The following is a 61588-nucleotide window of genomic DNA, read 5'->3' as shown; positions in this document are numbered from 1 at the left end:
AATATTCTCATATCTAATCCAAATCACCTGTTAAAAATTATTCCCATTTTACCTTTATAGTCTTCAAAATAGAAGATAAGGTAGGGTAAGCATCCTCAAAAACTGTTAAAGTCTTTGAGGACTATGATAGGGTACAGGGAACATATAAACTGTATATAAATATTTAACACACACACAGATACATCTCAGCACATAGCAGAATGCTTAATGCTTAATAAGGGACACAATGCTTACTGGCTTGAATTTACACTCCAAAAGTAAATAAATATCTGAGGGTCTAAATGTCAAATAACTGAAACCTAATAAAGCCTGATATCTGAAGATCTATGAGATCAGAATTTAAACTTTCATTGTTTTTCTTGAGTGCCATTACTAGGAGCCAATAACCAATTAATTTGCAGGCTCAGCTCTGTGAAACTGTCTGGACAAGTAAAATAACCATAAATGCACATAGCATTTCTCCTCCTTCTCTAGGAGGTAATTTGCAGAGCAAAAAAGAACTAGCACACAGGAAAAAAAAAAATCAGTTCAAGTATGTATTACTGAAATGGCTCTCAGATCTCTTACAAAGACATGTAAATTTTTGTTAAGTGAATGAATTAGAATACTTGTTTATCTCTATTACGAAAAAATTTTTTAACAAATATGAAGGGGAGTGAATATAATGAATAGCCATGTACCCATGATCTGAGATTCTTTATTTACAATCACCAGAGATTTTCATCTGCTCGAAAATATTTTTTTCATGTTCAGTTTAAATCATGACACAACAAGGTTCATCATTTCCACCTGGATGACATTTATCCCTAAAACTTTTATTCAGGAGGCCTCCCTGCTTTATTTTCAGCTGCAATTTGTTAAATTTCTTGATGGCCTCTCCATGTCTTTAACATGTTTGTTTATCCCAGGTTTGTTTTGTAAATTTCTTAAGTGGTATGAATACTTCAATTGGGAGCCACAAGTCTCTTTTTCTAATGTTCAAATTGATCAATATCTTCAAACAGCCTGATCCATTCATTATCAAATTCCCATCAGCTTTTCACTTCAAGGATTTAGTCACCAATGAAGTGTTTTACAAGTTGTAATATGTTAGTATTCTCATTCTATAATTTCTTTTATTAGTTCAATTAAAAACTTTCCCTCATCAATCATTTATTTGATTGCCCTACCTCAAACCTAGAATCAGTCATACCTCCAGGGAGCCCTTGTTCATTTTAAAGGGATATGGTATTTGGTCATTATTTCTAAGCTTTTTCAGCAGCCTCTATATAAAGAAAAAAATAATGAATTCATACTGATAGTTCTCATTCAAATTAAGGATTACAGAATTTTTATTTAACTTTGATTTCATATGTGTCTCCTTCCTCTTATACTGCAAATCCTTTTTCCTGTTTATATTAAGTTATTAACAATATAATTACTCAGTTTAAGAATTCTTTATAGTTCTTTTTGTCCTTTTTTACATCCCACTAAACATGCAAACAAATTAGTGTGCTTTAAATATATTTGAAACATTCCTGTGTATTTGAGCCAACTTGATACATGACATAGCTCATTTGTTTCATTTTGCTTTTGCTTTCATGGGCTTGCTTTTCTGGTTTTTAATTTTAATTTAATCTTCTTTTATAATAATGTACAAAAATGTACATTTTATCAGATAAGTATAAAATTGAAGATAGCGTCCCTCCTGGTCCTCAATCTGGTTCCCTTCCTCCCTTCCCCTTAGGTAACCATTATTAAATTTTTGATTATCCTTTGTTTTGTGTGTGTGTGTGTGTGTGTGCGCGCGTGCTGTAACATATGCAAATGTTATACATACACAGGCATACGTATTTATACCCCATTATTAAATAAAGAGTACTATATTATACATCTTTTCTCCCTTGGTTTTCACTTAATAAGATCACCCCATAGCATTATACAGAAATACTCCTCATTGCTTTTATTTTTGTAAAAAAAATTTTATTTTGGTAAAATATACATAAAAATCATTTTAACCATTCTAAGTGGACAATTCTTTGCATTTAAGTACATTGACAATACTGTGTTACTTTCACCACTATTTGCAGACTATTTTCATCATCCTAAACCAAAACACCTACTCATTTAGCAATAAATCCCCATTCCTACCTGCCACCCCTGGTAACCAGTATTCTGCTGTCTCTATGAATTTGCCTATTCTAAGAAGTTCATATAAGATAAATCATACACTATTTTTCCTTTTGTCTGGCTTATTTCATTCAGCCTGATGTCTTCAGGGTTCATCAATGTTGTAGCACGTACCAGCACTTCACTTCTTTTTATGACTAATATTCCATTGTGTGCATTTGCCATATTTTATCCATTCATCTGTTGATGGGTTTGTCTCCAACCTTAGGCTTTTGTGAATAAGGCTGTGATGTACACTGGCATACAAATATCTGCCTGAGTCCTTGCTTTCAAATCTTTTGGATATGTACCTAGAAGTGGAATTTTCGGGTCATATGGTAATTCTAGGTTTAATTTTCTGAGGAACCACACCAACAGTTTACACCCTTTTACATTCCCACCAACAATGTACAAGGGTTTGTATTTCTCTTCATTCTCAGCAAGACTTTTATTTTCAGTTTTTTTTAACAATAGCTATCTTAGTGGGTATTTCATTATATTTTATTTTGCATTTCTCTAGTGCCTAATGAGGTTGAGCATCTTTTCATATACTTAATGACCATCTGAATATCATCTTTGGAAAAACATCCATTCAAATCCTTGGTCCATTTTTTAATTGGGTTGTGATTTTGTTTTGTTGTATGAGTTCTTTAAATATTCTGGATATTAAACCCTTATCAGATATATGGTTTCCAAATATTTTCTCCCATTCTGTAGGTTGTCTTTTCACTGTCATGCTAATGTACTTTGAAGCATGAAAGTCCTTAATTTTTATGAAGTCCCACTTACCTTTCTTTTTTTGCTTGTGCTTTGGTGTAAAATCTAAAAATCCATTGCCCACTACAAGTTCCTTGTACTAGTTAGGGTTCTCTAGGGACACAGCACCAACAGGAGATATTTGTAAGATGAGATTTTGTGAAAGTCTCTCACGCAACAGTGGGGATGCAAGAGTCCAAATTCTGTAGGGCAGGCAATGAGCTGGCAATTCTGATGGTCTTAAATGAACTCCCCAGAGAGGCTGGCTGGCTGGCTGAAGAAGTGAAAGTTCTTTCTCTTCTCCCTTAAAAGTCTTAAACTGACTGGGTTAAATCCAACTCACTGAATTATCTCATTGTGGAAGATACTCCCTTCTTGACGTAATCAGCCACAGATGCAATCAATTGATGATTTAATAAACCAGCTTTCTGTTTACTAACCAGCCACAAATGCCCTTGCAGTAACGATTAGGCCAGGGCTTGCTTGACCACACACCTGGGCACCATCACCTGGCCAAGTCAACACTTGAACCTAACCATCAGTTCACCCCTTGTCAACTTGGTAGCTATACAGATCACCTTAAACCAAACAATCTCTAAATAGAACAGAATAACAGACTTATGTTTTGCCTAACAATACTCAGCTATCCTGCATACAACTAGAAATGCACTAAATCTCTCCAGAATAGGGTGCAAGTCCTTGGGTAAGATTCACTCTTAAACTTGATATCCTGTATCTTAAAGACCACGAAATGAACAATACAACTATGTCATAGGAAAAGGGGATAAGATAGAGAAGAAAAAAAGATATTTGCTTTATGGACAAATACAAACTAACAAAACAAGGAAATATTCATGCCATCATAGACCTCGTTTCTGTAACTGGTCACATGGCCATAGTTCATATTTATCACTACCTTTTTCTAAAAATCCATTCCATGTTCCCTTTACCATCAGAAAGTGCTTCAGCTGGCCGTGGTTCTTTGACTGGTGGGGTGACGCAAACCTTCATTCCTGAAGTTTCTTGGCCATTGGTAGTCCTGCCTGGATTGGGTTGTTGCAGTTTTCCATTGACTTTAAACACAGGGCATGGTAGCACTAAGAGACATCCTAGGAAATCTCCTGTATTCCAGGAAAACTCTTCTTTACCTCCATTGTGTAGCTGGAGTCCTATTTCTGCTCAATAGTCAGGATCAATCAGCCCAGCCAGTACAGTAATCCCCTTTCTTGCCTGTTAATCCAGAGAGAATCGGAAGCACAAAGTGGGCAGGTGGCAGTCTTAATTTCCAGTTCAATGGAATTATTGTTGTGTTTCCTGGTGGGAGACCAGCAGAGCTTAAGCTTGCAAGGACAGGAAGCAAAAATTTTCCTAGTGGATCACTAGGAGCGATAGTGAGTGGTGCCACTCCTCTTTCCACCCGATTCCTGGACCTGTGAATCCTGGCTATGGGAATAACAGCACCATAGAGTGGATGCTGATTCATACAGTCTCCTGGAGAACACTGCCCCAGCCCTGCAAGATATTGCCACCTAGTTGGCTCCATAATTGAGTCTTCAAAAGGCCATTCCACCGTTCTATCAATCCAGCTGCCTCTGGATGACGGAGACCATGGTAAGACCAGAAAATTCCATGAGCATGTGCTCATTCCCTCACTTCATTTGCTGTGAAGTGGGTTTCTTGATCAGAAGCAATACAGTGTGTAATACCATTACGGTTGGATAAGGAATTCCATAAGTCTATGGATAGTAATTTTGGCCAGAAGCATTGTGTGCAAGGAAGGCAAACCACATCCAGAGTATGTATCTATTCTAGTTAGAACAAATCGCTGCCCCTTCAATGATGGAAGTGGTCCAATGTAATCAGCCTGCCACCAGGTAGCAGGTTGATCACCTCGGGGAATGGTGTCATACCGGGGACAGAGTATGGGTCTTTTCTGCTGGCAGATTGGGCACTGAACAGTGGCTATGGCCAGGTCAGCCCCGGTGAGTGGAAGTTCATGTTGCTGAGCCAATGCATAACCTCCATCCCTACCACCACAGGCTCTTTGTTCATGGAACAAAAATATCTTCATGTTTTTTGCTCACTCAGAAAGGTCTATCTACATACCTCTTCCCCAGTTTTCCAATTATATTCCTTCCAAGTCCATGACCATCCAGCCAAACCATGAATCAGTATACAATGCACCTCTAGCCAGTTCTTCTTCCAAACAAAATGAACAACCAGGTGGACTGCTCAAAATTCCACCCACTGGGAGGACTTCCCCTCACCACTGTCCTTCAAGGACATCCCAGAAAGGGGCTACAGTGCTGCAGCTGTCCAGTTTCAAGTTGTACCTGCATATTGTACAGAACATGTGTAAACCAGGCCCGAATTTTCTCTGCCACTTAAAAACAAGGATCACTTTTCTTCCAATTGGCAATGCCACATTCATTGTTTCTGTGTAAGGCCTCATCAAAAATATCTTTAGAGTCCATATTTCCACCAACAGTCTCTTCAAAGCCGTCCACGCCTTTTCCATCGAGCTCCTCACAATTCTTTATCTTCCCCTTATCCATTTAAAAAGTCATTCCAACCTGTTTGGTATTTGCAAATGCAGCAGCAGCCCACTTCCGTTACCAAAATCAGTTCCAGTTTGCATAATGCTGCCATTATGCAAAATATCAGAAATGGATTTGCTTTTATAAAGGGATTAAGTTACAAATTTATAGTCCTACGGCCATAAGTGTCCAAACTAAGGCATCAACAAAAGGATACCTTTAGTGAAGAATGGCCATTGGCATCTGGAACACCTGTTAGCTGGGAAGGCACATAGCTGGCATCTGCTGGTCCTTTTCTCCTGGGGGTTGTGTTTCAAAGTGGCTTCCTCCAAAATGTCTCTGGGCTCCTGTCTTCACTCCTCTCTCAGCTCCCATGCATCCTTGCTTGCTCTCCCCAGGGCATTTCTCTCTAAGCATCTGGGGGGTCCTCTTTTAACTTCTCCAGGGCAAACTCTGGGCTTCATTTCTTAGCTTAGCATCTCCAAATGCCCTTCTGTCTGCATCTCCAAGCATCTCCAAGTGTCACCAAGCATCATTAAGTGTCTGTGTTGGCTCTTGAGTTCTCTTAAGTAGTCCAGTAAACTAATCAAGACCCACCCAGGATGGGCAAAGTCCACACCTCCATGGAAATAATCTAATCAAAGGTATCACCCACAGTTGGGTGAGTCACATCTCCACAGAAACAATCAAAATGTTCCACCCTAATCAAAAGTCGAACAAGCATGTCCCCACAAGATTGCAATAAAGAACATGGCTTTTGAGGGGACATAATATATTCAAACCAGCACAGTCCTAAAGATATTTCTCTTAATAGCTACATACTACTCAGTCATGATGATGCACTATGATCTAGAATAATCTATTTTTAAATAAAATAAAATCACGTCTAATATTTAGATGACTAATCTTTCATTAATTGCCTCTGACTTGTTAGTTAAGTGTGACCAAAGGTAACAGAAGCCAAGCCAGTCAAAGCAATTGGTAAATGTAGAAGTTTGCATAGGTTGGGTGTGTGTGTTTTCGTGGGTTGGGACTGAACAATTTTTGAAAATTGTAGGTTTTCTTTGGGCCTGCCCCCCAAAAACATTTGAAATGCCTATGTAGCCCATGATTTTTTTTGTCTGAAATCTGCTTCCCATAAAGAATGGCAGGTACCACTTGAACTGAGGAATGGCAGTGAATGGATGCTTACTGGCCAAAAGAAGAGTTTGTCATCTCAATTGTTCTGGCTAATATATTAGTCAGCACGCTGAATGAGGTATGCCTATACAAAGAAGTAGACATCAAGGAAAATAAAATAGTAATAGCTAATTCTCTTGAGCTCTTACTAAGTAAGCACTTTTGAACATTAATTCAATAACCTGTGAGGAAGGTAATACTATTCCTGTATTATAGCAGGATGTTAAGGCACAGAAAGGTTAAGAAACTTACACAGAGTCATACATTTAGGAAATGGAAGGCACTCTGGCTCCAGGGCCCCTAATCACTATGCTACTCTGTCTGAAAGTCTTGGGACCAGGAAAAAAACATTTGAAAGTTAATAACAATCAACTGAGATAGTAAGTTTTTATTCTGACACAACACCCAGATATAAAGGAAAACATAAAGAAATATGGGAATATGATTTTATTTTTTTAAAAATATTTATGTTCCAAAACATTTTACTTGGAAATTTTCACCAGAATGAAGAAATACAAAACAACAGTAAAGAACACCAGGATACATACATAATGCATTCGTTAAGCCTGAATACATTAAATATATTTTACTGCAATACTTCCGTAATATGTTATCACCTCATATTGTGTTAAAAAATAATACAAGGAAGTGATACTGGATAACTACAGAATCCTGGATTCTGTGTAGATGGGAGTATCCTTACTAGAGTCAGGAAAGGAGCCCTGGAAGGTAGAGAAAAAAGTAAAAAGCAATCCAAACTAGCATTTCAAGGGGCTGGGGTCTTTTTTAATGCCTTTAAAATGAATTTGGGAATGCCTTTCAATGCAGCTCACACTGTAATGAAGATTAGAGAATTTGCAGTGGAAAGTAAAGACAGAAATGTAATTTTATTGTGAGATTTTAGCCGTGGACTCTCACCTCACCCTACTGTATGCAAAGGAATAAGGAAAAGATTTTAGTCATGTTCTGTACCTTAATCAGCCTCAAACAATTGACAATCCCTAGAAACCCTATAAATGCAGTAAAGTGGACAGACCCTTTAAACTCAAAGCCTATTTCACAACAAAAAATTCATACTGGGTAAGAATAATACAGATTTATGGACTGTGAAAAGTCCTTTAACAGAGTTTTAAATTTTAGTAACTATCAGAATATGAAAAAGGCAGAGAAACCCCAACAAACAAAACAGGGCCTTTAGATATGGCTCACCCATTAGTAAAGCCACACTGGAGAGAAACCTTTTAAATATAATCAAAATGAGAAAGTCTTAAATAGTGACTCATTCTTTAATTCAGTGCCAGAACTGCCAAAAGAAAAAAATTATGAATGCACTGAATATGCAAGGCATTTAACTAAGGCAGTGGAATTTGAGGATACAAATGTTAAAGCAGTAGACAGGTACTCAGAGGTGCCTTCCCAACCATCCTAAATATAATAGCACCTTACTTCAGCATCATACTAACACCTTACCCTGCTTTAGTCTTCTTCATAGCACTCATCACTTGGAAACACTGAACATTTCTTAAAATGCTTATTGTCTAACTTCCTCAATTAGAATACAAGCTCCAAAAAAGGATTGCTTTGCAAAGCTGTATCCTCAGTGCCTAGGACAAAATCTAGCAGCAGACACAAAACAAATAGTTTTTGGATAAACGAATTGTAATACTTCCCTCTCATGGAGTATTTTCTACCCTGAAGTAACTTCATTCTAAATGAAGCGACACTCACTTAGCAAGCTTTTAACACATACAAAAATGTGTTGTTAGTTCCCTGTTTTATAAAATGACAGAATAAAAAGCATTAAAGACTGTAACGGTCCACAAATTATTCTCCAATTCTGTGTGAGATGAAAAGTTGTAGAAAAAGCACCCAGCATTACCCTCATAATTGTGCCAACCAGTCAGAGACATGACTGATTCAAAAGATCATGAAGGCAAAATGGAAGCCCCCAGCTTCAGAAGAGCAAGTTTTGTTATTTTCTTAGACTTGGAATTTAAATAATACTTTACACAGCTGAGAACTGCACATATCCCTATTTGCCTTGTCAACTACTGCTATAGAGGGCATGGCAGTTTGGAATCCAATAGTAGCAACCCTTTTGTGCACTTTGGTACTTAGAATCATGCTTATTAATTCAAAAAAAAACATTTCTAAGTGTCTACTATGCATTATGCACTATGTTAAGCTCTGAGGATAAAACTAGTAAGGAAACTAATTACAAAGCCATGTAACCAGTACGACGTGGGAGGGGAGGATTAATGGAACAGAAGCAAAGTATCATTTAATTTTGACTGACAATACAGACCCAATATCATGGCAACAGAATCTTAAAGGAAAAGTAGGTATTCACATGACCATAAAGAAGTACAAAGCATTCTAGGCAGAAGGAATTAAATCTACAAGGGTATTGAGGGATATGAATACAAAGCACATTTGGGGAAGAAACTGGAAGTACTTAAGATTGTGATGTTCCAAAGAGCGTGGGGGAGAGTATAGCCTGTGGTTTTAAAAACTATACTAAAATAATTTCAATTTTTATATTTCGAAAGTACAAAAGACCTGCTAAAAAGCTAAGTTAAATAAAAATCTAAGCTGTGTAATGATAAGAAAAGGGACTGGGCAGGAATGGGGAATTTCCTCTTGCCCCAAGAGGTTTATCAGAATTTTTATGTTTATCAAAATGGAGCATGGATTTTAAATGTTTGAGGAACAGTGGACTAGAACATAAGATTACTGCAGCAATGAAGCTACAGAGGTAGGCAGGAACCAAATTACAACACTCCTGTCTTGCCCTGCTCTGTGGAAGATTCAAAAAAGAAAACATGAAGCAGCAAAGATTTTATATGAGAGATGAGTTGCTAGGACACACTGAATTTAAAATTACAATGAGATGTTTGTCCAAGTGAAGATACAGGGAGTTAGAAATAAGGTTTAGTGATCAGGAGAGAAGTTGGGATTCAAATTACAGGTTTGGGAGTCAGCCTAATATTACAGGTGGTAGATAAAACCATGGCTAAGAATGACATTGCATAAGAAGGGTATTTAGAATAAGTAAAAAGAAAAAAGGGAAGGGGAAAAAAAAAAGAAACAGGAAAGAATTCTAGGAAAGAGTAACACCTGAAGTGTAGACAGAAAAACAAAAGCCACAAGGGAAATGAGGGTGACAGCAGAAATGAAATCTGTAGCACAGGTGGAAATCAGCCTTCAATGGGAAGTGAAGTCTCTTCCCCCAAAAAGAAAAAGCTCGTAAACATAGAAGTTGACCAACTCATAGTCTCAACTTTCTCTATGACAGAAGGAAGAACCATATGCTGGGGGAGGGGACACAGGGCCTGAGAAAAGTGATAAGGTTTGGATTAACCACAGTGGGAGGAGAGAAAGAGTCCACACAAGTAACAAACAAAAGGCTTATATTGCGGGCTCTTCTAAAGTTGAAGGTAAGCCACTTTGACACTCCACTCCAAAGGACAGCACATACTTAAGCAGAACTCAGCATACCAGAAAACATGGATGGCAGGATTAATTCAATGTTGATGGTTTGCAGAATGATTAGGCTGAAGGACAAGGGAAAGAGGGATTTGAGGGCATTGGCAAATGAGTGGTGCAAACAGTGCTCTATTAGGCTGAGGCTGGGTAGGGAAGGAAGAAAACCTGAACGAGGCTGATAGTTTAGGAGAAAGGAGGGCAGTCAACATAGGGAGGCTATGAGAAGCTAAAGACATGGTAGAGTGGAAATAAAAGAGAAAGAAAAATCAATAAAAATAAGACAGTAAAAGAGCTGGGGAGATGAGAATTATCATCAGTTAATGGGATACTGAGAATTAAAATTTCAAAAATAGAAACTCAGGATAGTGATATTCAAGGTATGGCCATGGGAGCAAATTGCTGGAATGTGAAAAAGTTACTGGTACACAAGTTACGAAACTTTGCAGAGAACGCAACACACAGATCATCCCCTCAAGATGACAATAGTTGAGGTAGACAGAAAGACTGCGAATAAGATATCAAGTTATAGGCTCTCTGGCCTTTATCACTCACCCCTACTATTAAAGGCAAAAAATATTAAAAGTTCATTACAGTATGAAAAGATGTGCCCTAAAAGCATATGAGCTAGTGGTACTCCAACCTAACTCGGTTTTATCTTCAATAAACATTTGATAAACTATGCATTTTCTTTTAAACAAAATAGGAAAATAATTTTTAACATTTTATAAAATAACTAATAAAGTAAAATTTTAATATGCCATTAGTAATACGTGGCAAAATAAACACCCACTATCCTTTGCAGAATCTTCCATTATTCACCATATTTTAGAAATGGAATCTTAATGTTAGTCATATTTTTTCATTTTGCCTATTTTTATATCCATTGTATATATTCAAAACAATGAGGTGATGATTTTAATCTCTAAAGCAGGGCAAACTTCAACATAAGGAGATTACAAAGAATTTAATAGAAAAAAATCTTCTTAAAGTCAAATCGGGTTTCTCATTATTATTTATAGGGTATTTGTAGTTCAGGATGAGTTCAAATAACACATGTCAGTTTAAACATTAAAGAATCATTCCTTCCTAAGTTTAAGAACATATTATGAAAAGTGGTGATGGCTCTTACAAAAGGGTAACCATACTGGGTATCTTTATGTAGCATAATGTTCTCAAATTTGGGTCAAAATGTCTTTTTTTCTAGAACTTTTCCATTTCATGGGTCTTTTGTTTGTTTTTTTGTCTGTTGGAAAAAGACTAGATGAACTTACTATTTATGGAAATGCTGAAAGAAGTTTAAAATTTGTTTTGCATTTGTTGTATTCCATTCCTGCTCTTTCAGGGGTCCTTCACATACAGATACATACTTTTTCAAAATTTTTTCTCCTACTTCTCGGAAGTCCAAAGGTTCTTTGCATGCAGTGCAGCTTGCTCCAGAAACATCGGTATCTACTTCATGGTTTTCTGGATGCTGATCTGCACAATGCTTCAATCCCCAGTAGCACATTTCTCCACTGTACATCATAGCCAGCAAATGGATATCACTAAATATTCCTGGAAAAATCATTTAGGGTTGAGAGATTAGAACTAAAAAGTTTTAAAAGAAACCCTGGTTATCAGAAACTCTAATAAATTCCTTTTATTTCACTAAGCATTTTTCCTTCTCTTATAATAGTAACACCCAGAAAAGTCACACATCTCCAATGCAATCCCTATTTGACACATTTATCTCTATTTATCTATAAATGAAAGAGGCACATCACAAAAACAAAAACGTAGTATTGTCAGAGGAGTTTTTTTTTAAAGAACTCTCCAGGGCAGTATGTTTTTAACCCTTTTGGGGGTCCTCTTTGGGACTTCTTTGAGAATCTTATCTGATCTATGAGATCTCTCCCAGAACATAAACCCCAAATTCTACACACAATTTCAGAGAATACATATATTTCCTGAATCCCATTCATCCACAGAACTTTTATTCTGGGGTATGTTCTGGGATCAATGATATGGCTATAGTCAAGTATCCTACAACTCCTATATTCCTGTAATAGTCTACAGAAACTAGTGTGTATAATCATGACCCTGAGAGGCCACATAAATCTAAATCATCAAAGATAGTCAATTATATTCAAGATACTTTGCATTCTAAGGAAAAAGGAATATACTGCGGGATTTTCATCAAAAGTTGAAAGCATTATTATTATGGGTGGCTTTTCCAGAAGGAAAAATATTATATAATTAAACATTTATGGTATACAAAGTATATTAATTTGGTAGAAAGACAAACAGACCTAGAATACAAAAGATCTGGGTTTAAATTATTGACTGGCTTTGTGATCTCTGACAAGTCACCAAAGCTCTCTGAGCCCCAGTTTGCAAATCTGAAAAATAAGGATTCCAAATGCTCTATTTATATTATGGAGTTTTCTTAAGAAACATATGAAATAAAAATGTATAAAAGAATTTCAAAAACCATAAAGTGCTCTTCAGTATATGACCATTTAACTTCTTATAACCACTGAAATACAAATAAATAACTTATTCTAATGTACAGGTACTTGTGAAGATTAGAAAAGTTACCTCAAATAAGCATCGTAATCTAAGTTGCCCACCTAATATGATTCATTTGAAATAACCATGATGGTACTAGATATAAACTGTTGCAGTTCCCATTGTCTTGAATCTACTGCAAGCTTTTTATATCATAAGAATTTTTCCCTACAGCTATCACCTTCACTTTAACTCAAATTCAGCTTATAAACAGTAGCAAGAGAAGCAACAGGTTCAGCAGAATAGCTGACTCAAAGTGTTGTATCAGTTAAAAAATAACCATTTAAGAGCAGAATCTGAGGTTAGCATGCATGAAAATGACAGGCTACACTATATGAATCATGCTTTCTATGTATAATACTTTCATTTAAAAAGTACAATGCGTATTACAGATAATTTGTTCTCTCTGTTTTATTCTTTCACAGTTAAAAGATCATAAATGTTAGAGACAAAGCTCAACCATCAACAATTTTGAACAGTGTTTCTCAGTCTTTTTTTTCTACCTCTCTTGACCCAAGGGATATGACACACTCCCAATGACTATTCCATATAGCAGAAATTCACAGAGGAGGCTATTAAAGTTTGAGAAAAAGGCCATTTGGAAATTCTCATGCACACCAAATACTTCTGAATTTGGAATACTCCAGAAAACTAAAGAAATGGTTAAATATCCCTTCAGATAGAGCCCAAAATTATTTAGATTCATTCTAGCTAGAGCAACCCTACGGTTTATATTATAGTTTTGGCTATTCCACTAAGACTAATCCTACTCTTAATGTTAGCCATTTCTAAATTTGGATCTTGACAGTTTGGTTTTTTTAAAAAACTATCAGCCTAAGGTTTTATCTACCTACTCTCTCACAATTCACTTGAACTGTCACAATATTTTAAAAGATAAAAAAAGCTCTATTAAAAATAGCTAAAGATATTATTGAGTATTACTTTAATGTCATCCAGTGTTCTGTATGAGTGTCTATAAACTCACACAATGATGGGGCAAGATTTGGGGAGTACCAACAGCTGACTTGAGGAACCTCCCAAAATGGAACTGAGCTGTGACAAACAGGAAACCCCCATCAACTCTATCAGCGACTGCTAAATTTGGGGAAAAGAAACCCGTCTTTGGCCTTAAATATGCAACTGATCTTAATCTGGGTAGCATAAAGCTTTACCATTTAACATAAAAGGTACTACACACTAACAACGATATGTACTGGTGCAGTTCAAATTTGTCAAACATTATAGGAGAGGCTATGTAGGTGCTAAGAGAACAAGTAAACTCCTGAGTCAATTTCCTGACTTTTCTCCACGGGTATCTCATTATGTAAGGAAATGATGTTGGATTTGGGATTATAATGTTATTTTTACTAATAACATAACAATAGTTATACCTAATAGTGCATTTTAATTTAGTACCAGGTAGTAATATCATCACATATCTTATTTATACTTCATACCAGTCCTATCAGGTGGTATTTATTTGTCATTTTCAGACAATGAAATAAAGTTTCAATAAGATTAAAGAACTTGCCCAAGATCACAAGCTAACAAGAGAAAAAAATCTACAGACTCCAAGGCCTGTATTCTTAAGTACTATTATACTATATGAGTTAACTTTGTCAATAAAACTTTCAAAGGGATCTAAAATAATTTAGGACTTAGTGTGTTTGTGGTAAAATAAAAAAAATATTTTATTGTTATAGAGTTTCAGATTCAACTTATTACTTAGTGGAGCTTCACGGCTATTAGGTGGATCTTTTTGGTCTATTTATAACTAATTTGTATATTAGAAAAAGATACCAATACCCTCAGTAAGGTATAAATACTAGGGCAAACAGACCAGCTATAAAAATATCAGAATGTATTGGAGAAGAAAAAATGGATGCAATATTAGATATTACTCAGATTGTACCAACTTGTTCCATGGATTAATACAGATGGCAAAAGTGGCTTTCCTTCTCCAAATGCACCTCTGTCCAAAACCCAAATGACACTCTATATCCAATTCCTAGAAATTTTAAGTACATTGATGTTTGTGGCAGAAACGAATAGTCCCCACTCAATATTCATTCTCCCCCTTTTTAGTAAAGAACCTTGATTTTATTTGGGATGGCTATGTATCATGTAAAATACTATACTCTCCAGATTCCCCTGTAGATAGGTGAAGCCATCTGATTTAATTCTACGCAGGAAAATGTAGGTGAAAGTGTAGAAAACTTCCAAGGTTGCTTTTTAACCCTGTTCCTGTAGCCTAAAATATGTGTGAGATGGAAGTGTTCCAGGAGCATCTTGGGATTCTGAGAATGGAAGCCATATCCTAAACAGGGATGTCCATGTTTACAACTCCTGGAAGTATCCTTTCCACTGTATTCTATCTAAATCTTCTTCCTCTGAAACTGAATGCTTCTTGTTCTAAAGATGGTAGAGGGAAAGAATAGGATGTTACGGAGTTACCATACTATCTATGGACCTTTTTTATGTGGAAGTACTGTAAATGTCTACCCTGTTTAAAAGTAATTCCAGTCTCTGTTACAAGTAGCCAAACCTAAGTCTGGTAAAAATACTGATAAGGGCTATGCAAGGATGCAAAATAAGCAAAAGTTGTATGATACATAACTCTCCCCAAACCACTAACCAGAAAAGATCAGCAATATTTTTCTATAATATATAAAAACAGTGAAATGTCTGAATTTTTTGAAAATTGCAATTTTTTATCTACAATCTAATTTAAAATTTATTTAAGTTAGAGTGGCATCTAGCAAACCTACTAAAATCATGAAAATACTTTAAAGACTTCAAAGTGCTCACATTACCTTCAGTCAGTAATTTAGCTGTTTCTAGGTCTTGGAAAGAAACTCCTTCGTTTAACTGGATAGGACACCGAAAATTTAGCATCTGTAGCAAGTAAGTGATTCCATCAACCAGGTGCTAAATGAAAGTCAAAGCCAAATAACTGAAAATATTATATGCAGAGCTGTAGAAACTTCAAATGTTAATTACCCCCATCTTTTACTCAAGAAAAAATAGGCTGATATGTAGACATATTTTGTGGCTGTTATATTTCAATGATACAAGGACCCACCACCCTGAATCTTCCTAGTAAAAAGATTTCTGCTCCCCCCTCACCAAATGCTCAAGTTATGAAAGTGTATGGTAAAAAACAGTAACAAAGAAGAAGCCTTGAAATGATAAATATGATAAAGATGTATTCAATAACAATTTATAGTAGCTATGTACTGATTTATTATAATTTAGAAACATTAACATTAAACATTTACATCTGAAAATATGACTTCCCATTTCCAATCCCATTTAAACCATGTAAAAATTAAATCACAATCATAGTGATATAATATAAGTCATAGGTCTTTGGATTTAATGATTTGTCAGAGAAGCCAAGACAGATCAGAGGGCCTGATTGTACAGGAGCAGGGTCGTGTGGGTTATTTAGGAATAACGTGATGACAGAGACAGGCTCACAACCAAGGCTGTTTTCTTCAGGTCAAAAAATATGCCTAGGAATTAATATGGTTTATCTTATATTTAAAAACAGTAAAACTCCAGAACTTTAAACATACAGAACTTCCCATTATCTTATCTTCTCAACAATCCCAATTTGTTGAGGGGCTAATCAGCAGAAGACCCAGAACCCAAACCCAGATCTTTCTTTTTCTTACATTTTTTTATTGTAAAATATAGCATATACACAGCAAAACTGATACCTTTCAAAGTACGATTTAACAAGTGGAGAGCAAATTTCAAAGAATGTCATGGGTTACAGTTTCACAATTTCAGTTATTTCCTTATTGTGAAATATAACACATACACAGAAATGTGACATATATTGTGAAATATAACATATATACAGAAACTTTCAAAGAACAATTTAACAAACTATAGAGAAAGTTTCAAAGCATGTTATATGTTACAGTTCCACCATGTCAATTTTACCTTCTAGCTGTTCTAGTACCCTAGAAACTAAAAAAAAATATATTTATATAGATTCAGTATTTGTGATTCTTTGATAAATCCTATCTTTTCTGTTGCTACCCTCTCTCTTATTTGATCACTTTCCCAATCTTCAGGGATATCTGGCAGTGACCACTCTCACTTATTCACACTGAAGAGATGTCGACATTATGAAACCCAGACTCCTCAATTTCACTACTCTTATTACTATATAACAGACAGCTTTATGAACCCTAAAAACCAAAAATGTATGAGGAAAGTTTTTTTACCTTTTCAAGCAATTTAGATTTTCTCGTGAGCCACTCTCTCCTTTTGGTTAAAGAATAACAATACATATAGAGTAGGGCTCCTCGTCTCCAAGACAGACATTCCAGTAGCTCGTCCCCAAGCAAACTGCAGCGCTGAAACACAGCAAAGACATAGCTAAAAAGAGAAACTTCACATTTGCAAAACCCAAAGTTAAGTTTCAAAAAATCAAGCAACTAAAAACACTCTAATAAAAATGTTCCCTTCGTTTAGTCCCCTACACACAAATGCCTTAGTTTAAATTAGAAATTAGACATCTTTGCTATGTGAAAATTAAAATAAGAACTACTTCCATTTACAAAGAGAATTTCTTTAAACAAAATTTTAAAATAGTAGCAAATTTCTCTAATATATTTGAAATATAAGTTGCTCATAATCTAATTAAAAAGATAACCTTTGAGAAACATGTTATTTGAAGCAAGATCATATGCATTTTTATTGCTGAGATAAAATAATGAAAAGCTTCATGTAAGAAGAATTATAATAAGTATTTTTAAACATTTATTCAAAAAATATTTACAAAGGTTGCATATGTGATGAAGTGTGATCCTGAGGTTGGGAAATTAGTAGCGAACAAAGAAAGGCTTTGCTCTCAAGAAGCTCAGGTTTTAGCTCTTTAAAATAAACAAAACAGCAACCTGTACTTATAATGTGATTTAAAGTGACTGCTTAATAAGTGATTTCAAGGTATAAATTGGTTAAGTATAACCTGCCTTGTCAAGATCTCACACATAACACTTCTTAAAATTTATTTTTTATTAGAGAAGTTGTAGGTACAGAAAAATCATGAAGAAAGTTCACAGTTCCCAAATACACCCCTCATGTGCAGTTTTCTCTATTAACACTTTGCATTAGTGTGATCTGTTACAATTGATGAAACAATATTATGCTATTAACTATAGTCCATAGTTTACATGAATTCACCAGGTTGTACAGTATTTTTTTGAATTTTTATTCTATTAAAAAAATATATATATATACATATAGCCTAAAATGTCCACTTTTAAACACATTCAAATATATATTCAGTAGTGATAACTACTTTCACAATGTTGTGCTACCATCACCACCATCCATTACCAAAACTTATTCATTACTCCAAACAGAAACTCTGTACCAATTAAGCATTAACTCCTCATTCCTGCCCCACCCTGGCCCCTGATAACCTGTATTTAGTTTGTGACTCTATAAATTTGCTTATTCTTTCATATTTGTGAGATCATACAACATTTGTCCTTTTGTATTTGGCTTATTTCACTCAACATGATGTCTTCAAGGTTCATCCATGTTGTTGCATGTATCAGAACTTCGTTTGTTTTCACAGCTGAATAATGGTTCATTGTACATACATTCTGCATTTTGTTTATCCATGCTGTTGATGGACACTTGAGTTGCTTCCATCTTTTGGCAATTGTGAATAATGCTGCTATGAACATTGGTATGCAAATATCTGTTCAAGTACCTGCTTTCAATTCTTTTGGGATATACCTACAAGTAGGCTGGCTGGGTTATACAGTGATTCTATACTTAACTCGCTAATGAACCGCTAAGCTGTCTGGCACAGTAGCAAGCACCATTTTACATTCCTACCAACAAGGAATGAGCACTCCCATTTCTCATTATCTCCATCTCTTGTTATTTTCCGCTTTTAAAAGAGTATCCATTTTAGCGGGGATGAAATGGTATCTCATTGTGGTTTTCATCTGCATTTCCCTAATGGCTAAGGATGTTGAGCATCTTCATTTACTCATGTGGGTAACTATCTATTTGTATATCTTCTTTGGACAAATGTCTATTCAAGTCTTTTACCCAATTAATAATTGGATTATCTTTTTCTTGTAAAGTTGAAGGATTTTATATTTTTTGGATAAAACCTTATTGTATGTGGTTTCCATATATTTTCTCCCATTCTATAGGTTGTCTTTTTACTTTCAAAATGAAGTCATGACTTTTTTTCTTAAACACATGTAGTCTTATACCCTACATATAGCTTTATAGCCTGATTTTTCATTAAGCAATAAATCAAACTTTCCAAAGTCAAGAAACATTCTTAACATTTTTAATGGTTTCATATAGTTTCACCTTACACATGTTGTGATGGATAAGTACATGTGTCAATATGGCCAGCTTATGGTGTCCAGTTGTTTGGCCAAGCAAGCATAGGCCTGATTGGTATTGTGAGGATACTTCAGGTATTTAAATGATCAGTAAGTTGATTGTAGCTATGGCTGATCATATCTACCATCAACTGAGAAGATTGCCTTCAACAATGAGAAGTCTCATCCAATCAGCTGAAGGCTTTAAAAGAAGAAGTGATGATTTCAGCAGTCAAAAGGGGGAATTTCTATCTCTACTTCAGCCAGCCAGCTTTTCCTACGGAATTCATCAAAAACCTTCGTCAGAGTTCACAGCCTGTTGAATACCCTACAGAATTTGGACTTGCCCATTCCCACAGTCATGTAAGCCAATTGCTTTAAAATCTCATAATATTTACATCACACACATTCACACACACACATATCCTGTTGGATCTGTTTCCCTAGAGAACCCTGACTAATAAAGAGATTTTGCTACCAGGAATGGTTCTTGAGAAACAGAATCTTAAGGATGAGATTTCTGAGTTGGCTCTAGGGTTTTTAGAATTGGTTCTCTAACCTGATTAGATTCAAAGGCTCTAATGACTACAACAATCAAGATGGCACTGATAGTCCATTGGGTGAATTGGCAATAGAGATAAACAAAATATCACCAATGGATAGGGCTACTCAATTGCTTTTAAGAGGTGAGGCTCTGGGTGAGACCGTTTTTGACACCTTATCAGAGTTGTAGAGTTAAAAGTACAGGCTGATTGTTCCTAAATAGGCTTGATACAGTTGTTAAAGAAAGGAATGAGCTCAAGGCTTCAAATTCTCATCTTAAGAATGGCATGAAGGTCATGAAAGTTTCTATGTGTGTCTTGAAAGAAAATCTTATTTTGTTCAGCCGCAGACTTGAAATTTCTGAAAACCAGACCCAGGGTCTCACTGTGTGAATGGCTGAATTACAACGTAAATTGATTCTTAATCTTTCAGGGTGTCTGCTGTTAATCTAACAGCACTGATTAGAAAGGGATGAGATCCTAAAAACTGGAATGAGACATATGGATTGAAACCCTAGATTCTGCTGAATTTTTGACAGATAAACCAGTAATGGTCTGCACTGAGGAATCAGCCACCCAATCTCCAATCTGCATGGAAGAATCAGCCATTCAATCTCCACCTGAAGAGATTAACCCTGCTGCAGCTGATAAACATGTAACCACCTCCCCCAAGGAAACATCCCTCACATCTCTGTTGAAAGAGATTAATGTCGTACCAGATGAAACTACAATGGAATGCCCTGAGGTAATTAGCTTGCAAGAAGAAACTTCTAATTGTTTACATGAGCCATCCCCACCACCCCTTTTCTTCCAGGAAGAAAACTAGACTGAAGTCTCAACAGACCCCAAGATGTGAGGTACAAAGTGTGACCCATGAGGAGGTGCTCTATACTCCAAAGGAACTGCATGATTTTTCCAATTTATGTAACAGAAGTCAGGAAAATATGTACGGGGATGTATATTAAGTGTGCGGGATAATGGTGAAACGAACATAAAATTGGATCAGAGTGAATTTACTGATATGGGCCCACTAAGCAGAGATTCTGAATTCAATATTGAAGCTCAAGGGGTTAACAAGGGCTGTAACAGTTTGTTTATTTTGTTGGCTGAAGCAGGGACCAAAAGGTAGCCTACACTGTCTAAGGCTGAAATGCCAGAACTGCCCTGGAATATAAATAAGGGATTCAATGGCTTAAGAGATTGGAATGTTAGCATGGATTTATCATGTAAGACCTGTTCACTGCCCCAGGAATGTCCAGAGGACACACCTTTCACCAGGATTGTGAGGAATAAATTTGTGAGACAAATCCATCATCCCTGAGCAGCTCTGTGGTTGTTCTTCTCTGTAGGTTGGATATTACTGTGGGAACTGCTGTCACTGAACTTGGATTCTTATACACAGTGGAAATGATCAGATTCCAGGTTGGCAGAAGCCATTTGGCAGCACTTAATTAACATAGACAAAGTGGGTGTGACTACCATAAAGGACAGTATCCTCAAGGCATAAACCAAATAGTCTGGCTCAAACAGACCTACGGCAATGGCTAGTAGATCATGGGTTACCTAGAAGTGAAATAGATGGGCACCCTACTAAATTCTTACTTGATCTGTATAAGCAGAAGAGTTCTAGGTAAAGTCAACAAAAGTCTAACCTGAATTACAAAAGCAGAAACTCATGGCCCCTGAACCAATTCCCAGACTTGAGACAGTTTACAGACTCAAAGACCCTTGAAAAAAGGGAAGGTCAGGTCCCTTAGGGGAAGGACCCTGCTACACTGACAAAAATTTACAGTTAATCTTCCTCCCAGCCTTCCCCAAACAGATCTATGGCCTTCTACCAGGGTAACTGTGCTCTGGGAAAAAGGAAATGATCAGACATTTCAGGGATTATGAGACACTGGCTCAGGAGTGACATTAATTCCAGGAGACTCAAAATGTCACTGTGGTCCAGCAGTGAGAGTAGAGGATTATGGGGGTCAGGTGATCAATGGAGTTTTATCTCAGGTCTGTCTCAGTGGTCCAGTGGGACCCCGGACCTATTCTGTGGTTGTTTCTCCAGTTCCAGAATGCATACCTGGAATAGACATACTCAGCATCCAGCAGAATCCACACAATGGTTCCTTGACTTGTGGAGTGAGGGGTACTATGGTAAGGAAAGGCCAAGTGGAAGCCACTAGAACCACCTCTACCTAGAAAAATAGTAAGTCAAAAGTAATACCGTATTCCTGCAGGGACTGCAGAAATTAGTGCCAACATCAAGGACTTGAAGGATGTAGGGGTGGTGATTTCGACATCCTATTCAACTCTCCTTTGGGCTGTGGCAGGAAACAGATAGATCTTGGATTGTCATAAACTTAACCAGGTGGTAACTAATTGCAGTTGCTGGTCCAGATGTGATACCATTACTTGTGCAAATAACACATCCCGTTAGCTGGTATGTAGCCATTGATCTGGCAAATGCTTTTTCCTCAATTTCTGTTAGTAAAGACCACCAGAAACAGTTTGCTTTCTGCTGTTACACTTTCACTGTCCTACCTCAGGGGTATACCAACTCTCATAATCTAGTCCATAGGGAACCTGAACATCTATTCCTCCCACAAGATGTCACACTGCTTCATTATATTAATGATATCATATTGACTGGACCTAGTAAGCATGAAGTGCTCTACTTCTTGGTAAGGCATTTACATGTCAGACGGTGGGAGATAAATCCAACAAAAATTCACGATCCTTCCACCTCAGTGACATTGCTAGGTATTCAGTGGTGTGAGGGCAGGTCAAAATATCCCTTCTAAGGTGAAGGATAAGATGTTGCATCTGGCTCCTCCTACAACCAAAAATGAAGTAGAAAACCTAGTTGGCCTCTTTGGACTTTGGAGAAAACATATTCCTCACTTGGATGTGCTATTCTAGCCCTTTGACCAAATGAACCACAAGCTGCTAGTTTTGAGTGGGGACGGAACAAGAGGATGCTTGTAACAGGTCCAGGCTGCTGTGAAGTTGCTCAGCCTCTTGGGCCATACGATCTAGCATGTCCAATGATGCTGGAAATGTACATGGCAAATAGAGATGCTGTATGCAGCTTTTGGCAGGCCCCTACAGGAAAGTGATAGTGCAGACCCTTAGGATTTTGTAGCAGAGACTTAACATCCTCTGCTCATTTTGAGGAATAGCCGCTAACCTGCTACTGGGACTTAGTAGTAACCAAATGTTTAACTGTGGGCCACCAAGTTACCATGTGATCTGAGTTGCCCATCATGAAATGGGTGTCGTCTGACCCACCAAGCCATAAAAGTTGAGTTTACACAGCATCACTCCATCATAAAATGGAAATGGTATATTTGACATAGGGCTTGCGTGGGCCTTGAAGGCACAAGTAAGTTACATGAAGAAGTGGCTCAAATGTCCATGGCCCCCACTCCTGACATTAGCTTCAGACTCCCATCCCATGGCTACAGCCTCTTGGGGCATTCCTTACTATCAGTCGACTGAGGAAGAGAAAACTCAGACCTGGTTTACAGATGGTTCTGCATGATATACAGATACCATCTGAAAGTGGACAGGTGTAGCAATAAAGACCCATCTGGGACATCCCAAAAGGATAGTGGTGAAAGGAAATCCTCCCAGTGGGCAGAACTTCCAGCAGCACACCTGATTGTTCATTTTGCTTAGAAGGAGAAACGGCTGGAGGTACATTTGTGTACTGATTCATGGGCTGTTGCCAGTGATTTGGTTGAATGGTCAAAGACTTGGAAGGAACATGACTGGAAAATTGGTTACAAAGGTGTCTGGGAAGAGGTATGTGGATAGAGCTTTCTGAGTTGGCAAAAATAACATGAAGAATTTGTGTCCCATGTGAATGCTCACTAGAGGATAACTTCAGCAGAGGAAGGATTTTAATACTCAAGTGGATAGGATGAACAGTTTCGTGAATACCAGTCAGATTCTTTCCCCAGCTACTCTTGTCACTGCCCAACGGGCTCATGAACAAAGAGGTCATGATATAGGAATGGAGTTATGCATGGGCTCAGCAACATGGACGTCCACTCACCAAGACCAGCCTGGCTACAGCCACTGCTGAGTGCCACCAGCAGAGACCAACACTCTGTCTCTGATATGGCACCATTCCCCAAGGTGATCCACCTTCTACCTGGTGGCAGGCTGATTACAATGGGCAGTTCCATCACGGAAGGGGAGCTGTTTGTAATAAGCACATACTCCAGATATGGGTTTGCCTTCTGTGCACACAATACTATTACCAAAACTGTCATCCGTGGACCTACAAAATGCCTTAGCTACCATCATGGTATTCCACACAGCATTGCTTCTGATCAAGGAACCCACTTCATGGCAAATGAACTGTGGTAATGGGCACATATTCATGGAATTCACTGGTCTTACCATGTTCCCCATCATCCTGAAGCAGCTGGATTGATAGAATGATGGAATGGTCTTTTGAAGACTCCCAACTGGGTGGCAATACATTGCAGTGTGGGGCAATATTCTCCAGAATGCTACATGTGCTCTAAATCAGCATCCAATATATGGTGCTTTTCTCTAATAGCCAGCATTCACGGGTCCAGGAAGCAAGGGCTAAAATGTGAGTTGCACCATTCACTATCACCCCTAGAAATCCAGTAGAAAAATCATTTCCTATCCCTGCAACCTTAAGCTCTGCTGGTCTACAGGTCATAGTTCCTAAAGGAAGAGTGTTTCCACCAGGAGACACAACAAGGATTCCACTGAACTGAAAGTTAAGACTGCCACCCAGTCATTTTGGGGTCCTCCTGCCTCTGAATCAAAAGGCAGAGAAGGGAATTACTGTACTGACTAGGGTGATTCATCCTGACTATCAAGGGGAAATAGGACTGCAACTACACAATGGAGGTAAAGAACAGTTTGCCTGGGATTCAGGAGATACTCTAGGGCACCTCTTAGTACTACCATGCCCTGCAATTAAAGTCAATGGAAAACTTCAACAACCCAACCCAGGCAGGACTATCAATGGCCCAGAAACTTTAGGAATGAAGGTTTGGGTCACCTCACCATGCAAACAACCATGGCCTGTTGAGGTGCTTGCAGAGGGTTAAGGGAATATGAAATGAGTAGTAGAAAAAGGTAGTTATAAGTAAGAGCTATGACCATGTGACCAGTTATGGAAACAAGAACTGTAATAGTTATGAAATTTTCTTCCTTGTTTTATTATGAGTATGTTTATATATATACAATAAGCAAATATATTTGTTTTCTTCCCTATCTTATCCCCTTATCATGTGACAGAAGTTGTATTAATTTCATCTTGCAGTATAACTTATAGGAGATCAAATTTAAGAGTGAATATTACCCAAGGACTTGCACCCTATTCTGGGGAAAGTTAGTGCATTTCCAGGCATACACAGGACAACAGAGTATTATCAGGTGAAAATATGACTGTTATTGTTTTTATTTAGAGATTACCTATGGTTTAAGGAGATGAGTATAGGTGCTAAGTTGACAAGGGGTGGACTATGAAGATTAAATTCATGTGTCAACTTGGCCAGGTTACGGTGTCCAGTTGTTTGGTCAAGCAAGCACTGGCCCGTCACTGTGAGAAGAGGATAGTTCAAGAATTTAAATGATCAGTAAGTTTATTGCATCTATGGTTGATTACATCTACAATCAACTGAGAAAACTGCCTTCAACAATGAGAGAAGTCTCATCCAATCAGTTGAAGGCTTTAAAGGAGCAGTGATGATTTCAGCAGTCAAAAGGGAGAATTTCCATCTCTGCTTCAGCCAGCCAGCTTCTCCTGGGGAACCCATCAAAAACCTTCCTCAGAGTTCCCAGTTTGCAGCCTGTCCTATGGAATTTAGACTTGCCCATTCCCACAGTCACATGAGCCAATTCCTGTAAAAATATCTCATTTACATAATCTGTTGGTTCTGTATCCTTAGAGAACCCTGACTAATACAGGCTTAGTATAATATATTGATAAATTCCCTGTTTTTTGGACACAAGGTAATTTCTATTCAGTATCCTAAAAAATACTGCTATTAACATCCTTGTATGTGCATTTTTAGCATATCTCAAATTACTTCCTTAGGATAACTCCTTTAAGAGCATATGCTACAATAAAAGGTTTGCCTATTTTCAAAGTTCTTGATTCACATTGCTTAACTTTCTTCTGTAAAGATAGAACAAATGAAGGAATATAGATTTCTTTACATTGCTTCTTGAATGTGTTTCTTATTTTGATGTAGTACGATTTGGGAGGTAACTTCAGTACCCAGAGACCATTTTGAACTATATTTAAGGATTAACAAACAGAGGTATCCTCCTAATTCTGTCCAGTCCATCTTAGGAGGAGGGTAAAGAGTAAGAGATCCAGCAATGCTACTTATGCTTAGTGTGTGCAACTGTTAGGAACACTGCCTGTATTGTACTCTGGGTGTGTGAGCACAGCAATCGATGAGCTCAATTATTGCTCCAGTTGCATAAGTGGGCAGAAAAAACCCCACTAGTAAGTAGGGAAGTAATGGGAGATAGCATATTGCCAGGATAGGATTTTAAATATAATTTAATATATAATAAGAAAGCAGACAAGATTTTTTGTCTTTATGACAAACTGACCCTAGCAATAGTGTATAGGACTGACAAGATGTGACAATATCAGTTAGAGAATTACTGCAATAGTCTTGTTGAGAAGCAATAATGCCTGCAATTGATGTGGTGGCTGTGAGAATGGAAAACAGATGATTCCATACATGTAAGTAATATCTATAGGACTTAATAGTGGAAGGTTTATGCTTGCGAAGATATAACCCTGTGTTTTTTAGCTTGGTAAAATAAAAGAACAATGCTATCACCAGAAATAAAATCCAAAAAATGGGCTGTTTCAGTGGGAAAGTACAGGGAAAATGAGTTCAAGTTTAGGCATTTAGAATTTGTGAAGCACAGACTGATTTATCACAAAACATGTTTGCTTTTCCTCCAGAGCTTATAGCTTGATTACATAAGCTAGCCTCCCTTGCAGTTAAATGTGGCCATGTGACTGAGTTCTGGCTAGTGGAATGTAGGCAGAAGTGATAAGCTCCAATCCCAGGAGTGGCTCTGAGCACTTAAGTTAATATAGCGGCCAAAACTGCTATTTTTATAAAGACAGGCTAGCAAAGTTTGCCCTTGGCTAGTGTCTGGGAACTCAGATTCCAGGAGGGTTCCCAGCATTAACTGATAAGAGTGGCTCACTATAGCTAAACTATATTTATAAGCAATATAGTTTATGCTGAACTGCTTTCTTTCTGGAAGTCTTTAATTTGGGTACATGCCAGGCACGGGTGTGTATGTGACCAAAACCCTGGAAAGTGAGTTTTAATGAGCTTCCCTGATTGGAAACATTTCACTTGTTGTCACAACTTGTTGCTAGGGGAATTAAGTGGGTCCTATGTGACTCCACTGGAAAGAACTCTTGGAAGCTGCACCTGGTTTCCCCTGCATTTTGCTCCATATGACTTTTCCCTGTACTGACTGAGCTGGGCATCTCTCGCTATAACAAACCACAATCTTGAGAACAAGTATATGTTTAGTTGTATAAATCCTCCTAGCAAATTATCAAACCTGTGGGCAATTTGGGGTAAACACTGGGCTCTTAAAACTTCTCACACAATTTTCCACACACCCTCTTTCTCATTCATTAGCTGAAAAGAATACTAAGGATCTACATAAGGTGGCACCACAAGATGGTGAATTACCTCAGCTGCTGAATTACTGCATGGGGCAGACCCCTGACCAATCCTTATTCTTCAGTCTACACCCAACTATGTTGTAAGCAAAAAAAAAAAACTCTTACTGTATTGAATCATGTAAATTTTGGAATCTTTTTTTTCCCACTAGTCTTCTCTGACAAATACTTAGAGCAAAAAAAAAAAAAAGAAAGAAAAATCTAGGTAGAGATAGCCAGCAGGGAGTTAAAGGTGAGAAATCATTTGTTTGAAAGAGCGCCAGGGATAGATATACAATTTGGAATCGTCTAGAGATAACAGTAGAAAACATGTGAAAAGATTTTTCAATCAAAGACAGAACAGATAAACTGTTAGAGACTTGAGGGGAAAACCTTGGAAAGTGCCTATGTTTCCAGAATGGAAGAGAGGAAAGTTGCCAGAGAAAGAGCAAGAGAAGGACTTCTCAGAGATGGAGGAGAAAAATGAACATGCACGGCCCCAGAGGGATGCAGTGATTAATGATAAAAAGGCAATAAATGTCCAGGAAGATGAGGATGGTAAAAAGGACAATATATGTGATAAATTAGGCTACAAATGACCTTCATGAAAACAGTTATCAGCAAAATTATAGGGGACAGAAATAGCAAATCTGTATTTGGAAAATGATTAGGTACTGCAATCACAATACAATTCCATCATGAAAATATTCTGAAACATATTTGGTAAAATATGGTACTTGACTTGTGACATCAGTCTGAAGTGTAAGATTCTCATATATCCCTCCTTCAATCTTAATTCAAAACAGGGGCAAAGATACAATCAAGAAGAAAAAACTACAGTCAGTAAAGAGAAGGACAGCATGAATAAGCAGCATTCCACTACAATTCACAGGAATGTAAAACTTACTTTAGGATGACTGTTTTCTTTAACTAAAATTTCTGGTTCTGAAAGAAAACTGATCAGCTCTTTTACTTTCTGTGAAGAGTCTTCAGGAAAATCTTCATCTACTAGCTTATTCTCCTCGAAATACGTCATGTCCAAAATAGCCTGAAGAAATAGGGGAAAAAGTATCTATAAATGATTTAAACTCAAAAGAGTAATTGCTGCAGATTAGCCTTACATATATAGATGCTACTACTACTGCTTTTAAATTTGAAAAATTGGCAAAATGTCGAAAAGTAGGCAAAATGTCTACTTGATAAGTATGATTTAAAAGAGACTTTACAGAAAACTTCATAGGCATTTTATTAATTCTGAATTACTGATCAGCTCACTTCCCTCAAAACATAAGACATGTTTTAACATAAATTAAGCATATAAACTATAAACTACAAAAAGTATAATTAATTATCATATTGTTTGTTATTTATACAAACACTCCCTGAAATAGTCTATATGCCTGCTATATCAAGTTAAGGCCATGACCCTGAATTCTGTATACTGAATCTTCAAAAGACAGATTTGCTTTTTCAAATGCCGAGTCAGCATTTGGGGGTTTCCTGAAACCCAGTAGAGGCTACATACCACCAACTAACATTATGCAGTCCATACACTAAGTCCCTAGCATTCCCAAAACACAAAAGAAGTTGCTCTTTTCAAGCACCTTGGAGCTACTCAGTCCTTTTTTTCTTTTTAATCTACTGCACTAAGAGGAAGGAAACTGGGTTCTAGTGTCAGTTTGCCACTAATCACCAACTAACCAAGGACAAGTCACTTTTATCTTTTGAATTTCAGTTTCTTTATTGTTAAAATGAAGAAACTGAACTAAAAGACTTTCAAAGGCCCTTGCTGTGAGGGGAAGGAAAAAAAAAAAAAAAAGGAAGAAGACATGTAAGCACTTAGAACATTAATTACCTAGCATGTATGTATGTAGTTAGTCCTCTTTAAGTGTTACTGTGTGGAAGGTCTATGCCAGGCAGGGTGACATCACTCATCCTATATAGATGATCTGCTGATTCAGAACCACAGGTAGGGTGCAAAGGAGTCTGGGAAACTTCAATCTCTATCTCTAGGTCTTTTGTCTTATCCTTGGAAATAAGTTAAAATGTTTAGAACACTCCCATGTGAAAGAAATGGGATAACATCCATCTTATGCAGACAAGCAGGGGGGCCTTCTGAAAGGAAAGGAAGCCAGGCAAAGTACCTGCTAAATTATAAGAGTTTTTGGGGGACTTAGCATATAGGTGCTATAGGCTCATTCAACCATGACATTTGAAGCCAGAAACCATTTTACGTACCTCCTAACAGAAAGCACAATACCAGGCAGATAACTGTTGCAAATAGTGACTATACAATCTCAATATGTATCTTGGAAGCTTAACTAAGTTTATTCAACTTTCTGTAACTACTTCATCTTATTCTCTCAGCATTTAGGTCAGTGATCAAGCAAGGACATGTGAAAGCACTCTATCTAAAGTGTTACATACTAACGTTAGTTACTTTAATGAAATTGCATTTCTTTATGTCAGTTTGCCTCAGCAGAGTTTGAGAAAATCACAACTGGTCTTGTCCACATGGAAGCCTGAATTTGAGAGAAAGAAAAAGAAAAAAGGAGGAACAGCAAACTCTTAAGAGTCCTACATGATACTAGCAGGGGTAGGCATATTGAGAATCACAAGGATATGTGAACTTCAGGGGGAAAAAAAATAGCATCCTTACAGAGTCCCCCACTTCCCCAGAATAACCTTAAAGAGCTTGGAAACTGCACATATTACTATTTTAATTACCTAAAAAGGGAAGCAATTCTTTTATTAGCAAGTTGTTTTTCCTGATTTTCCTTATCAACATAGCTAATAAATCTTATTTCTTTTCATATCCCAAGTTTCAAGCCTATACTCATTATTCATACAGGTTTTGAACAAAATTAAAAACTTTAAATAGAAGATAAACTGATTTCATTACACCCGAAACCTTGAAGTCAACCACCTAAATTAACAGTCCATTCCCATAAGATGCTCAGACCACATCTATTTTAGTACCTGTGTGTAAAGTTCTAGAAGATTTGATGGATCTGAACATTCTTTGTCTTCTCCACAAAGGAGTTTCAATTTTTCTAGAGCTGCAGAGGCCCGAATTAAAAAGTGATCTGTAAGGCATAAAAACGTGACACTTATTTCACATGGGTTCAGAGGCTTAAACCAAAAAAAGTTAGTTACCTTTATGTTCCTGAAATGATGCAACGAATTTTATGTTTCAGCACGTGGTAATGATATCTTATGTAGAAAAACACGAAGCATATAATAATGTGTAATCTTAATATATGAATTTGTCATGGAAAGCAAAAGACTGAAAACTTTCTATGTTTACCTTTACCATTTCTTAAATGTATTGTACATTTCATAATGCTTCTTTTATGACATGTGGTAGATTGAATCATGTACCCTAACAAAAAAAAAACATTTTATTCTTCATCTGTGTTCCTGGAGGTGGGAGCCCATTTGTAAACAGGATCTTTTGAAGATATCATTGGTTAAGGTGTGGCCAAATTGAATCAGATGGGTCTTAATCCACATTACTGGAGAAGCCACAGTCAGAGAAAGCCACAGGAGAAGACTAAGGGCATCACTATGTGACAGAAGACTGCCATCACCAAAACGCTACCAACTCTGGGTGAAAGCATGGCCCTGCAGGTATCTTGATTTTGGACTTCCAGCCATCAAAATTGTGAGACAATAAATGCTTGTTGTTTAAGCCAACCTACTGTGTGGCATTTGTCATAGTAGCTCTGGCAAACTAAGACATGTTGACTCACTGAAAATTTTACAACCTCTACTGGAATAGTACAGAGAAGGGCTTCCACTAAAAATTTACAATTTTATAAATTTAAAATATCTTCCAAATCAACAAGAAGGATCAAATCAAGTGCCTTATAAAATGTCAGCCATTTCTGAGAAATTATAACTGTGTCATATTTGTGTTCACAACTGTTACAATAATGTAATGCATACAGGTATTGTATTCCTTCAAGATCTCAAAATAGAACAAATTACCACATTCCTTCAAAACCTGGAATAAATGGAACTAAATTCTAAATATGTCCTCTAATCACAGCTTACCCTCACTCTGTCTTCACTGTCTCCTAACTTTTTCCATTTCTCTAACTTCATATTCTCTTTGTTTCTTCTATGGTTTTATCTTTTCTTGTAGCTTTTTCCATCCTAACCTACAAACTACCCACACCAAGGTGCTATTCACCCTTCTGCATCATATCATAATCAAATTTAGATATGCCCACTCTCCTGTCACTAAGCTCCCTGATTCTGCACCTCAGAGGTTCACTCCTGAAATACATAATTTTTCCTCATCACTAGCCAATGGACAGATAATGCAGTACCTGGTGCACGCCCACCAAATCCAGTCTCAGCAGTAACACAGGTTAAGTTCAGTCTGGCAATCATAAGATGACCTTAAGTCTTCCCATGTGTGATGGTCTAACCTCTACCTACACCTGAATCTGACCTGTAGGATCCACAATTCATCTGAATTGAAAACTGCTACGTCTTTAGCACTGTCTTCCCATCCCTTCTCAGCAGAGAAGTATCATTCACAGAAAAAGATTCTATTGTGAACTGGAAAAGTATGGAGCATGGCAGGCCTCCGTGCTTCTTCAGAGACTTCATTGATATTTTCCTTTTAATTTAGAGAATTATTTTATTTTATGAAGTTTAATTAAAACGTGGTTACCTGTATTTGAATTGATACTCTTTTACAACACCACAAAAATAATACAGATTCAAAATTTGTCCATTAATATAACAACTCTGTATTTTAGACTATAGACATTGACAGCTGCTGTTTTAGTCTTCAAATTAGGTCCAACATAGCCAGACATTAGTCCATCTAAGAATGCTCTCTTTCGTATTTCTGGCCAATGATTCACTTACCACAAACCAAAAAAGAAGTCAGATTCAGGGTGGTCTATGGGTCTTTGGAGAACTCACTCCTAAGAAAAAATAATCTGGCAAAGAATCTTCACAGAAACTAGAGCATTTCATCATAGCCCCTATTCAATAAACTCTCCAAATTCAGTCGTTTGAGACAATGTCCCACAATTATTTTCCTGTGAGTTAAATAACATTAAGTCGTTCCAGAAGAATTAAAAAACCTTTCTGTAGTAAAGGCTCAAAACTCAAAAAGAAATATTGCAGAACCTGTAGGCAGCTGAGAAGTGAAGTAAGAATTGGACTTAAAATTAGAGGATCTAGTGAATTCTTTAAGCCAGTTTCCTTAAGAAGTCAGTTTTCCAAACGAAGTAATTCTAATACAGGGCTCTTGTGAGAATTGAGATATTATGTATGTTAAAGAATCGTCTAAATTTATATAAATGTAAAGCTCTTTAGAATTCCGTTTACAATTGCGCTTAGAATCCAAAATATAAAATGGAAATTTAGAAGGGAGAAATTAAAAAGTGCAACTTGATACACACTTAACTATTTTTACAGAATGCAAAACCACCATTACCTATTTGCGTCCTATCGTTCAGTTTTAACAACACCTTTAAATTTTCATGTGTACCTTTGCCCAGACTCTGCCCTTTTCCTAGTCCTACCGAGAGAGTTAAAGCGGAGCAGCACAGATTTGGCTCAGATGTGAGCGGTTTTCAAAGGTTACGAAAAACTGCAGTTTTCTATGCAAACGTTTTGACTTCAGGCGATCCGAATTCTTGAGGGTGGCCAATCACCCGCGCAGCGAAAGTCCGAAGCCCAAGACCACTGGAAGCTCCGGACTGGGGAACCCCACCTTTCTCCCCAGACCACAGGCCTAACCTTCCTGCGCCTATGGCCATACAGTACCAGCTGTGAAACTGCTGTGCACCCCGCCCTCCTCTCTCCCTCGGCTCTCTCACCGTCTTCGCCGGCAGCTTCGCTAAGTTGCTGTATGTGAGCCTGAGCCAGATCTCCGAGCTCCTCCACTCGCATTACCACACTGGAGCCTGCGGCCGCCATCGCCACAGAAGGCGGGTGCACCCCAGCCACGTGATCAAGCCTGCCGTCAGTCACCTGATCCCGGGGCCTGGGTGGGAAATGTGGGCGGAGACGCCTGCTCCGGAAGTGGACAAGTTCAGGCCGGCGGAGGTCTTTCCGGGTCGTTTTACTCCTCCCGCAGTCCCCCCCGCCCTTCCCATAATTTCGAGCAATTAAGAGACCGTAGGGGCGGGGCGTGACGTCGGGGCTCGCCCCTTTCCCGCCCTCTCCTTCGAACCAATTAAGAGCCGTCCATGCCCCAAGCTGGTCCAATGAGAAGGTAGTTCTCTCCAAGGGGCGCCGGGAAGAGAGCGTGGCAGCAGTTGGCTGGCAGTAGGGCGTTGTCGTGCTCTGGAGTTCCGCTTCTCAACAACCGCAGTCGGGAAGACGCGTAGGAGGGTGTGGAGATAGAGCTCCAGCTTTGGCTCTGTACCGAGGAGACTGCCTAAAATAAAGTTATAATCATGTGGTCCGAAACAGAAAGCCAGACCGCTCCCATATGTGCGTCGGAATGTTATGCTCCAAACACTAGTGGAAGTTCCTTGTCTACCTGTCACTTTTCTAAATCTGAGTTTTAACAGCCGGATTTTATTTCTGATCTCTTTTGGCTAGCTCACATTTAAAGTACTTAAACCGTGTCATTTTCAGTGGTACCAAAACTTTGCAGCTAAAAAATTATCTCTATTGCCAGACAACTCGAAACTGTCAGTAAGTAGGGAGAGTGTTCTTATATACGTGATTGACTACAGTGGCTTTCTAACTGACCTTAACACCAGTTTCTTCCCTGTTCAAATCCTGTATTAATTCCGTGTCCTCAATGCGTAATGCAGTACCTGGTACATAATAAATACTCAGAATATGTTTATTAACTGGACTAAAACCCCATGTTAGTTGTCAATATAGTACTGTCTTTATAATCAAGAAACTGAAAGCCAAAAAGGTTGTAAAGAATCAAAACTCTTAGTAGGCATTTGGCACCTCAAAACGCCAGACTTCACTATGTATATACTCTAAATAAAATTTACAATTCCAATGATTCATTAAATTATGGTCTTACTTTCAGCAGGAGACATACTTTACCCTGGGAATTATTGCTCAATTGTTACTCTGGTGTGTGTACGTCTTTAGAGAAAGAACTGGACAGGAACTAACAGCATGTAGTGCAGCTTCTCATTTCAGGTGAAGAACCTAGGGTGGACGTGACTGATAATCCTTCCAAACCTTAGCGTGTGTGATTCTGTGACTTGCCCTAGGCCATACCACAATAAGGATGTGTAGAAAGCTGTCTCACCAGAGAGATAAATAGGAAAGAATCAGCCGTCACCAAGACACACTAAAGAAAGTGCTTAAAGCCAGAGAACCCCTGTTCAAAAAAGAAGAAAGAAAAGAGGTTGTCTCCATTTTTATAGTTATTTTTTACTTTAGGAAGCCCGCAGGAATAGAACAAATTAAAAATATAATGCTAGATTTAAAAACTCAATTAATAATGTAACTTTTGATACTTTTTTAAATTTTTTATTGAAAAAAGACATCAATTAGAGCCCTTTTTGCTTACCCAAGGGTAAGAACTTTAATAACCAAATAGATACAATAAAGCTTTAAGTACTTCTGAGGAAACTGGCAGCCAGGGCAGAAAGGGGTGGCTTCCCCCTCATACTGTGGTGCAGAGGCCTGCCTTCCTTAGGGCTGCTGACTTGCCCGAGGTGGGCTGTACCTTCTGAAACAAATAATTGATCCCATTTGTATCATTTTCCTCCCCGTTGATTTAGAATGGATAAATCCAATTTGCTAAGCAGAGATCAGTTTCTCAGGGAAATTTGTAAGAAATGGAAAGTCTTTTCAAAAATAAAATTTCTCAATTGCTCTTGAAGTACTGTGTTCTAGTTTGCTAATGCTGCCAGAATGCAAAACACCAGAGTTGTATTGACTTTTATAAAAGGGGGTTTATTTGGTTACACAGTTCCAGTCTTAAGGCCATACAGTGTCCAAAATGTCATCAGCAATCAGATACCTTCACTGGAGGATGGCCAATGGTGTCTGGAAAACCTCTGTTTGCTGCGAAGGCACATGGCTAAGTCTGCTCCAAAGTTCTGGTTTCAAAATGGCTTTCTCCCAGGACGTTCCTCTCTAGGCTTCAGCTTCTCTCCAAACTGTCACTTTCAGTTGCTCTTGGGGCATTTGTCCTCTCTTAGCTTCTCTGGAGCAACAGCCATCTTCAAACTCTCTCTCATGTGCAGCTCTTGTGCTTTCTTCAAAGAGTCCCTCTTGGCTGTAGCGCCAAAACATCACTCACAGCTGCACTGAGTTCCTTCTGTTATGTCAGCTCATTTATATGGCTCCACTGATCAACTTAGACCCACCCCCGAATGGGCGGAGCAACACCTCCATGGAAATTATCCAGTCAGTCATCAGCCACAGCTGGGTGGGGTGCATTCCAAAGAAACACTCAAAGAATTACAGTCTAATCAACACTGATAATGTCTGCCCACACAAGATTGCATCAAAGATAATGGCATTTGGGGGACACAATATATTCAAACTGGCACAAACTGGTACTTAACATTCATTTGGAATCTTTACTGCTTTGTATTTTTTTGTGAAGTATTATTTCTCATATAAATTTTTCAATTCACTGTGAACAGGGACTGAGTTGCTATTTTAATATTAGTTGCTACTGGTGATTTTCATATAGTAGAATTTCATTAAGTATTTGCTCCCCTTTTCACTTAATAATTATTAATGAGTCAGGCATTATGATAGGCACTGAAATATAGTAGTAAATAATATAAATCTTGTCTGTGTCTTCTTGGAGATTATTATCTAGTGCGGGTAGACAGAGGCATAATAATCACACTAATGAATACATAATTTAAAATTGTGGAAAGCGCTATGAAGGAAAAATAGTTTGAAGGATCAGAGAGGCTTCTCTTGAGGAAAAGACATTAGCACCTAGGGGATGAATAAAAATTAGCCAGGTACAGAATGGGGACACATCAGTCTGGTTGCAATCAGGAGAGAAAATCTATGCTGTAATTTGAAAAGGGAAAGTTTGATATAAGGAATTATTAACTCTAACAGGATTGGTATAACAATGGACTGGCTAGTAAAAAGTAAGAAAACTCTAAAGAACAGAGGAATATCAGGTGTAAGGAGCAGCATTTACCCCTGGGGCTGAGAACCAGATCTTATAGAAAGCTCATAGCCATGGGTCATTGGATGGCAGAGTAGTCATTGTAGTTCATATCAGCCAAATTGCTGGAATTCCACCCTCCATGAGGAGGTATCCTCTATGTGGCGGTATCTCACAGGAGGTATTCTGCTACAAAACTGCTCAAAGTGGGTGCCAGGGAAAGCTGCTAGCTACTGAGTGCTGCTGGCAACCATGCACTGCAGGAACCTGATGCCAGAGAAGTTGCCCATGCTGTAGGAGCCTGGTGTCAGAGAAACTGCGTATGTTGCAAAAGCCTACCAAGAAAGGACAGTGGAACCAGGAAGGAAGACCTTTGGCTTCCTGTGATTTCTCTCTACTGACAAACCTTAACATTGTGCCAGCTGACAAAGGAAAAAATATGTAAATGGCTCAAATCCATTTTCATAGAACTGGAAAAAAAGGAAGAATTTAGAGCTAAGACAATAAATTGATAACCGGCAGTGGGGAAGAACACATCATGTACAGTGAATAACATATAAGGTCAGAAAGAACTTGGCAGTTTTAAGGAATAGATGAAGGCCATAGTAGCTGGTGTGAGGGGGAAAGCAGAGCATGTGAAGTTTATATCATAAGGTACATATCTGCCTCACAACATGGAAATGGTCTGCAAAACCTTGCTGTGAGTCTTTATTGGCCATGTCTGTATTAATTGACCCCCTCTTATGGCCATAGCCAATTTATTCAATTAGCTGTCATTACTTCTATATTTAATAAGCACCTATGACATGTCATGCACATGTTATATAGTAATGAACAATGCAGGCCTGCTTTTATTGTGATAGCTCCAAGAGTAGTTAGATCCAGAGGTAAAAATTGGATGTAATCCAAGCCAATCAGATTCTTTCTGGTAGTAATTTGAAACTTTGAACAGAAAAGCAAGAGACAATGCCAATTGCATTAATGTCAGTCCTTCAGAGAGAGAAATACACCAGCTGCTGTTGAGGTTTTGGGGGAGAACTTGGTTTCTTCTCCATAAGTGTGGGTTGCTCAACTTTTCCTTGAATCTTCTGTATTGGTATCCTGAAACTAATCAGTCTCTTTCTGTTGCTGGCAACTGAAAGAATATAATATAGCATGGGTATAGGTTAGTTGAGGCAGAGCATACAGAGCCTTTGATGCCATATTAAAGATTGTGGATTTTATCTTAAGTAGAACAGGAAACTGTGGAAGTATTTTAAGCAAAGGAGTGACCTGATCAGCTTCAATTTTAGTGATATCACCCTGGCTGCTCTGAGGCCAATGAAAGGACTATGAAAGAGAAGTGGGTAGTTCAGTTGGGAAGCTATTTATTTCTTTGGATGATAAAGTAAGTCATACTAGAGCGGTGACAGTGCTATTGAAGATAAGTGAATCATTTAATATGCTATAGAGATAGGAGTTGGTGATGGCATTGGATGTGAGAGGTGAAGAAGAAAGAGGTAACAAAGATGCCTTCTAGGTTTCTGATAAGAGCAACTCGGTTGATTGAGGGATATTTACTGACTCATACAGTTCTGGAGGGGCCTATTGGTGAGGGAGAACAAATCATTCAGGGCTCTTTTATTGTAACTTAAAGAAAATCTGACCCATAATGGCTTAACCTAAAGAGATAATCTATTGGCTCATGTAACCAAAAAAACAAGTCCCAAGTTATTAGGACCAGGTGTCTCACCAACTGCTTACCCTTTTGCCTCTTTTGGCTCCTTCGCATACAGACTATCCCCAAATATGGCAAAAAAGCTGTGGGTAGCATCAGGCTCACATCCTCACAATCTGTCTGGAAAGAATATCCTTATTCCTTATCTTCTCTAACAATCTGAATGGAAGCTGAGGGCCTGCCCCTCCTTCACCTGAATTTGATCATGTGGCTAGTCCCTAAGCCCATCACTGCCCCAGGAAGCTGCAACCCCTGGAGCTGAGGGTAGGCCAACCCCATCAAACTATTTGACCTGAAAGCAGGAAAAGAACAGTTTCATTTTTTAAGTTGTAGGTATTGTTTCCAGGAAAAAGATGATTGGAAGCTACTGAATAGCAAAAACATAGATGTCTGGTACCAATAGTATTTGTGTAATCTTTAATCCCTTAGCCATGCCTGCAGTGTTTGAAGACTAGATAGATTCAGTCCACTGCTGTAAAGAAAAATCTTGCCATTAAACAGTCAACAGATGCACAGGAAGACTAGATGAAGGCATAAAACAGTTTTTTGTTTCTCCACCAACTCAGAACAGCCAGGAGTAGTCTCTCCCATCTTACCCCACCCCCTCCCATACCTCATGATCCTTATTTGTGTGTATTTCTTTTTATTATGCTGTTGGAATGATTTGCTAGTATTATGTGAGGATTGTGTTCATAAGGGAAATTGGTCTGTAGTTTTCTTATCTTGCTATGTTTTTTTTCTGGCTTTTGTATTAGGATAGTTTGGTCAGAACAAATGAGTTTGAAAGAGTTCCTTCTTATTCAATATTTTTTGGAAAATTTGAGAAGGGTTGGCATTAATTTTTTTTTTTTTTTTTTTTTTTGTATGTTTGGTAGAATTCACTAGTGAAGCCATCTGGTCCTGGAATTTTCTTCATGGGAGGTTTTTGATAACTGATTTGATCTCTTAACTTGTTATAAATGTATTGAGATCTTCAATATCTATTTGAGTCAGTTTAGGTGAATTTGTTCTTTTCCTATAGATTTTCTAATTTATTAGCATACAGTTTTTCATAGTGTTCTGTAAATCTTTTAATTTCTGCAACATCAGTGGTAATATCCCTTTTCATTTTGGATTTTAGTTATTTGCATCTTTTCCCTTTTTTTCTTTGTCAGTCTAGCTAAAGGTTTGTCAATTTTATTGCTTTTTTCAAAGAAACAACTTTTGGTTTCATTGATTTTCTAAATTGTTTTTCTGTTCTCTATTTATTTATTTCTGCTCTAATTTTTATAATTTTTTTCCTTTCACTAACTTTAGGTTTAGTTTGTTCTTCTTTTTCTATTTCCTGCAGATGCAAAGTTAGGTTGTTGATCTGAGATCTTTCATCTTTTTAATATAGGCAATCATAAGTATAAATTTACCTCTGAGCACTGCCTTCACTAGATTCTGTAATGCATAATTACATGATCCTATTCCTATAATAAATTCATAATTCCTGCATGCATACACACACATAAATGACTCATACCTCCTGTCAGTTTTGTTTCTCTGGAGAACTCTGAGACAGTTTTGGTATGTTATAATTTTCATTTGTCTAAGATATTTCCTAATTTCCCTTGTGATTTCTTCTTTCACCCATTGATTGTTTAACAGTATTTGTTTAATTTCTATACATTTGTGAATTTTCCAATTTTCCCTATGTTATTGATTTCTAGCTTCATTCCATTGTGGTTCAAGTAGATTTTTTTTTTAATATAATTTATTAAGACTTGTTTTGTGACATAGCATGTGGTCTCTCCTGGAGAATAATCCATGTGAACTTGAGAAGAATGTATATTCTGCTGTTTTGGGGTGGAGTGTTCTGTAAATGTTAGGTCTAGTTAGTGTATTATTCAAGTCCTGTTTCCTTATTGATCTTCTAAGTATTCCATCCATTATTGAAAATTGCATAGTGAAGTCTCCAAATACTATTGTAGAACTGTCTGTTCTCCCTTCATTTTTGTCAATGTTAGCTTTATATATTTTAGGGCTCTGTAGTTAGTTGCATAAATGTTTATAATTTTTATATGTTCTTGATGGATTGACCCTTTAATTCATATATTGTGTCCTCTTTTTACCATTTGTAACACTTTTGATTTAAAGTCTACTTTGTCTGACATTAGTACAGCCACCCCAGCTCTGTTCTGGTTACTGTTTGATTGGAATATCTTTTTTCATCCTTTTGCTGTCAACCTATTTGTGTCTTTGGGTCTAAGGTGAGTTTCTTGCAAACAACATATAGTTGAATCATGCTTTTTCATCCACTCTGCAAATCTGTTCCTTTTGATTGGGTTTATTAGATCTTTTATGGTGAAACCGATTGATACCATTCTTATTTTTTTACTTTAAATGCTTTATTTGTGGTTACCATGGAATTTGCATTTAACATCCTAAGTTTATAAAAACTACTTTGAAATGATACCAACTTAACTTACAAAACATATACAGTCTCTGCTTCTATACCCTTCTATTCTGTCTCTTTATGGTTTTTTTGTTACACTCTTTATCTTTGCATGCTTATAACTTTGAAATATGATTATTTCTTATTGAATTACATTCTAAATCTTGTGAAAAAATTAAAAGTAGAGATACATACTAAGAATACGATAATAATGACGTTTACTTTTACCCGTGTATTTACCTTTATTGGAGACTTATTTCTTCATATGGCTCCAAGTTACTATTTACTATCCTTTCCTTTCAATCTGAGGGACTCCCTTTAGTATTTCTTATAGAGCAAGTCTTATAGTGACTAACTCCCTCAACCTTGCTAGGTAAAAAATTCTTGGTTGGCAATTTTTCTCTTTAAATACTTTAAATAAGTGTTACTACTACTTTCTTGCCTCCATTGTTTCCAGTGAGAAATCAGTATTTGATCTTACTGATGATTATTTTAGGTGACAAGTCTCTTTTCTCTTGCTGCTTTCAGAATTCTCTCTTTATCGTTGGCTTTTGATATTTTTATTATGATATGTCTTGGAGTGGTCTATTTGGGTTTATCCTGCTTGATGTTCTTTGGACTTCTTGGTGTATATTCATGTCTATCATCAATTTTGGAAAAATTTCAGCCATTGTTTCTTCAAATATTCCTTCTGTCCCTTTTCTTTCTCTTCTTCTTCCCATAATGTGCATGTTGGTATATTTCATGTGTCCCATGGGTCTCTTAAGCTCTAGTCACTCTTCTTTTTTTCATTCTTTATTCTATCTGCTCTCCAGACAGACTGAATGATTTCTATTATCCTGTCAAATAGTTTGCTGATTCTTTCTCCTGCCTTTTGAAATCTGCTCTTGACTACTTCTAGTGTATTTTAAATCTCCATTATTGAATTTTTCATACCCCCAAATTCTCCTTAATCACCTTTTAAAATTGCCAATTCCTCCTTTTGTTCATACATTGTCTTTTTGATATCCTTTAGTTTTATATCATGCACGCCTTTAGCTCACTGAACTTACAGTCATGCCTTGGTACTTGATTGCTTTAAAACTTGTCAAATTTGGTAGCCAGTGCATTTTGATGTGAAAATTTTGTCCTGGTATTTGTCATTTGTTTGATACTCAATGTGCAAGCTAGAACTTGTCAGTGTCAGTTGTCTCAGGACTCACTACCCTTTCCAGCTGAAACAAAGGATCACACATTAGTCACATGGTAGCTCTTCCTCGTGCACATCCCCTTCAGTCTTATCTTAGCTTCTATGGTCATTTTGTAAATTTTTGCACTTTTTTTCTCATCATGGGTCCTAAGAAAATGAGCAGTGATAGTGCTGAGCAGTAAAGAAAATTACTTTGCATCATCATTGAGCAAAAAAAGGAAATAATAGGCAAATATGAGAGTGGTATTCATATTACTGATCTTGCTAGGGAATATGGTATGCCTAGAACAATGTTCCCCACATCATTAAGAATAAAGAAGCAACAAAAAAGGCTGATGTTGTGAAAGGAGTTAAAGTAGTGACAAAGCAGTGTTCCCAAACACTTGAGGAAGTTGAAAAGCTGTTATTAATTTGGGTAAATGAGAAGCAGTTCATGGGCAACAGTGTACCAGAATCCATGATATGTGAAAAAGCAAAAGTGTTGCATGCTGATCTTTTGAAAAACAAATTGGGAACAAGTGATGAGAGTGTTGAAGTTTTAAGGCCAGCTACAGCTGGTTTGATAATTTTGAAAAGAGGACCAGCATCCACAGTGTTGTGAGTCATGTCGGGAGGCCTGGCAAGGCTGCGAGTGCTAATAAAAAGGCTGCAGGTACAGAGGGTACAGTTGTGCAGGGTATTGTATCCTTGGGCCAATCTGTGGGTCTGGAGGTCGATGCTGCCAATGTTGAGGAATTGGTGGAGGAACACTGTGAAGAGCTCAGCACTGAGGAGCTGCAGGAACTAACAGAAGGAGCAGCAACAGGAGGTGGCTGAACAGATTTCTTCTGGTAAGGAGGAGATAAGAGAGGATGTCCCCAGTCCTTGATAAAAGAAATGTGTACAAATGGGCAGAAGTTCAAAACTTTGTGGAGAAGTACCATCTGGACAAAGCTCTGACAAGCAGAAATGTGCGTTTCTTGAATGACCAAACAATTTCACATTGTCAAGGAATTCTGAGAAGAAGACAGAAGCAGTTCTTATTGGATAAGTTTTTGGTGAAGGTGACAAAGCATGTGTCAGAGACTGTGGTTCAAGTTGAAAACAGGCAGAAAAGAGAAAGGACACCTGAGGTGTAAATGCCTGGTGTTCTATTGGAGGGGGACTCTCCTTCCAAGCAACACTCTCTATGTAACCTCTCCTCCTCATCACTCTCCTCCCACCATCCCATTAGGCCATGGGCTCTTCTCAGTGCAGGTAAAGTGAAGTTTTTATTCTATTTAATTTAAGTATTAATTAATTTTTAGGTTTATTTCTCATGTAAAGTAATGAAATTTTATCTTATCTTTTTACATATTGCCTTAAAAATGTACATTGTCTTTGGTTTGGGAATGCATTAAATTTATTTACATTATTCCTATGGGAAAAGTTTGTTTGGTACTCGTTGTTTTTGGCCCTTATCGCACTTCCCAAAACTAATTAACAATGAGTACTGAGGTACCACTGTATTTAGGGAGGTTGACTGAATGTCTTTGATTACCTGTTTCAATGTTTGTGCTTCCTCTTTTGTTTTATTTTGTTCCTTTGAATTGGCCATCTCCTTCTGTTTCTTTTTATGTCTGTGATCTTTTGTTGAATCTCAGCATTTGTTTATTTTGATGTAGTGACTCTGGAAATCATTTTCTCCCTCTTACCTATGGTTTTAGTGTAGACTGGCTGTGTGTTCAAGGGTCTTCTTGAAAGATTTTACCACTTTACTCTGAAGGCATAGAACAACTTGTGGTTAACAATTTGATTCTTCCTATGTCTCCCTGATGCTGCCCCTTGCTTTGGGTATATTCTGTATCTTTCAAAATTCCCTAGTATGTATGACTGTTTCCTTACATGAAAGGAGTTCCTCCTCCCAGTTCTCTTCCTGGGGCTCAGGGCTGTGTTTTTTATTTTATTATTATTTTTTCTCCCTGGTAGCTGCAATTGGCTCAGCTCCAGTGCCTGTATTCTGATTTGCCTTTTTACTCCAACTTTCAGTACTATCTGCTCTGCATTTCTGCAGCTCAGCTTCTTCTTTCTGTGCTGCTTTTCTGCCCCTGGTAGTTTCTGGGTTAGGGGACCCAGACTCATGCCGTGAGGCTGTCTTCTACAGAGCAAGTTTGGGTGAATGTACATCAGGTATCTGATTTTTGTATGGGTGCACCCAGTGTGCTGGTTTGTATATAATATGTCCCCCAGAAAAAGCCATATTCTTTAATGCAGTCTTAAGGGAGCTGATGTATTAGTGTGGATTACGTTGGAATCTATTGGTTCAGTATTTCCATGGAGGTATAGCCATGCCCATTCAGCATGGGCCTTGATTAGTTTACTAGAGCCTTATATAAGCTCAGACATAAGGAGCTCACTGCTGTAGCTGAGACAGACATTTTGAAGATGGCTGTTGGAAGCTGACACTGACATTTTGGAGAAAGCCGTTTTGAAACACAACCTGGGAGCCAGCAGATGCCAGCCACATGCCTTCCCAGCTGACAGAGGTTTTCTGGACACCATTGGCCATCCTCTAGTGAAGGTACCCAATTGTTGATGCGTTACCTTGGACACTGTATGGCCTTAAGACTGTAACTCTGTAACCAAATAACCCCCCTTTTATAAAAGCCAGTCCATTTCTGGTGTTTTTCATTCTGGCAACATTAGCAAACTGGAACAACCAGTAATCAGGCCTCAGGGACCCAAGTTGGGAATGCGCCAAGGCCTCAAACTCTGCTTTGGATGGGTTGAGTTTCTGGGATTTGCACTTGAATGTGTGGGGACCACCCAGCTGTGTGGTAGGTGGGTCAAGACTCAGGGACCCATACTGGAAATACATGCAGACCAACCATCCCACTACCACAAGTCAATCAGGTCCCAGGGATCTGCACTAGAATGTGCAGGTGCCAACAAGCTACCACTATGAGTCTTACAAAGTGTATGTGGATCTGAAAGTGGAACAGGGCATCTGATTGGTAAATCTGTCTCTTCATTCTCCTATTATTTTTAGGTGTTTTTTGTTTGTTTGTTTGTTTGTTTGTTTTCTCCTGTTAAGCATTTGTTCAGTTGTTTTCTAGTCTTGAGAATCTTCTAGAGTTTTGAGATAGCTGATTCTGCCCTTTTGAAGGCTGTTTCTAAGGGGGAATGCTCAACAGTATGTCCTACTCTGTCATCTGGGTGACATCACTCTTCCCTCTTCTTTAAATGACAAGAATATATAATGGTATCTTCCAAAGGTGTCATGGATGTTTTCTGAAGTAACTTTGATTGATGAAAATACATATTAGTTGATGTCAAATGCAGAGAAGTTGATATAAATATAAATGCATTACAGATTTATACTGCCTAGTCTATTACATGTTCTCAATAAATATTGGCTGAATGAATGAACAGAGAATTTCCTTTATCCTGGATTCTTCCCAAGGACTTCTTGTCAAATGAATGATTCAGTAATAAAAGTTTCCCTAATGATCCTTCAGTGAACAAAAGTGATTTTCATAGATATGTAGTGAACGCATTTGAAGCCCTTAACACTTTATTTGCAAAATTTTACTTTTGCTAACTCTTTATTACAATTTTCATGATATGGTGTTTGTTTTTTCCCAAATGAATTCTTTGTTCACAAGACCTGGGCACCTGTGAACAGAGCCTGTTCATTCAATATGTCTGAATTGATATTTGCACTCTTGACTTGCTTTGGAAGTGTAATGTAATATTTTTCTGTCAGATGTATTTATTCTTTTAAAGAGCATCATGATTAAATGAAATCAACCTCCTCTCAGAGAACTTCTCTTTGAAATCTAATCACAAAAGTTGGATATCTATGGCATTAAAAACAAACAAAAACATTATTTTATATTTTAACAGCCTGCTTTTCTGGTTTGGAAGATTTTGTGTTAGACTGGTTTAACCAAGTTAAGCTATGGTTAAAAAAAAAGTTCAAAATCTCAGTGGCTTAACACAAATTCTTTCTGCAGTTAATCCACATGATTTTCCAAGCAAGTTTCCCTCATGCAGTAACTCTGATTCAGGCTGAGGAGACATCCCCCATCCAGAACTTACAGCCTCCTGAGTCCACACATCAGGATAAGAGAGTGTGGACTTTGCAAAAACTGAAAAACTTTAGCAACTCAATTCCATTCAATTCTGACTCAGGCCAAACTCTACAGGTTAAGGGCAATTAACCCTTCTGACACCAGCTGCAAATTCTGTGGTGCTGTACTTCTGACCAACAAGCTATAAATTTGGGGGTTCCCACCACGGGTTTGATAATTCATTAGAATGACTCACAAAACTCACGGAAAGTGCCGTGCTTATGATTATAGTTTTATTATAGTAAAAGGATACAAACAAAAAGAATCCAAAAGAATAGACCCAGAGTGTGAAGTCTGGGAGGGTCTCAAATGCAAGGTTCTGTGTCCTCTCCATGTGGAGTCAGAATGTATCATCCTCCTGGCACATGGATGTATCTTCTCATTTATGGAAGCTCACCAGAGCTTCAAGTGTCCTGAGTTTATGTAAGGTTTTGTTATGTAGTCATGACTGATGAAATCAACGCCCATGTGGCTCAATTCAATAGCCAGCCCCCTTACCCTCCAAGAGGTTGGGGAAGTCAGCTGACAAGACTGGTTTAATCACAAGGTTGATCATTCTCGTATGGCCAAACTCAACCCTAAGACTACAGGTGTGGTTGGCTCCACCTCATCACCTCCTTAGCTTGTAAATTACCAGATGTGGTCCAGGGCACACTGTGAATAACTAAAAACACTCCTATCACTGGAAAGTCCAAGGAAGTAGAGCTAACCCCCCACATCTACCCCAGGACTCAAGACAAAGGCCATATTTCTTTTTGGAGGCCAAATTCCTTACTATGCAGCCATACACAGGCAATTACATCCTTCCTTTCTAGGGCTTTCCACCATCTGTGGGTGCCTTCCTGCTGATCACCACCTCATGAGAAATTTCCAAGGTTTGCTTTTCCCTTATATTATCCAGTTCCTGATACACTCTCTCTTCCTCTTCTCAGAAGGGATACAATCTGTGCCCTAATTCATTAGGTGTCTTTTCTTAATGGTAATTGAAAGAACATGATATCTTCACACTAAGTGTTAATAGCTGATAAAAAATTAATGGATCAGCACTCCACTGGTGATAGAATAGAAAGAACATGGATCTTGGAACCTGACAAAATAGATGCTCACCTCATCTTAGGTGACCTTGGATGAATCACTTGATTTTTCTAGTTTCCTAATCTGTCAATTGGGTTTAAAGTTGTTGTGAGCATTAACTGAGATAAGCAAGACCCATATACTTGCTAGGTGTTCGACAAATACTGATTTCATTCTCCAGGCAATATTTTAATTAAAAAAAATTCTTTTGGAGCAGTTGTAGGTTTACAGAAAAATCATGTGGTAGGTACAGCACCCTTATACATAGTTTTCGTTATCATTAAGATTTTGCATTAGTGTAGTACACCTGTTACAATTGATGAACCCATATTATTATTATTATATTATTAACTGTAGGCCATAGTTTACATTAGGGTTTTCTCTTAGTGTTGTATAGTTTCTATGGTTTTTTAAAAAATCTTTTATTTTGGTCATATATATTCAACATAAAATTTCTCTGTTTAGCTACTTTTGAGTATTCAATTTAATGGGTTAATTAATTTGTCTCATTTATTCTATATCAAGATACACATTATTTGCATAATCAATTCCAAAACTGGACCATAGATTATTAGTCCATATTTGCAAACCAAAACATTTGTACAGTAAAACTACCCAACTGAGAGATGAGATAAGCTTAGGAAAACAGAACTCAGGACTTCTGCATATAGATCTCTAAACTAACAGATGGTTATCAATTTTGCACTACAGTTACTTAGGCAAAGACTTAAGTAATGTAACTTTTAAATAGTATTTGTGACTAACGAGTCGTTTACATCTTTTTCTTGCTTTATGGATCATGCCTACAGATATACCTCAGATATATTGCAGGTTCATTTCCAGACCACCCTAATAAAGCAAAAATCAAAGTGAATTGAGTTGCAAGAATTTTTTTGTTTTCCCAGTGCATATAAAAGTTATGTTTACACTATACTGTAGTCTGTTAAGTGTGCAATAGCATCATGTCTAACAAAACAATGTACATAGCTTAATTAAAAATACTTCATTGCTAAAAAATGTTAATAATCATCCAAGCCTTCAGGGAGTTGTAATCTTTTTGCTGACAGAGGGTCTTGTCTCCGTGTCAGTGGCTGTTGATCTGTTCTGTGGTGGTGGCTGAAGATTGGGGTGGCTGTGGCAAATTCTTAAAATAATAGAACAATGAAGATTGTCACATTAACTCTTCCATTCATGAAAGATTTTTCTGCAGTATGCAATGCTGTTTAAAAGCATTTTACCCACAGAACTTCTTTCACAATTGGAGTCAATCCTTTCCCATTCTGCTGCTGTTTATCAACTGAGTTTATGTACTATTCTAAATCCTTTGTTGTCATCTCAACAATGTTCATCGCATCTTCACCAGGAGTAGATTCCAGTTTATCCATAAGAAGCAACTCCTCACCTGTTAAATTTTTATCATGAGATTGCAGCAATTCAGACATATCTTCAGGTTCCACTTCTAATTCTAGTTCTCTTGCTATTTCCACCACATCTGCAGTTACTTCCTCCACTGAAGTCTTGAACCCCTCCAAGTCATTCATAAGGGTTGGAATCAACTTCTTCTAAACTCCTATTAATGTTGATATTAGCATTATCAAATATTAGCATTATCAAATATTAGCATTATCAAACCTTGTTCCGGTTTGCTAATGCTGCCATTATGCAAAATACCAGAAATGGATTGGCTTTTATAAAGGGGATTTATCTGGTTACAAAGTTACAGTCTTAAGGCCACACAGTGTCCAAGGTAAAGCATCAACAATAGGGTACCTTCACTGAAGGATGGCCATTGGCTTGTCATGAAGCACATGGGGATCAAAATCATAAGATAATAGGACTTTTCACAAATTCTTTCTGGATGACTCCATCTCCAATCCTGGCTTGTATTGAAATGGTGGTTGCATTCCATGTTTGGTTAAATCCTCATGTGGGGCTGTAGCTTCTGGGGTCTCATTTTTTGGAAGCTCAGAATTCTCCGAATTATCAGTTTCTGGTTTCCTTGTACCAAAGAGTTCAGTTCTCAGTTTATCTCTCTCTGCTCACATTTCACTATAAGCTGCAAGGAGAAGCTAGGCCACACTTTCAATATTTAGTCTCAAAATCTCTTCAGCTAAGTATCCCAGCTCATCATTTTCAAATTCTACCTTCCATTCACCACCAGGACATTATTTTGCCAAATTATCTGCCACTTTAAAACAAGGATTGCCTTCCTTCCAGTTTTCAATGACACATTCAACATTTCTGTTCAAGGCCTCATTGAAGTATCTTTAGAGTCCAGAGTTCTACCAACAGTCTTTTCAAAGCAATCTAGGCCTTTTCCATCAAGCTCCTCACAATTATCCCAGAATCCTCCCCTTATCCATTTAAAAAGCCCTTCCAACATGTTTGGTATTTGCAAGCTCAGCAGCACCCCACTTCTCTGGTACCAAAATCTGTTTCAGTTTGTTAATGCTGCCATTATGCAAAATACCAGAAATGGATAGGCTTTTATAAAGGGGGTTTATTTGGTTACAAAGTTACAGTCTTAAGGCCATAAAGTATCCAAGTTAAGGCATCAACAATAGGGTACTTTCACTGAAGGATGGCCATTGGTGACCAGAAAACCTCTGTTAGCTCAGAAGGCATGTGGCTGGCATCTGCTTGCTCCCAGTTTGTGTTGCAAAATGGTGTTCTCCAAAATGTTGCTCTTGGGGTGTTTACTTCTCTCTTAGCTGCAGCTTCTCTTCAAAATGTCACTCTCAGTTGTCCTCTGGTCCTTCTGTCTGTGAATTCCTTTATACAACTCCAGTGATCCAATTAACACCCAACCTCAATGGGAGGGTTAACACCTCCATGGAAATTATCCAATCAAATTCTTCACTCGCAGTTGATTGAGTCACATCTCCATGTAAACACTCAAAGAATTCCAATCTAATCAACACCAATACAATTGCCCCACAAGATTGCATCAAAGAACATGGCATTTTGGGGGACATAATACATCCAAACTGGCACAGGCCTCCTCCCATGAATCACAGATTTCCTTAATGGCATCTAGAAAGGTGAAAACTTTCCAGAAGTTTTTCCATTTACTTTGCCCACATCCATCAGAGGAAGCATTATCTATGACAGCTATAGTCTTACGAAATGTATTTCTTGAATGAAAAGAATTGAAAATCAAAATTACTCCCTGATCCATGGGCTGCAGAATGGAAGACAACTTTTATCTCTTTGTACCTCTCCATCAGAGCTCTTGGGTGGACAGGTGCATTGTCAATGAGCAGTAATATTTTGAAAGGAATCATTTTTTTCTGGGCAGCAGGTCCCAACAGTGGGTTTAAAATATTCAGTAAACCATGTTGTAGAAAGATGCATTCTCATCCAGGATTTCTTGTTCCATTTATACAGCACAGGCAGAAAAGATTTAGCATAATTCTTAAGGGCCCTAGGATTTTTAGAATGGTAAATGAGCCTTGGCTTCAACTGAAAGTTATCAGCTGCATTATCCCTTAACAAGAGAGTCATCCTGTTCTTTGAAGTTTTGAATCCAGACATTGTCTTCTCCTCTCTAGCTATGGAAGTCCCAAATGGCATCTTCTTCCAACAGAAGGCTGTTTCATCTACTTTGAAAACCTGTCATACAGTGTAGCTACTGTGCCATTTTGAAACTGTTATTTACCCCAGAAAAGCCATGCTCTTTTAATCCAGTCTTGTGGGTGCAGAACTATTGTGGGTGGGATCTTTTGATTAGGTTGTTTTCATGGAGATGTGCCCCACCCCAATTGTGGGTAGGACCTTTTGATCAGATTATTTCCATGGAGATGTGACCCTGCCCATTCAAGGTGTGTCATAATTAGTTTACTGGTATCCTTAAAAGAGCTCAGGGAGAGAGAGAGAGTGCACTTAGAGCTGAACCAGACCCATATGTTTGGAGATGCAAACAGAAAGATGTTTGGAGATGCTAAGCTCAAAGATGAAGCCCAGAGTTTGCCCCAGAGAAGCTAAGTGAGAACCCACTGGCACTTAAAGAGAAGGCCACTGCAATCTGAAAGCAATACAACTCAGGAGGAAGGGACAAGCAGGTGCAAACCACATGCCTTCCCAGCTGACAGAGGTGTTCTGAATGCCATCAGCCTTTCTTCAGTGAAAGTATCCTCTTGTTGATGCCATAGTTTGGATAGTTTAATGGCCTTAGAACTGTAAATTTGTGAACTAATAAATCCCCTTTATAAAAGCCAATCCATTTCTGGTATACTGCATTTTGGCAGCTTTAGCAAACCGGAACAGCCACCTCCCTCAATGATCTTAGCCAAATGTTCTAGATAACTTGCTGCAGCTTTCACATCAGCACTTGCTGCTCCACCTTGCACTTTTATGTTATGGAGATGGCTCCTTTCCTTAAACGTCATGAACCAAACTATGCTAGCTTCTGAAGATTCCTCACCTCTCCCAACCTTCATAGAATTCAAGAGAGTTAGGGCCTTGTTCTGGATTAGGCTTTGGCTTAAAGGAATGTTGTGGCTGGTTTGACCTTCTATACAGATGACTAAAACCTTCTCCATATCAGTAATAAGACTGTTTCACTTTCTCATTGTTCATGTGTTCCCTGGAGTAGCACTTTTAATTTCCTTCAAGAACTTTTCCTTTGTATTCACAACTTGGATAACTGTTTAGCCTAAGAAGCCAAGCTTTTGGCCTTCGTTTTTGACATGCTTTCCTCACTAAGCTTAATCATTTCTAGCTTTTGATATAAAGGGAGAGATGTGCAGCTCTTACTTTCACTTAAATACTTAGAGACCATTTTAGGGTTATTAATTGGCCTAATTTCAACATTTTTGTTTCTCAGGAAATAGGGAGGATGAGGAGAGGGAGAGAGACAGGGGAACAGCCAATCAATGGAACAGTCAGAACACAATAAATCAACATTTATTAATTGTGCTGTCATATATGGGTATAGCTTATGGTACCCCAAAACAATAAAACAATTATAATAGTAGCATCAAAGATCACTGATCATAGATCAACAAAAGAGATCTAATAATAATGAAGAAAGTCTAAAATATTGTGAGAATTATCAAAACGTAACACAGAGACATGAAGTGAGCACATGTTTTTGGAAATATGGTGCCAATGGACTTCCTTGATGTAGGATTGCCACAAACCTTCAATTTGTAAAAAAAAAAAAAAAAAAAAAAAGAAAGCAAAAAAAAAAAACAAAAAAAAAAAAATAAGTATCTGTGAAGTGCAAAAAAAAAAAAAGAGGTATGCCTGTAATTACTTTCTTAGCCCATATTCCAAAATTATGAGCAATAATAAAAGATTAAACTTATCAAGAAATTGTTTTGGTAGCACTCAAAATAACAGTACACATTTTCAGATTTCAGTCATCAAGTTTTAACAAATCATATTAAAACAGGGTACATAGAAGAGATTACAGCTTGGGGTAGGGTTTTCTGGTGTTTGATACATATCTGGTATCCAATACTTCTGGGCACCTGAGAGCATTACACTTCCATGCTTTCTTGCCAGTTAGGAGGCGCCATGTGACTGAGGTCTGGGCAGTAGTATATGGGTGGAAGTGACATGCACCAAGTCAATGCCTGGGTCATACAAAACCTTCCTGGGTGAGCCCTATCCTTTCCCCCTCTCCTCACTAAGTGCCAAGGGCTCTGAGAGGGGAACCAGAATATAGAAGTGTTTTGAGTTTCTGATTGACTTTGTAGAACAGAATCATCCAACCAGATCTCAACCCTCATTGGATGATGACATTAGTAAAAATTACTGAGTTAAACTAGGTTTTGTCAATTATTAATCTCTATTCTTTTGTTTTGTTGATGTTCATTCTCTTCCTGATGAAGAAAATGGAACAATAGGGGAAAGGATGATATGTTTCTGTTCTCCTGTGTCAAACTCTCTGGCAAGTGTCTTCCAAGGAGGAAAACATCATTTACCATCCCGAAATTAGTAACTTATTCAGTTAGAACTTACTCTTTCTGTCAATACAAAATTAAGAATGAGTTACTTATTTGCTGCATCTTGATATTTTATGTTCTTAAACTAAACTGCTTTTTTTTTGGAAACCATAAGGAGATTTATAATTCATATTACAGGAAGTCTCCCCAGCCTTATCCAAAAGGGCTCCAGCTTCTTTTCTCTGCTAATCTTATGGCTTCTTCATTCTCTGAGTGTGGCTTTTATCCTTAGATTGCTGGCTTGGTGGCCAAAGCTACTCCAAGCTTCACAGTGAGATAGAACAATGTGCAGAGGTAATAGAGGGCCCTCTTCGTGTATATCCCTTTGAAAGGGTGAGACAACTTTCCCAGAATTTCCTCCACAGACTTCCTCCTATATTTCACTGGCCAAGACTAAATCACATGTCCCTTCCTGGTGCTTCCTGGAAAGGAAAACACAATTACCATGATTGGCTTGATTAATCAGGATAAACTGAGTCATGTGGGGAATCTGCTGTCAAGGAGGAAGAAGGGTAGTTGTTCAGTAGAACCAACCAAGCAAAGGAGTATGGTTGGGTTCTGTCCTGATATTTGGGAAATATACTGCAATTAAAAACTAGTAGTAAATAATTTAAAAAGTTGTGCTGTAAAATGCTCTGTCCAATTTTTAGCCCTATCTAGATGAATAATCATTAGACTCTGGTTTGGTTGGTAAAGCATGTTTTCTTGTTTTAAAAAGCTATTTGCGCACTGCCCTACCCCCTACGTGGGATCAGACACCCAGGGGGGTGAATCTCCCTGGCAACGTGGAATATGACTCCCGGGGAGGAATGTAGACCTGGCATCGTGGGATGGAGAACATCTTCTTGACCAAAAGGGGGATGTGAAAGGAAATGAAATAAGCTTCCGTGGCAGAGAGATTCCAAAAGGAGCCGAGAGGTCACTCTGGTGGGCACTCTTACGCACACTTTAGACAACCCTTTTTAGGTTCTAAAGAATTGGGGTAGCTGGTGGTGGATACCTGAAACTATCAGACTACAACCCAGAACCCATGAATCTCGAAGACAGTTGTATAAAAATGTAGCTTATGAGGGGTGACAATGGGATTGGGAAAGCCATAAGGACCACACTCCACTTTGTCTAGTTTATGGATGGATGAGTAGAAAAATAGGGGAAGGAAACAAACAAAGGTACCCAGTGTTCTTTTTTACTTCAATTGCTCTTTTTCACTTTAATTATTATTCTTGTTATTTTTGTGTGTGTGCTAATGAAGGTGTCAGGGATTGATTTAGGTGATGAATGTACAACTATGTAATGGTACTGTGAACAATCGAAAGTACGATTTGTTTTGTATGACTGCGTGGTATGTGAATATATCTCAATAAAATGAAGATTAAAAAAAAAAAAGCTATTTGCGGAGGGTGGGGCAAGATGGCGGAGTGGTGAGGAGCAGAATTTCGTCTCTCCCCTAGAGCAGCTGGCAATTACCCAAGAACTATATGAAACACTGTTTTTGGGGTCTCCAGTAACCAGTCACACATTGGACGCAAGTTTGGAATTGGAGGAAAAGCTGAGATCGCAGCGAACATTGTAAGTTCCCCGGACCAGGGGTCTGGCGCCCCTCCCCACCCAGACCTCACAGACTGTCTTGCTGCTGGCTCCCTGAAAGGGGGGAAAAAATCCAAAAAACAGCAATCTGCTGAGGGCAAGAAGGGAGGCTCAACCCAGCCTCAACTGCAGAATTAAATAACAAATTAATTAACTAATTTTGGGAGCTGGGGTGCTAAAGCAGGGCTGGGCTCCGGGAAGTGGGGGCACGTAAAAGCAGGCACCCATTCCCAGACTCCAAAAAAGCCATTTTTTTTCCCCTACATTTTGTCCCCTCTGGCTTCTCACTGATCCCTTATCTTTTTGCATTTCAGTAGCCCCCGGCAGGGGTGGAACTGAAGCTGTTGGAGAGTAATTATCACACAATAGCCCAAAGCATATCTTTAAATGCTCTATTCTGACACTGACAAAACTTCCAGGCTGGGGAAAGACTTTTAAAAGAAACTTTTTTTTTTTTTCTTTTTCTTCTTTTTCTTCTCTATTTTTTTAATCTAAAAGTAATATATGTGGTTATTTTCTATCAGAAAGCCCAGGTTGAGGGACTAGGCTGGGCTTGGGGGGAGACAGAGTACCCACAGCGTCTTTGAGCCCCAGATTCACTTCTGAAGGTCTCCACCCCTGTCTTTAATTGGCAACTCAGGCTGACCAAGGAATCTACCTGGAGAGGCTCCAAAGAGGAGAGGGGAGAAGGGAATAGTGCCCCGGAGAGACAACTGGAGTTCTGAGGATTGGAAGAGTGGAGGGAGGTCCAGCTCAAGTGGCAGTCCTCCTTCTGGGAACTCAGACCCCAGGGGGTGGAATTCAGATTCCGGCTTCAGTCAGCCACGCCCCTGACAGGATCAGAGTCACCAGGAGAACTAAAGTCTACATACCTCCTTACACTCGTGGGGGAGCTGTGGGCTGGCCAGCACCACCTGCTGAACAGGAGAGGAAAAGCACCAATTCTCAAGGCCTCATAGGAGGGTCTCATTCTCAGGAAAACTCCATACCCTCCCAATGAGACCTGGGCCTCACTAGACTGGGAAAATCTGACTAGGGTCGACCATATCTGAGGAGACCCGCTCACAAAAAGGTTACATAGAGGCAGAGCAAGAAACAGAAAAAACGAGAGGGGAAAAATTCTGATCAACTAAATAGAACCTAAGTTAGAGGTCTAGAATAAGTTGAACTGAATAACAGAGGCCAGAGAACAAAGCCAACCAACAAGAAAACGACTACGTAGAAGATAGAAAACAAGCTCCAAAATAAACTAATCAAGAAAATCAGATGCCTAGACAACTTAAGATAACAAGCCATACCAGGAAACACGAAAACATGGACCAGCCAAAGGAACAAACTAATACCTCAGCTGAGACACAGGAGTGGAGGCAACTAATGCTAAATAAATTCGATGAAATGAAGGAAGATATAGCAAAAGAGCTGAAGGATATAAAGAAGACACTGGATGACCATAAAGAAGAATTCATAAACTTAAAAAAACAAATGGCAGAACTCATGGGAATGAAGGCCGCAATGGAGGAGATGAAAACAAAATAGAGGGACACAAGAGTAGATTTGAACAGGCAGAAGAAAGGATCAGTGAACTGGAAGACAGGTCATTCGAATTCATACACACAAAAGAACAGATGGTGAAAAAAAAATGGAAAAATATGAGCAGGGTTTTAGGGAGCTGAGTGACAACATGAAACGCACAAATATACGTGTTATGGGTATCCCAGAAGGAGAAGAGAGGGGAAAAGGGGCAGAAAGAGTAATAGAAGACATATTCACTGAAAATTTCCCAACTCTTATAAAAGACAGAAAATTAGAGAGTTAAGAAGTACAACGTACCCCAAATAGAATAGATCCCAAAAGACCTACTCCAAGACACTTACTGGTCAGATTGTCCAATGTCAAAGACAAAGAGAGGATTCTGAAAGCAGCAAGAGAAAAGTGATCCATCACATACAAGGGAAGGTCAATAAGACTATGTACAGATTTCTCTGCAGAAACCATGGAGGCAAGAAGACAGTGGCATGATATATTTAAGATACTGAAAGAGAAAAACTGCCAACCAAGAATTCTATATCCAGCAAAACTTTCCTTCAAAAATGAGGGAGAGATTAAAATATTTTCAGACAAACAGACACTGAGAGAGTTTGTGAATAAGAGACTGGCACTACAAGAAATACTAAAGAGATTGCTACAGGCTGATAGAAAAAGACAGGAGAGAGAGAGAGTTGGAGAAGAGTGCAGAAATGAAGATTATCAGGAAAGGTAAAAGGAGAGGAAAAAATAAGATATGACATATAAATTCCAAAAAACAAAATGGTAGTAGAAAGTACTGCCCTTACAGTAATAACACTAAACGTAAATGGATTAAACTCCCCAATAAAAAGACACAGACTGGCAGAATGGATTAAAAAACAGGACCCATCTATATGCTGTCTACAAGAAACTCACTTTAGACACAAGGACAAACATAGACTGAAAGTAAAAGGTTGGAAAGAGGTATTTCATGCAAAGAACAACCAGAAAAAAGCGGGAGTAGCTATATTAATATCAGACAAGTTAGACTTCAAAAGCGAAACAATTAAAAGAGACAAAGAAGGACACTATATATTAATAAAAGGGTCAATTCATCAAGAAAACATAACAGTCATAAATATTTATGCACCAAACCAGAATGCCCCAAAATTCATGAGGCAAACACTGCGATCACTGAAAGGAGAAGTAGATACCTCTACAATAATAGTTGGAGACTTCAATACACCACTCTCATCAATGGATAGAACATCTAGACAGAGGATCACTAAAGAAACAGAGATGTTGAATTGTATGATAAATGAACTAGACTTGACAGACATTTATAGAACACTACATCCAACAACAGCAGGATACACTTTTTTCTCAAGTGCTCATGGAACATTCTCTAGGATAGACCACATGTTGGGTCACAAAGCAAGTCTCAACAAATTTAAAAATATTATACAAAACACTTTCTCAGACCACAATGGAATGAAGTTGGAAATAAATAAAAGGCAGAAGGTCATAAAATTCACAAACATATGGAGGCTAAACAACACCCTCTTAGAAAACCAGTGGGTAAAGGAAGAAATTACAAGAGAAATTAGTAAATACCTCAAGGCAAATGACAATGAAAACAAAACTTATCAAAACTTATGGGATGCAGCAAAGGTGGTGCTGAGAGGGAAATTTATTGCCCTAAATGCCTATATTAAAAGAGAAGAGAGAGCAAAAATTGAAGAGTTAACTTCTCACCTGGAGGAATTAGAGAAAGAACACCAAACTAACCCCAAAGCAAGCAGAAGGGAAGAAATAACAAAGATTAGAGCAGAAATAAATGCAATTGAGAACAGGAAAACAATAGAGAGAATCAACAAAACCAGAAGTTGGTTCTTTGAGAAAATCAATAAAATTGATGGACCACTGGCTAGGCTAACAAAAAAAAAAGAGACAGCAGATGCAAATAAATGCAATCAGAAATGGGAAAGGAAATATAACTACTGACCCTGCAGAAATTAAGGAGATAATGAGAAGATACTATAGCAACTATATGCTAATACACTAGACAACTTAGATGAAATGGACAACTTCCTAGAAAAGCATAAACAACCAACATTAACTCAAGAAGAAATAGATGACCTCAACAAACCAATCACAAGTAAAGAGATTGAGTCAGTCATCAAAAAGCTCCCAAAAAAGGAAAAGCCCAGGACCAGATGGTTTCACATGTGAATTCTACCAAGCATTCAAGAACGAATTAGTACCAATCCTGCTCAAACTCTTCAAAAAAATTGAAGAAGAGGGAAAGCTACCTAACTCTTTCTATGAAGCCAACATCACCCTAATACCAAAACCAGACAAAGATACTACAAAAAAAGAAAATTATAGACCAATTTCTTTGATGAATATAGACACAAAAATCCTCAACAACATACTCGCGAATCAAATCCAGCAGCACATTAAAAGAATTATACACCACAACAAGGTGGGATTTATTCCAGGTATGCAAGGCTGGTTCAACACAAGAAAATCAATTAATATAATACACCACATCAATAAATCAAAGCAGAAGAACCACATGATCATCTCCATTGATGCAGAAAAGGCATTTGACAAAATTCAACATCCTTTCCTGATGAAAACACTTCAAAGGATAGGAATAGAAGGGAACTTTTTCAATATGATAAAGGCAATATATGAAAAACCCACAGCTAACATCACAGTCAATGGGGAGAAACTGAAAGCTTTTCCTCTAAGATCAGGAACAAGACAGGGATGCCCACTATCACCATTGTTATTCAACATTGTGCTGGAAGTTCTACGTAGAGCAATTAGGCAAGAAAAAGAAATAAAAGGCATCCAAATTGGAGAGGAAGAAGTAAAATTTTCACTATTTGTAGATGACATGATTCTATATGTAGGAAATCCAGAAAAATCTACAGCAAAGCTACTAGAACTAGTCAATAAATACAGCAAAGTAGCAGGCTACAAGATCAACACACAAAAAACTGTAGTGTTCCTATACACAAATAATGTGCAACAAGAGGAGGAAATCAAGAAAAAAATCCCATTTACAATAGCAACCAAAAGAATCAAGTATTTAGGAATAAACTTAACCAAGGACACAAAAGACCTTTATATAGAAAACTTTGTATAGTTTAATTTTGGTATAATTAAACTTTATATAGAAAACTATAAGAAACTGCTAAAAGAAATTGAACAAGACCTGAAAAAATGGAAGAACATACCATGTTCATGGATTGGAAGACTAAATATAGTTAAGATGGCAATTTTACCTAAACTGATTTACAGATTCAATGCAATACCAATTCAAATCCCAACAACTTACTTTACAGAAATAGAAAAACCAATAACTAAATTTATTTGGAAGGGTAAGGTGCCCCGAATAGCAAAAAATATCTTGACAAAGAGGAATGAAGTGGGAGGTCTCATACTACTTGACTTTGAAGCATATTACAAAGCTACACTGCTCAAAACAGCATGGTACTGGCATAAGGACAGATATACTGATCAATGGAATTGAATTGAGTGTTCAGAAGTAGACCCTCACATCTACAGACAACTGATCTTTGATAAGGCAGTGAAGCCGAAGCAACTGGGAAAGAGCAGGCTGTTCAATAAATGGTGTTTGGAGAACTGGATATCCATTTCCAAAAGAATGAAAGAGGATGTCTGTCTCACACCTTATGCCAAAATTAACTCAAAGTGGATCAAAGACCTAAACATTAGCACCAAGACCATAAAACTCTTAGAAGAAAATGTAGGGCAATATCTTAAAGATCTTGTGATAGGAGGTGGTTTCTTAGACCTCACACCCCAGGCACGAGCAACCAAAGAACAAATAGACAAATGGGATCTCCTCAAAATTAAACACTTTTGTACATCAAAGGACTTTGTCAGAAAAGTAAAAAGGCAACCTACACAATGGGAGATGATATTTGGAAACCACATATCAGATAAGGGTTTAATATCCTGAATATATAAAGGAATCCTGCATCTCAATAACAGAAAGACAAACAATCCAATTAAAAAATGAGCAAAAGACATGAACAGACATTTTTCTGAAGAGGAAATACAAATGGCTCAAAAGCATATGAAAAAATGCTCAACTTCACTGGCTATTAAGGAAATGCAAATCAAAACCACAATGAGATACCATCGCACACCTACCAGAATGGCCATTATCCAAAACACAGAAAATGACAAGTGCTGCAGAGGATTTGGAGAAAGAGGCACACTTATTCATTGTTGGTGGGAATATAGAATGGTGCAACCACTCTGGAAGACAGTATGGAGGTTCCTCAGGAAGCTAAATATAGATTTGCCATATGACCCAGCTATTCCATTGCTAGGTATATACTCAGAGTAACTGAAACTTAAGACACAAACAGACATTTGTAAACTGGTTTATTGCAGCATTATTCACAATTGCCAAGAGATGGAAACAGCCCAAATGTCCATCAAAGGACGAGTGGATAAACAAACTGTGGTATATACACATGATGGAATATTATCCAGCTGTAAGACAGAACAAAGACATGGATCATGTAATAATGTGGATGAACCTTGAGGACATTATGTTGAGTGAAGTTAGCCAGAAACAAAAGGACAGATTCTGTATGGTCTCACTAATATGAACAGACATTAATGAACAAACTTTGGGAGTTAAAAGCTGACAACACAGGCAACCAGGAGGTAGAAAGAGGGCAGAGATCAGCCATTTGATGCTGAAGGTCTACAGAATGTTTAGGATTGATTGCATAGATCCAGAAATAGATAGCATAATACTGTGTGATGGTAGCATGGTATTGTAAGTACACTGAACAAAGATGTCTGTGAGTAAAGCTGAAAGAGGTGGGATAGGAGAATGTATGACACCAGAGGTAAAGATAGATGATAAAGACTGGGACTGTATAATGTGGCAAAAACTGGAGTGGCCAATGACTGTTACTAAGTACACAAATATTAAAAATGTTTTTGCATGTGGGAAAGCAAATGAATGTCAACCATGTAGAAATTTGAAAAGGGGATGGTATTCAGGAAAAAACATAATCAAAGGAAACTGGAGTCTATGGTCAACAGTAACATTGTAATATCCCTCCATTAAATGTTACAAAGGCAATATGCCAATGCTAAATGTATATGAGAGGGGGATATAGGGGAGGAATATGGGATTCTTGGTAGCAGTGTTATTTGCTTTCCTTACTAGTATATTGTATTGTATGAGATGTTATTTTTCTTTTTATCATTTTTTTCTTATTGCTAAAAAAAAAAACAATTTTTCTTGTAGTAATCAGTATGTTCAAGTGCTGACTGTGGTGATAAATGTACAACTTTATGTTGATACCATGAACAACTGATTGTACACTGTGGATAAATGTATGATATGTGAATATAACTCTATAAAATTGTAGGAAAATATATATATAGGAGTAAAAGCATTGGAGAAAACATGGTGAGAGGGATGATGCCTCACTAATATGGACTAACTACAATGTGTAAACTCAGAATTGAATCTTAGAACATAGCCTAATGTGGACATAATAATTGTAATAGTCCCTAGATTGTAAGCTCTTACAGCAGTTAACTCTATCCCTGAATTGTAATGCCTATCTCTAAACTTTGAGATGCTGATCCCCTAGCGTATAACCTGATTGGTCTCTGGAACAATGCATAT

At 37.8% G+C, this 61588-nt stretch overlaps 1 protein-coding gene across 1 annotated transcript; it reads right to left on the bottom strand.

Moving 5' to 3' along the window:
- Positions 1-7040: 7040 nt before the first annotated feature.
- C11H5orf51 (chromosome 11 C5orf51 homolog) lies at positions 7041-33257 on the bottom strand. Its single transcript, XM_037798974.1, has 6 exons — positions 33109-33257; positions 30242-30348; positions 28170-28310; positions 16892-17023; positions 15467-15581; positions 7041-11660 (listed from the first exon to the last, which is right to left on the bottom strand). The coding sequence occupies exons 1-6, from the start codon at positions 33206-33208 to the stop codon at positions 11377-11379; spliced, it is 879 nt and encodes a 292-aa protein (XP_037654902.1). The 5' UTR covers positions 33209-33257; the 3' UTR covers positions 7041-11376.
- Between the last annotated feature and the right edge of the window lie 28331 nt (positions 33258-61588).

The sequence above is a fragment of the Choloepus didactylus genome, chromosome 11, assembly GCF_015220235.1.
Source record: "Choloepus didactylus isolate mChoDid1 chromosome 11, mChoDid1.pri, whole genome shotgun sequence".
Lineage (NCBI taxonomy): Eukaryota > Metazoa > Chordata > Mammalia > Pilosa > Megalonychidae > Choloepus > Choloepus didactylus.
The sequence above is the reverse complement of the archived record's forward strand: the minus strand, read 5'-3'. Positions and strand labels throughout refer to the sequence as shown.

What these genes read in the sequence shown, in the direction of transcription:
- C11H5orf51 (XM_037798974.1), bottom strand. Translation starts at nt 33,208, where the DNA reads ATGGCGGCCGCAGGCTCCAGTGTGGTAATGCGAGTGGAGGAGCTCGGA. An exon ending in CGAAGCTGCCGGCGAAGACG is followed by an intron (nt 30,349 to 33,108) that starts GTGAGAGAGCCG and finishes TATGCCTTACAG; the next exon opens with ATCACTTTTTAATTCGGGCC. An exon ending in AATCTAAATTGCTTGAAAAG is followed by an intron (nt 15,582 to 16,891) that starts GTAAAAAAACTT and finishes ACTTTCATTTAG; the next exon opens with CACCTGGTTGATGGAATCAC.